We start from the raw sequence: 72,089 nt of genomic DNA, 5'->3' as shown, positions 1-72,089 counted from the left end.
GGTTTGGTATGTGTAAGTAAGAGAGAGAGTAAGGGAGGGGTTGTCCGTTTGTGTGTGTGTGTGTTTTATCTTGCATGTTGTGGAGGCTGGCAAGATGAACAGGCTGTGGCCGCGCTGGAAAGATTACCTCAAGGAGATTACCAAATGCCCGATATCAATAACATATACATTCTCTTCCTCCATTGCAACAATCTCATAAGCATCATCAACATCAACATCCACATCAATATCAACTTCATCAGCAACAATATCATCATCATGAAAAACAACAGCAGTAGCAACATTACCTTCACCACCAACATCAGCATCAACAAAGCTAGTATTCGCAAAATGAGGCGGAGGTTGGGCGTGGTATCAAGATGTGCATAAGTAGTCCCACATTTCCCACCAACTTCCGTATCATCATATCTACATCATAATTTTTATGTGCTCAATAGTTGCCCCTAGAGTCTTGAACACCATGGAATACCCCGGTCTACTCTCGTGAGTACCCAAGTCTTACATGGTTTGGCTCCAACACCTCCATATCAAATGGATTCAGTGCCATCTTCACTACGAGTGGGAATCTATAATTATGAGGGTAAACATGCTTGTGGTTTGCAGCATTCCTGGGTACACAAGGTATTACGTTTCTATTGGTAAATTGTGCTACACTTGATGGTCACACTCTCAAGGTGATCAGGGCGCTTGAAAACAAGCTCCTGCATAGATCTTCCAGGTTTAATGCTAACAGTAGCTACGGAGTTGATGCATTGGCATGGAAGCAATCTAACCATTTCGTACTTACAGCTGAAATAAAGCATAAGAAGCTTGTCAACCATAGGCCTAAAAATTATGGGAGACACCAACGGATTTTCAATCTACAGAGAATTTAAATTCACAGTAATATTCTGAGCCACTTGGCCACAACGGAGAAAACACATGATTGAGTTGAAACAAGAAAGCAATGTGGATAACCGAAGATAATAGGTGGAAATGGCAACGGGGAACTCTGCATATCAATTGTGGATAACCGAAGACATGAGACTGATTTTCACTCCACAAGGGTGTGAGCTAGAGACTGTGCCAGCAGAAAAGTGATCGCTAGGGGAGCTATGTTTAAGGACAGGAGCGACATGATGAGAGAATTTGTAAACCGGAGTCAGTGATCCTGATCCAAGAAGGACCATGACAGTGCACATGATTGATCGTATCATCTACCCCTCATCGAATCCTTCTACACGTTTCTTGGTCAAAATTATCAAGGAAAGATCAGTGATTGTATTTGGAGAGATTCCCTCGCTTTGCATTCATTGAAAGCGTCTAGCAAAGCGGCTCATAACTTCTTCGTCGCATAGCCCTAACTAACTATATCATCTTGAATTGTTATGCCCATATGAGCATTTTTCCTAATGCCACACTAGGGTATTATATATAATAATCTCGGCAGCTCAAAGGATGATAGGATCGTACCAAAGCTAGAATAATAAGACTGCCTTCTCCCACAATCTTCAAGTCGGCCATTCCCTCAACACTTGCTTCACAATCTCCTCCACATTCTGAAACGATAGAGGAAACGAAGAGGCTTCACAAGCTTCCCTTTGTTGCAGAGATACAGGAAATCAAAGAGGCTTGAGTGTGCCAAACGCTTGTACAAGACTGCATGTTGCCATGGCCTAAGACCGATGAAGCTTCGCACAACCCATCATCAAGCATAGCCAGCAAGGGTGGGAACTTGGAAGGAAAGTAGGACCTGGGATGCAGTCTATAATAAGTAGCAAGGGGCTAGTAGCATAGGTGATTGCACTTCAGAGACGCATCTACTTGTCTCCTGATTAAAAACAGGCCGAGAAGTGAAGTTCAACTTCACAAGGGCCTGCCATGTGTCAGTGGCAAGATAATGTAAGTGATGGAATGATCAGACCAATAGCAATAGTTTGTCCCGCATGAGAATTCCTTTACACTTGAGTTGACCCAAATGTGATCCAACGTTGAGTAATTTATTGTTGTTGGCTCTTTGATTATTTATCTGAATCCATATAGTGTCATGTAATGTTGTAGAGAGATAAAGCAACCATTGCTACTGCTTGCGTCTATGTTGAAATCTCTTGCGATAATGGTTTCCATGGCCATGTCTAATGCACACAAAGTTTTCTTCAGTGCTTCATAAAGGGACGACAATTTCGACAAAGGATGTCTATACAATGAAACAATCTTTAATTTCTTGTTGCTCGCAATAGACATGTTTGATGAAACAATTTCAATCCCATCTGATATTAATTTATATGTGCCGATAAAGTGAGACTTACCTTTGTGCAGTATAAGAACACCTGTTGGTCCTTCAGAGGATATATAATCAAATCTGGGAAATGCGTTTCTTGATTTTTGTGTGTGCGTTTCTTGGATGCACATAATGTCCGATGACATAAGGCTAGTGTCTTTCATAATGTCAGAGCAATGTGTAGATGTAACATTAAATGGCCTAATAACTTGTGTGTAGCGGAAATGAGCATGAACATAGTGGGCATTTCATTAGAATAGATTCCTAATGAGAATTACAAGAGTGCTTGGGTGGAGAGAGCAACAAAAAGCATAACACTTAGTTAGATAGCATCGACAATACTTTCAAACGAGAGATAAATTAAGCTAATGACAACAGTTGAGGACCGGATTTGCATGGAGCCGGTCCCCCCTCCAAAAGGCTTTGTATTATGGTTTCTCCCATCAAGAGAGACATTGTAAAATACAATTCTTTGTGTTCCTTCAAGACTAGCTAGTGCAATGAAGATGAAAGCTTCATGCACTAAGAAAAACACTTAACAAACACAACTTTAATTATCCCCGTTCTCAGACCCAAGACCTCACACACCTTCGAAGATGGTGAGAGCTAGCAGTGTATGAGAGTAGATTGAGAGGAAGAAGGAGTATCTTACGAGAAAGATGTACATCTACTCACATAATCAGTCATATTAGCATAGCTCAGCTTAGTAATTAGCTTGGTAGAGGAGATGAGCATGCATTGAAGCTTGGCTCTTGGTTGGATTTGCATCCACATGCCAAGAGATTGTTGATGTAGGCTTCTATCTCACAAGCTTGGAGTAGGTGATGAGCTCTCCATTAAAGCTTGGGAAGAGATAGTCTTCTCTTTCTTCACACATGAGATTGTGTGAGTGTGTGTGTGATAATGCCTTGCAAAAACCAGCCCCCTCTCTCTCTTGGGCGAGCCCTCTTGCTATTTTCTCTTGTTGAGCCCTCATTGGCTCTCCCCAAGTCAAGCCAATGACAATTAAGCAGCCGCAAGTGATAGCCTTCTGACATGTGTCCCCCTTTCCCCTTTTGTGAGAGATTTAGGTAATTAAAAATTAAACTAAACTCTCATTGGACCCCTTTGCCTCGTGGCCAATAGGAATCAGGCAAGCCGTTGGGCTCCTGAATGCTCATTGGACCCCTTGGGAGACTGCCCAATAGTCTTCTAGGAGACTTAATTCTCATTGGTTTCTTTTATTAAATGTTTTTAAATTAATTAAACTAGATTTACTCTAGCTTAATTCTCATTGGTCCACTTCAAGGGTCATCCAATAGAAACTGGGCACACCTTGTGGGCATCTGACCTAGGGACCTGACATGTGTCCCTCATTCCCTTTGTGTAAAGGGAGCCTCTGTGTGTGTGTGTGTGTGTGTGTGTGGCTTTCTCTCTCATCCCCTAGAAGAAGGGCTCTCCCCCTCCCATGTAGGGATATGCATTGACTTTGGAGAGCACACAAAGCATCCAATTCCCCCTAAGCTTTAACCCTTTGGACACAACCTTTGAATTTTGGAACCTTAGCATTTTGGAAGTCTTAATGGGCTGAACCTTAGGGTCTTTTTAGCCCATTGTTGCACATGGCTCTTTTGCAGATGGCCCCCTCTTTGGATCCCTATTTTCCCTCCTTTGGATCCCTACTGTGGCCGGGCTACTAGCTTAACCAATATTCTAGCTTTTTCTCCCTTGGCACTTCCCCACATTAAATGATCAGTTTAATATGAGAAAATCATTTAGGAGAATTAGATATTGATTATTATGACATTACCTCTCTCTTGAAATCATAGTTGTCCTCGACTATGGTGTAGAGAAGATAAATCATATTCATGAGTCCTTTTCTTAGCAAGTAGAGGATCCCTATGTTACCCTACGACATCATTCCACAATGGATGACTAGTCCATTTGGCACTTGAGAGCCTGAGGCTGCCGCAAGCATGTCTACACATTAGCCCTATCAGTCTTCCATAGTAGAGTGACAAGCTCTACTTGGTGTTTGGGAGACGTCGTCTCCACAAACTTGATCTAAGCATGCAAACTACTTCATTTTTGTGCACAATAAAGAAAAAGAGTCTTATAAGACAAAAACTTTGTTTATTTTTAACATTTTTTACATTTGCTTACTCTTGGAAAGCATTGTAAGCATTGACAAGGTTTAGGTTATCCTTTAATTGTATGCCTTGCATCCATCTAGCATCTTCAAAAGGATAATTCTTAAACTTAATAAGATATCGTCGGATAGTCTTACCGCCTCTTAGTACCTTGTCTTCATGTCGGAGAATGGACTCGGGATGCAACACCTCCTCTTGGTCCTCGATCTCCGGTGGGTCTTCAATAGTTGGTTCTTGAGGTGGCTCTCCTATGTAAGGCTTTAATAGGCTCACATGAAAAGCATTGTGTATGAGCCAATGTTTGAGTAGCTTGAGTTGATAGGCCATCTCATTGATTGGCCTAAGAATTTGAAAGGGACCATAGTAACTTTTTGCTAGTTTAGCATAGTACTTTTGGTGGCCCGTAGGATTCTTGCCCGTCGTGTGCCTTAATCCAGCCTTGGGAAACTTTAACAAGACCCAATCATTTTCTTTAAAGGCTTGGGCGCTTCTGTGCTTGTCAGCAGCAACCTTTTTCCTTTGCTGTGACATAGAGATAGCATCCTTAATCTTTTAAAAAGATTCTTGTAGGTCTCGGCTATACTCATCTACAGTGAAGATCTTCCCATGTACCTTAAGTAGTGTAACAATTAATGGCCTAATAACTTATGTGTAGTGGAAATTAGCATGAACATAGTGGGCATTCCATTAGAATAGATTCCTAATGAGAATTACAAGAGTGCTTGGGTGGAGAGAGCAACTAAAAGCATAACACCTAGTTAGATAGCATCAACAATACTTTCAAAAGAGAGAGAAATTAAGCTATGGACAACAGTTGAGGACCGGATTTTCATGGAGCCGGTCCCCCCTCTAAAAGGCTTTGTATTATGGTTTCTCCCATCAAGAGAGACATTGTACAATACAATTCTTTGTGTTCCTTCAAGACTAGCTAGTGCAATGAAGATGGAAGCTTCATGCACTAAGAAAAATACTTAACAAACACAACTTGAATTATCCCCGTTCTCAGACCCAGGACCTCACACACCTTCGAAGATGGTGAGAGCTAGCAGGGTATGAGAGTAGATTGAGAGGAAGACGGAGTATCTTACGAGAAAGATGTACATCTCCTCACATAATCACTCATATTAGCATAGCTTAGCTTAGTAATTAGCTTGGTAGAGGAGATGAGCATGCATTGAAGCTTGGCTCTTGGTTGGATTTGCATCCACATGCCAAGAGAGTGTTGATGTAGGCTTCTATCTCACAAGCTTGGAGTAGGTGATGAGCTCTCCATAAAAGCTTGGGAAGAGATAGTCTTCTCTTTCTTCACACATGAGATTGTGTGAGTGTGTGTGTGATAATGCCTTGCAAAAATCAGCCCCCTCTCTCTCTTGGGCGAGCCCTCTTGCTTTTTTCTCTTGCTGAGCCCTCATTGGCTCTCCCCAAGTCAATGACAATTAAGCAGCCACAAGTGATAGCCTTCTGACATGTGTCCCCCTCATTGGCTCTCCCCAAGCCAATGACAATTAAGCAGCCGCAAGTGATAGCCTTCTGACATGTGTCCCCCTTTCCCCTTTTGTGAGAGATTTAGGTAATTAAATATTTAAACTAAACTCTCATTGGACCCCTTTGCCTCGTGGCCAATAGGAATCAGGCAAGCCATTGGGCTCCTGAATGCTCATTGGACCCCTAGGGAGACTGCCCAATAGTCTTCTAGGAGACTTAATTCTCATTGGTTTCTTTTATTAAATGTTTTTAAATTAATTAAACTATATTTACGCTAGCTTAATTCTCATTGGTCCACTTCAAGGGTCATCCAATAGAAACTGGGCACACCTTGTGGGCATCTGACCTAGGGACCTGACATGTGTCCCTCATTCCCTTTGTGTAAAGGGAGCCTCTGTGTGTGTGTGTGTGTGTGTGTGTGGCTTTCTCTCTCATCCCCTAGAAGAAGGGCTCTCCCCCTCCCATGTAGGGATATGCATTGACTTTGGAGAGCACACAAAGCATCCAATTCCCCCTAAGCTTTAACCCTTTGGAAACAACCTTTGAATTTTGGAACCTTAGCATTTTGGAAGTCTTAATGGGCTGAACCTTAGGGTCTTTTTAGCCCATTGTTGCACATGGCTCTTTTGCAGATGGCCCCCTCTTTGGATCCCTATTTTCCCTCCTTTGGATCCCTACTATGGCCGGTCTACTAGCTTAACCAAAATTCTAGCTTTTTCTCCCTTGGCACTTCCCAACATTAAATGATTAGTTTAATATGAGAAAATCATTTAGGAGAATTAGATATTGATTATTATGAAATTACCTCTCTCTTGAAATCATAGTTGTCCTCGACTATGGTGTAGAGAAGATAAATCATATTCATGAGTCCTTTTCTTAGCAAGTAGAGGATCCCTATGTTACCCTACGACATCATTCCACAATGGATGACTAGTCCATTTGGCACTTGAGAGCCTGAGGCTGCCGCAAGCATGTCTACACATTAGCCCTATCAGTCTTCCATAGTAGAGTGACAAGCTCTACTTGGTGTTTGGGAGATGTCGTCTCCACAGACTTGATCTAAGCATGCATACTACTTCATTTTTGTGCACAATAAAGAAAAAGAGTCTTATAAGACAAAAACTTTGTTCATTTTTAACATTTTGTACATTTGCTTACTCTTGGAAAGCATTGTAAGCATTGACAAGGTTTAGGTTATCCTTTAATTGTATGCCTTGCATCCATCTAGCATCTTCAAAAGGATAATTCTTAAACTTAATAAGATATCGTCGGATAGTCTTACCGCCTCTTAGTACCTTGTCTTCATGTCGGAGAATGGACTCGGGCTGCAACACCTCCTCTTGGTCCTCGATCTCCGGTGGGTCTTCAATAGTTGGTTCTTGAGGTGGCTCTCCTTTGTAAGGCTTTAATAGGCTCACATGAAAAGCATTGTGTATGAGCCAATGTTTGAGTAGCTTGAGTTGATAGGCCATCTCATTGATTGGCCTAAGAATTTGAAAGGGACCATAGTAACTTTTTGCTAGTTTAGCATAGTACTTTTGGTGGCCCGTAGGATTCTTGCCCGTCGTGTGCCTTAATCCAGCCTCGGGAAACTTTAACAAGACCCAATCATTTTCTTTAAAGTCTTGGGCGCTTCTGTGCTTGTCAGCAGCAGCCTTTTACCTTTGCTGTGACATAGAGATAGCATCCTTAATCTTTTGAAAAGATTCTTGTAGGTCTCGGCTATACTCATCTACAGTGAAGATCTTCCCATGTACCTTAAGTATTGTAACAATTAATGGCCTAATAACTTATGTATAGTGGAAATTAGCATGAACATAGTGGGCATTCCATTAGAATAGATTCCTAATGAGAATTACAAGAGTGCTTGGGTGGAGAGAGCAACTAAAAGCATAACACCTAGTTAGATAGCATCAACAATACTTTCAAAAGAGAGAGAAATTAAGCTATTGACAACAGTTGAGGACCGGATTTTCATGGAGCCGGTCCCCCCTCCAAAAGGCTTTGTATTATGGTTTCTCCCATCAAGAGAGACATTGTACAATACAATTCTTTGTGTTCCTTCAAGACTAGCTAGTGCAATGAAGATGGAAGCTTCATGCACTAAGCAAAATACTTAACAAACAGAACTTGAATTATCCCCGTTCTCAGACCCAGGACCTCACACACCTTCGAAGATGGTGAGAGCTAGCAGGGTATGAGAGTAGATTGAGAGGAAGACGGAGTATCTTACGAGAAAGATGTACATCTCCTCACATAATCACTCATATTAGCATAGCTTAGCTTAGTAATTAGCTTGGTAGAGGAGATGAGCATGCATTGAAGCTTGGCTCTTGGTTGGATTTGCATCCACATGCCAAGAGAGTGTTGATGTAGGCTTCTATCTCACAAGCTTGGAGTAGGTGATGAGCTCTCCATTAAAACTTGGGAAGAGATAGTCTTCTCTTTCTTCACACATGAGATTGTGTGAGTGTGTGTGTGATAATGCCTTGCAAAAATCAGCCCCCTCTCTCTCTTGGGCGAGCCCTCTTGCTGTTTTCTCTTGCTGAGCCCTCATTGGCTCTCCCCAAGTCAAGCCAATGACAATTAAGCAGCCGCAAGTGATAGCCTTCTGACATGTGTCCCCCTTTCCCCTTTTGTGAGAGATTTAGGTAATTAAATATTTAAACTAAACTCTCATTGGACCCCTTTGCCTCGTGGCCAATAGGAATCAGGCAAGCCATTGGGCTCCTGAATGCTCATTGGACCCCTTGGGAGACTGCCCAATAGTCTTCTAGGAGACTTAATTCTCATTGGTTTCTTTTATTAAATGTTTTTAAATTAATTAAACTAGATTTACTCTAGCTTAATTCTCATTGGTCCACTTCAAGGGTCATCCAATAGAAACTGGGCACACCTTGTGGGCATCTGGCCTAGGGACCTGACATGTGTCCCTCATTCCCTTTGTGTAAAGGGAGCCTGTGTGTGTGTGTGTGTGTGTGGCTTTCTCTCTCATCCCTTAGAAGAAGGGCTCTCCCCCTCCCATGTAGGGATATGCATTGACTTTGGAGAGCACACATAGCATCCAATTGCCCCTAAGCTGTAACCCTTTGGACACAACCTTTTAATTTTGGAAGTCTTAATGGGCTGAACCTTAGGGTCTTTTTAGCCCATTGTTGCACATGGCTCTTTTGCAGATGGCCCCCTCTTTGGATCCCTATTTTCCCTCCTTTGGATCCCTACTGTGGCCGGTCTACTAGCTTAACCAATATTCTAGCTTTTTCTCCCTTGGCACTTCCCCACATTAAATGATCAGTTTAATATGAGAAAATCATTTAGGAGAATTAGATATTGATTATTATGACATTACCTCTCTCTTGAAATCATAGTCGTCCTCGACTATGGTGTAGAGAAGATAAAGCATATTCATGAGTCCTTTTCTTAGCGGGTAGAGGATCCCTATGTTACCCTACGACATCATTCCATAATGGATGACTAGTCCATTTGGCGCTTGAGAGCCTGAGGCTTCCGCAAGCATGTATGCACATTAGTCCTATTAGTCTTCCATAGTAGAGTGACAAGCTCTACTTGGTGTTTGGGAGACGTCGTCTCCGCAAACTTGATCTAAGCATGCGTACTACCTCATTTTTGTGCACAAATAAAGAAAAAGAGAGTCTTATAAGACAAAAATTTTGTTCATTTTTAACATTTTGTACATTTGCTTACTCTTGGGAAGCATTGTAAGCATTGACAAGGTTTAGGTTATCCTTTAATTGTATGCCTTGCATCCATCTAGCATCTTCAAAAGGATAATTCTTAAACTTAATAAGATATCGTCGGATAGTCTTAATGCCTCTTAGTACCTTGTCTTCATGTCAGAGAATGGACTGGGGCTGCAACACCTCTTCTTGGTCCTCGATCTCCGGTGGGTCTTCAATAGTTGGTTCTTGAGGTGGCTCTCCTTTGTAAGGCTTTAATAGGTTCACATGAAAAGCATTGTGTATGAGCCAATGATTGGGAAACTTAAGTTGATAGGACATGTCATTGATTGGCCTAAGAATCTGGAAGGGACCATAGTACCTTTTTGCTGGTTTAGCATAGTACTTTTGGTGGCCCGTAGGATTCTTGCCCGTCGTGTGCCTTAATCGAGCCTTGGGAAACTTTAACAAGACCCAATCGTTTTCTTTAAAGGCTTGGGATCTTCTGTGCTTATCAACAGCAGCCTTTTGCCTTTGCTGTGAGATAGAGATAGCATCTTTAATCTTTTGAAAAGATTCTTGTAGGTCTCGGCTATACTCATCTGCAGCGAAGATCTTCCCATGTACCTTAAGTAGCAAGGGACTTTTTGATCTTCCCTCAATTACCTCGAAAGGTGCTTTTCCCGTGGTAAGTACTTCTCCCATTGGGATCTTTGATCTACTTCGGTTACATAGGCTTTTAGTAGATCGAGAATGGTTAGGTTAGCTATTTCACTTTGGCCATCTGTTTGTGGATGATAGGCCGAAGAGAAGTTTAGCCCTGTTCCTAAATTCTCAAAGAGACCCTTCCAGAAATTACTGGTCATTCTAGGATCTCTATCCGACACTATGGACATGGGAAGCCATGGTACTTGAAAATTTGTGAAATAAAGAGGGTTGCCATTTGATGGGCTTTGATAGTCTTTTTGACATGTATAAAATGAGCTTGTTTACTGAACCTGTCTACTATCGTCCTTATTCCCGTATTCCCATGGATAGACTTAGGCAATCCAAAGATAAAATCCATGGATATGCTCTCCCATGGTGAATTAGGGATTGGCAAGGGTTGAAGCAATCTAGGTTGCTTCCCTCTATCAAATTTTGTCTTTTGACATACCACACATTTGGAAACATACTCTTGTATGTTCACTTTCATGGTAGGCCAATAGAAATATGTTTCAATTCTCTTTAAGGTAGACTGAATCCCTCTATGCCCCGCATACGGGGGAGCATGAGATTCATACATTACTTTCTCACGCAGGGAGTTAGTAACGCATAGTCTATTGCCATAGAGAAGATAACCATCTTGTAAAGTAAATGGTTCTTCTTTATTCCCTAATGTAAGGGTTGAAATCACATCTCTAAAATCGGGATTAATAGCATACTCATCTATCATTGAGGATAGATCATTGTGAGTTGCTATGGAAACCGCATTCACTCTCGGCCGTCTTGAGAGTGCATCGACTACTTGATTATGCTTGCCAGCAATGTGAGCAATATGAAAATGAAATTGCGAAAGGAAATTTGCCCACCTCATTTGTTTGTCGGAGAGCTTGGTCTGCGTCATGAAGTACTTAAGACTTTGGTGATCCGTTCGCAAAATGAAAGGAGTCCCCAATAAATAGTGCTTCCATGAATCTAAGGCATGTAGAACTGCAAGGAGTTCCTTTTCGTATATGCCTAGAGCTTGCTCAACAGGTTCAAGCCTTCGACTCTCATAGCCTATGGCGTGCCCTTCTTGGAGAAAAACAGCTCCAAGGCAATCACCACAAGCATCGCATTGGACCTCAAATGGTTTTGAGAGATCCGGTAGTGTAAGCACAGGTTGAGAGATAAGCTTTTCTTTAAGCTTTTCGAAAGCATTGTTCTCCTTAGCAGACCATGTATACCTAACGCTTTTCTTTGTTAGGTCATGTAATGGTCCCGCAATTTGTGAGAACTTTTCTATGAAGCGTCTATAGTATGGACAAATACCTATGAGGCTTCTTAGTTCATGAAGATTCATTGGTTTAGGCCATCCTTTTATTACCTCTAACTTGGATGGATCCATTTGGATGCCATCTTGAGAGATAATGTGACCTAAATACTGAATCTCTTGCAAGAAAAAATCACTTTTCTTTCGATTAACATAAAGTTTATTCTCTCTTAAAACTTGAAATATTACCTGGAGGTGTTTCTTGTGTTTCTCCAATGAATTAGAGTAGATGATAATATCATCAAAGAACACTCTAGTGAAGGTTCGATGAGGCCTGATCAGCTTCTCCATCAAGCGGTTGAATGTGGCTGGTGCATTGGTCAAGCCAAAAGGCATGACAATGTATTTGTAAAGACCAAATGTAGTACGAAATGCGGTCTTTACAATGTCTTGATCAACTATCCTTATTTGATGATAGCCACTTTTTAGGTCAACCCTACTGAAGTAGGTCCATCCTTGTAGCTTATCAAATAGGTCTTCTACCCGTGGAACGGGAAACCTATTCTTGATAGTGATCCTATTTAGTGCTCTATAGTCGACACACATACGATATGTGCCGTCTTTCTTTTGCACTAATAGCTTAGGTGAGCAAAATGGAGATGAGCTAGGCCTAACCATGCCCTTCTCAACTAACTCATGCACTTGCCGCATAATCTCCTCTTGTTGAGCTTGAGAAACTCTATAAGGAGGTTTGTTAGGCGGTGCACTTCCTGGAAGAAGTTCAATTGCATGGTCATCATTACCTCGTTTAGGAGGTAGCTCACAAGGGATGTCGTCAATCAAAACATCTTGAAACCCCTTGAGAAAATTGGATAACTCTAATTCCTTTTGGTTACTTTTATTTTCTTTTGCTAAATCATTAGGGTCATTTTGAGAATCTTTAACAAAAATCATGTACACAGAAATAGAGCTCTTTATTGACTTGTTGAAAGCTGGTGTATGTACAATGGGGATGGTGTTACCCATTTCCTTAGCATCTATATACATGTCTTTTTCCCTGAACTTAAAGGAGATTCTCCTTTCAGGAAATTTAACATCGGCAGCCAGGCGGTCAAACCATGGTGCCCCTAGGATTACATCCTCATGCTTGAGAGGAGAGATAAAGAAGTCCTCTTTGTCCACATAGCCTTGGACATGAAGCCATAATTTCCCAATTAAGGGAGTGAATGAAGCTTCTTGCCCCTTGAAGGCTCTGTCTGCGGGTAGGACATCTCCCATCTCGTAGGATTGTATGCCTAGCTTGGTGGCTAACTCCATAGATATAAAATTGTGAGTAGAACCAGGGTGAAAAAGAATAAAAGCATCATGTTCTCTTACCTTTCCCCAAGCATGGCATAGAGGAGATCCTTTGTGGTGAGTTTGGTGAGTCTCCTCCTCTTGGATTTCAACCAAGGAAGCTCTAGGAGGATCTTGGCGGTTGTTCTTTTGGGGACAAGCGCGGTACGCATGCCCTTGTTTGCCGCACTTGAACCACCGGTTATCCTTACGATAATGCTCAAGCTCTTCAGGAGAGAGTTTATTCTTACCTTTGTAAACTCCCTTCTCTTGAGCTTTGTTCGAGTTGCCCTTAGGAGACTTCTGGACATTGTTTTTCCCCTTAGGCTCATTGGAACCCTTGTTTTGCGGGGGCTCATTATTTCTTTTTTCCCCCGTTTGGAAATTGATTCGAGAGGCGACCATAGTGTGGTGTATGACTGCCGATATGGTACATGGTCTTTGGGAGTTGACATACTCCGCCATTTCTTTGGTTAAGCCCGCACAAAATTGTTGCTTTTGCTCTCCAAAATCCAACCTTTTGAAGACAGCAGTGGCTTTGAGTTGTAGGTCCCAAAACTTGTCTACATATTTGTGGATGGATTCATTCGGAGAGAGCTTTAAGCTTCGCCATTCGGTGAGTACTTTGTCTTTGGCATCGATGGCCAAAAATTGCTTCCTAATGGAAGCTCTAAAAGCCTTCCATGTTCGTGGAGCTTCACCATTGGCTCGTAGGCTAGACCACCATTGTCTGGCAGACTTTTGAAAGTGCATAGCTACATGGCGTAGCTTAGAGGACTCCGTGAAGCCCTCATCTCCAAACGCCGCATCGAATTGCTGGATAAAGGCCAAGACTTTGTCCGTAGCACCAAAGGTACCATCATAGGTAAGGAAAGAGATGCTCTTCCCTCCCTCTTTGAATTTCTTCAACTTGGACGACCTCTTCCATGCGGCAGAGGACTTCCTATGGCCTCTTCTTTTTTATGGTTCAAAGGTTGCACCATCACTTTCTTCAGAGGGTGAAGAATTTGAAGAAGGTGGAGAAGAGGGTGACCTCTTTCTCGCCTTTTTCTTGTCTTGATCTTTGTCATCTTCACCATAGTTTTCATTAGAGGAAGAGGATGAAGAAGATGGAGAAGAGGGTGTCCTCTTTGTCGCCTTTTTCTTCTCTTGCTTTTTATCATCCCTCTTTGAATTGTGGTGGGGAGAAGAATATGATGGTCTTCTCCGCTTTGGTGGTGATGGAGAGCGTTTAGCCCGCCGTCCTCCTGGAGCCATCTCCTCCGAGGTGGCGGGCGACTCGCTTCTTTCTCGTTCCTTTGATGGAGGCTCTTGAGTTCTGCTTTGGGAAGGAGATGCATCATCAAGAAGTAAATTCTTGAGCCCTTCATATGGATTCTCTTCTTCTTCCCGAATCGGAGAGAGACCTCTTTTGGTAGTCTCACAAGGAGGCTTCCTAGGTATTCTCTCGTCATGGTGATGAGCTTGGAGAATCCCATGAGCACGGAGCTACCGTTGCACTTCACTTTGGAGAGATGGATTGCCCATGGCTTGTTGAAGCCTAGAAACAAGATAGTTAACCAGCATTGAAGCATCATTAGTAGCTTGCTCATGAGCAAAATCAAAGTTATCAACATTAATTTCACTCTCTTTACTATTGTCAGCCATTCTAACAACTTTTAGGTGTAAACTTTTTACGTGTACTTTGGCACTTCAAGCCCTAGTTGCTACTCCTCTTTAGCCCTTTAGAAAAAGCACTCAAGCTACTGTACCCGCGGCTTGAATACCATTAATTGCAAGGAATAGAAGAGAGGGTCTTTCGACACCAAAACAGCACCGGCTCCTGTCAAGCTTCTAATAGCTCAACAGTGGTTAAGCCGTAGGCAAGACCCGTAGGACTCCACTATTAAGACCATAGCTCTTGACGGTGATGCCCCGTTAACTGCACAAAGGCAGGCGCACCTCAAGGCTAAAAAATCCCTATTCTACTTACTTACAGGCAATTAATAATACCAACCATTTGTAGCTAGCTTGAGGACCTCCCTTCTTGAGCAAAAAAAGAGAAACCTTGAGCTCTGATACCAATGTAACAATTAATGGCCTAATAACTTATGTGTAGCGGAAATTAGCATGAACATGGTGGGCATTCCATTAGAATAGATTCCTAATGAGAATTACAAGAGTGCTTGGGTGGAGAGAGAAACGAAAAGCATAACACCTAGTTAGATAGCATCAATAATACTTTCAAAAGAGAGAGAAATTAAGCTATGGACAATAGTTGAGGACCGGATTTGCATGGAGCCGGTCCCCCCTCCAAAAGGCTTTGTATTATGGTTTCTCCCATCAAGAGAGACATTGTACAATACAATTCTTTGTGTTCCTTCAAGACTAGCTAGTGCAATGAAGAAGGAATCTTCATGCACTAAGCAAAACACTTAATCAAACACAACTTGAATTATCCCCGTTCTCAGACCCAAGACCTCACACACCTTCGAAGATGGTGAGAGCTAGCAGGGTATGAGAGTAGATATATTGAGAGGAAGAAGGAGTATCTTACGAGAAAGATGTACATCTCCTCACATAATCACTCATATTAGCATAGCTTGGCTTAGTAATTAGCTTGGTAGAGAAGATGAGCGTGCATTGAAGCTTGGCTCTTGGTTGGATTTGCATCCACATGCCAAGAGAGTGTTGATGTAGGCTTCTATCTCACAAGCTTGGAGTAGGTGATGAGCTCTCCATTAAAGCTTGGGAGGAAAAAGAGTATTCTTTCTTCACACATGGTCAAGTGTGCGTGTGTGTGTGATAATCCTTGCAAAAATCAGCCCCCCCTCTCTCTTGGGCGAGCCCTCTTGCTAATTGCTCTTGCTCAAGCCTCATTGGCCCTCCCCAAGTCAAGCCAATTACAATTAAGCAGCATAAGTGATAGCCTTCTAACATGTGTCCCCCTTTCCCCTTTTGTGAGAGCTTTAGCTAGGTAATTAAATAATTAAACTAAACACTCATTGGACCCCTTTGCCTCCAGGCCAATACGAATCAGGCAAGCCATGGTGCTCCTGAATGCTCATTGGACCCCTTGGGAGACTGCCCAATAGTCTTCTAGGAGACTTAATTCTCATTGGTTTCTTTTATTAAATGTTTTTAAATTAATTAAACTAGATTTACTCTAGCTTAATTCTCATTGGTCCACTTCAAGGGTGATCCAATAGAAATTGGGCACACCTTGTGGGCATCTGGCCTAGGGACCTGACATGTGTCCCTCATTCCCTTTGTGTAAAGGGAGCCTGTGTGTGTGTGTGTGGATTTCTCTCTCATACCCTACCTTTAGGGCTCGCCCCCTCCCATGTAGGGATGTGCAAAGACTTTTAGGGCACACACAAAGCATCCAATTTTCCCTAGGGTTGACCTTTGCACACAACCTTTGAATTTTGGAACCTTAGCATTTTGGAAGTCTTAATGGGATAAACCTTAGGGTCTTTTTAGTCCATTGTTGCACATGGCTCTTTTGCAGATGGCCCCCCCTTTGGATCCCTATTTTCCCTCCTTTGGATCCCTACTGTGGCCGGTCTGCAAGATTAACCAATATTCTAGCTTTTTCTCCCCTGGTACCTCCCCACGTTAAATGATCAGTTTAATATGAGAAAATCATTTAGGAGAATTAGATATTGATTATTATGACAAGTAGCAAGGGACTTTTTGATCTTCCCTCAATTACCTCGAAAGGTGCTTTTCCCGTGGAAGTATGTACAGTGTTATTGCAAGCATACTCCACTAAGGGTAAGTACTTCTCCCATTGGGATCTTTGATCTACTTCCGTTACATAGGCTTTTAGTAGATCGAGAATGGTTAGGATAGCTATTTCACTTTGGCCATCCGTTTGTGGATGATAGGCTGAAGAGAAGTTTAGCCTTGTCCCTAAATTCTCAAAGAGACCCTTCCATAAATTACTGGTCATTCTAGGATCAGTATCCGACACTATGGACATTGGCAAGCCATGGTACTTGAAAATTTGTGAAATAAAGAGGGTTTCCATTTGATGGGCTTTGATAGTCTTTTTGACAGGTATAAAATGAGCTTGTTTACTGAACCTGTCTAATATTGTCCATATTCCCGTATTCCCATGGATAGACTTAGGCAATCCAAAGATAAAATCAATGGATATGCTCTCCCATGGTGAATTAGGGATTGGCAAGGGTTGAAGCAATCCAAGTTGCTTCCCTCTATCAAATTTTGTCTTTTGGCATACCACACATTAAGAAACATACTCTTGTATGTTCACTTTCATGGTAGGCCAATAGAAATATGTTTCAATTCCCTTTAAGGTAGATTGAATCCCTCTATGTCCTGCATAAGGTGGAGCATGAGATTCATACATTACTTTCTCACGTAGTGAGTTAGTAACGCATAGTCTATCGCCATAGAGAAGATAACCATCTTGTAAGGTAAATGGTTCTTCTTTCTTCCCTAATGCAAGGGATGAAATCAGCTCTAAAATCAGGATCAATAGCGTACTCATCTATCATTGAAGATAGATCATTGTGAGTTGCTATGGAATCATCATTCACTCTCGGCCGTCTTGAGAGTGCATCAGCTACTTGATTATGCTTGCCAGCAATGTGAGCAATATGAAAATAAAATTGCGAAAGGAAATTTGCCCACCTCATGCGTTTGTCGGAGAGCTTGGTCTGCGTCATGAAGTACTTAAGACTTTGGTGATCCGTTCGCAGAATGAAAGGAGTCCCCAACAAATAGTGCTTCCATGAATCTAAAGCATTTAGAACTGCAAGGAGTTCCTTTTCATATATGACTAGAGCTTGCTCAACAGGGTTGAGCCTTCGACTCTCATAGCCTATGCCATGCCCTTCTTGGAGTAAAACAGCTCCAAGGCAATCACCACAAGCATCACATTGGACCTCAAATGGTTTTGAGAGATCCGGTAGTGTAAGCACATGTTGAGAGATAAGATTTTCTTTAAGATTTTCGAAAGCATTGTTCTCCTTAACAGACCATGTATACCTAACGCTTTTCTTTTTTAGGTCATGTAATGGTACCACAATTTGTGAGAACTTTTCTATGAAGCGTCTATAGTATGCACACATACCTATAAAGCTTCTTAGTTCATGAAGATTCCTTGGTTTAGGCCATCCTTTTATTACCTCTAACTTTGATGGATCCATTTGGATGCCATCTTGAGAGATAATGTGACCTAAATACTGAATCTCTTGCAAGAAAAATTCACCTTTCTTTCGATTAACATAAAGTTTATTGTCTCTCAAAACTTGAAATATTACCTAGAGGTGTTGCTTGTGTTCGTCTAATGAATTAGCGTAGATGATAATATCATCAAAGAACACTCCAGTGAAGGTTCGATAAGGCCTGAACAGCTTCTCCATCAAGCGGTTGAATGTGGCTGGTGCATTGGTCAAGCCAAAAGGCATGACAATGTATTCGTAAAGACCAAATGTGGTGCGAAATGTGGTCTTTACAATGTCTTGATCAACTATCCTTATTTGATGATAGGCACTTTTTAGGTCAATCCTACTGAAGTAGGTCGATCCTTGTAGCTTATCAAATAGGTCTTCTACCCGTGGAACGGGAAACCTATTCCTTATAGTCATCCTATTTAGTGCTCTATAGTCGACACACATACGATATGTGCCGTCTTTCTTTTGCACTAATAGCACATGTGAGCAAAATGGAGATGAGCTTGGCCTAACCATACTCTTCTCAACTAACTCATGCACTTGCTGCATAATCTCCTCTTGTTGAGCTTGAGAAACTCTATAAGGAGGTTTGTTAGGCGGTGAACTTCCTGGAAGAAGTTCAATTGCATGGTCATCATTACCTTGTTTAGGAGGTATCTCACAAGGGATGTCGTCAATAAAAACATCTTGAAACCCCTTGAGAAAATTGGATGACTCTAATTCCTTTTGGTTTGTTTTATTTTCTTTTGTTAAATCATTAGGTTCATTTTGAGAATCTTTAACAAAAATCATTTACACGGAAATAGAGATTTTTATTGACTTGTTGAAAGCTGGTGTATGTACAATGGGGATGGTGTTACCCATTTTCTTAGCATCTATATACATGTCTTTTTCCTTGAACTTAAAGGAGATTCTCCTTTCAGGAAATTTAACATCGGCAGCCAGACGGTCAAACCATGGTGCCCCTAGGATTACATCCTCATGCTTGAGAGGAGAGATAAAGAAGTCCTCTTTGTCCACATAGCCTTCGACATGAAGCCTCAATTTCCCAATTAAGGGAGTGACTGAAGCTTCTTCCCCCTTGAACGCAGTGTCTGCGGGTAGGACATCTCCCATCTCGTAGGATTGTATGCCTAGCTTGATGGCTAACTCCATAGATATAAAATTGTGAGTAGAACCAGGGTCAAAGAGAATAAAAGAATCATGTTCTCTTACCTTTCCCCAAGCATGGCATAGAGGAGATCCTTTGTGATGAGTTTGGTGAGTCTCCTCCTCTTGGATTTCAACCAAGGAAGCTCTAGGAGGATCTTGGCGGTTGTTCTTTTGGGGACAAGCGCGGTACCCATGCCCTTGTTCGCCGCACTTGAAACACCGGTTATCCTTGCGATAGCGCTGAAGCTCTTCAGGAGAGAGTTTATTCTTACCTTTGTAAACTCCCTTCTCGTTAGCTTTGTTGGAGTTGCCCTTAGGAGACTTTTGGACATTGTCCTTCCCCTTAGGCTCATTGGAACCCTTGTTTCCCGGGGGCTTATTATTTCTTTTAGCCCCTGTTCCGAAATTGATTCGAGAGGCCACCATAGTATGGTGTATTACCAGCGATATGTTACGTGGCCTTTGGGAGTTGACATACTCCGCCATTTCTTCAGTTAAACCCGCACAAAATTGTTGCTTTTGCTCTCCAAAATCCAAAATTTTGAAGACAGTGGCTTTGAGTTGTAGGTCCCAAAACTTGTCTACATATTTGTGGATGGATTCATTGGGAGACAGCTTTAAGCTTAGCCATTCGGTGAGTAATTTGTCTTTGGCATCGGTGGCCAAAAACTGCTTCATAATGGAAGCTCTTAAAGCTTTCCATGTTCGTGGAGCTTCACCGTTGGCTTGTAGGCTATACCACCATTGTTTGGCGGACTTTTGAAAGTGAATAGCTACATGGCGTAGCTTAGAGGACTCTGTGAAGCCCTCATCTCCAAACGCCGCATCTAATTGCTAGATAAAGGCCAAGACTTTGTCCGTAGCACCAAAGGTGCCATCATAAGTAAGGAAAGAGATGTTCTTCCCTCCCTCTTTGACTTTCTTCAGCTTGGACGACCTCTTCCATGCGGCATAGGATTTTCTATGGCCTCTTCTTTTTGATGGTTCAAAGGTTGCACCATCACTTTCTTCAGAAGGTGAAGAATTTGAAGAAGGTGGAGAAGAGGGTGTCCTCTTTCTCACCTTTTTCTTCTCTTGCTTTTTATCATCCCTCTTTGAAATGTGGTGAGGAGAAGAATATGATGGTCTTCTCCGCTTTGGTGGTGATGGAGAGCGTTTAGCCCGCTGTCTTCGTGGAGCCATCTCCGCCGAGGTGGTGGGAGACTCGCTTCTTTCTCATTTCTTCGGTGGAGGCTCTTGAGTTCTCCTTTGGGAAGGAGATGCATCATCAAGAAGTAAATTCTTGAGCCCTTCATATGGATTCTCTTCTTCTTCCCGAATTGGAGAGAGACCTCTTTTGGTAGTCTCACAAGGAGGCTTCCTAGGTGCTCTCTCGTCATGGTGATGAGCTTGGAGAATCCCGTGAGCACGAAGCTACCGTTGCACCTCACTTTGGAGAGATGGATTGCCCATGGCTTGTTGAAGCCTAGAAACAAGATAGTTAACAAGCATTGAAGCATCATTAGTAGCTTTCTCATGGGAATAATCAAAGTTATCAACATTAATTTCACTCTCTTTACTATTGTCAACCATTCTAACAACTTTTAGGTGTAAACGTTTTAGGTGTACTTTGGCACTTCAAGCCCTAGTTGCTACTCCTCTTTACCCCTTTAGAAAAAGCACTCAAGCTACTATACCCGCGGCTCGAATACCATTAATTGCAAGGAATAGAAGAGAGGGTCTTTCGACACCAAAACAGCACCGGCTCCTGTCAAGCTTCTAATAGCTCAATAGTGGTTAAAAGCCGTAGGCAAAAGCGGTAGGCAAGCCCCGTAGGACTCCACTATTAAGACCATAGCTCTCGATGGTGATGCCCCATTAAGTGCACAAAGGCAGGTGCACTACAAGGCTGAAAAATCCCTATTCTACTTACCCACAGGCAATTAATAATACCAACCATTTGTAGCTAGCTTGAGGACCTCCCTTCTTGAGCAAGAAAAGAGAAACCTTGAGCTCTGATACCAATGTAGCATTAAATGGCCTAATAACTTGTGTGTAGCGGAAATGAGCATGAACATAGTGGGCATTTCATTAGAATAGATTCCTAATGAGAATTACAAGAGTCCTTGGGTGGAGAGAGCAACAAAAAGTATAACACCTAGTTAGATAGCATCGACAATACTTTCAAAAGAGAGAGAAATTAAGCTAATGATAACAGTTGAGGACCGGATTTGCATGGAGCCGGTCCCCCCTCCAAAAGGCTTTGTATTATGGTTTCTCCCATCAAGAGGGACATTGTACAATACAATTCTTTGTGTTCCTTCAAGACTAGCTAGTGCAATGAAGATGAAAGCTTCATGCACTAAGCAAAACACTTAACAAACACAACTTTAATTATCCCTGTTCTCAGACCCAAGACTTAATTCTCATTGGTTTCTTTTATTAAATGTTTTTAAATTAATTAAACTATATTTACTCTAGCTTAATTCTCATTGGTCCATTTCAAGGGTCATCCAATAGAAACTGGGCACACCTTGTGGGCATCTGGCCTAGGGACCTAACATGTGTCCCTCATTCCCTTTGTGTAAAGGGAGCCTGTGTGTGTGTGTGTGTGTGTGTGGCTTTCTCTCTCATCCCCTAGAAGAAGGGCTCGCCCCCTCCCATGGAGGGATATGCATTGACTTTGGAGAGCACAGAAAGCATCCAATTCCCCCTAAGCTTCAACCCTTTGGACACAACCTTTGATTTTTGGAACCTTAGCATTTTGGAAGTCTTAATGGGCTGAAGCTTAGGGTCTTTTTATCCCATTGTTGTGCATGGCTCTTTTGAAGATGGCCCCCTCTTTGGATCCCTATTTTCCCTCCTTTGGATCCATACTGTGGCCGGCCTGCTAGCTTAACCAATATTCTAGCTTTTTCTCCCCTGGCACTTCCCCACATTAAATGATCAGTTTAATATGAGAAAATCATTTAGGAGGATTAGATATTGATTATTCTGACAGTAGATAAGGACACTCTGTTTATGTATTGAATAACGATATTGTTCCCTGCAAAGTCTGTCAAGTTTTTGTTTAGACTTTTCCATGTTGCTTCTTGCTTCTGGTGTTCTATTTCTTGTAGCACTATCTTATCTGTTTTTATTTTCTTTGGATCAATTTTGGAGAGGAGAAACAGGTTTTGGGGATTTTTCAATTCGTGACAACGTTGTATATATCATCAATCCATGGCTTTTTATTCTTGCAGGATCGAAGACCAACGTGTGAAGTGTCAATCCTTGAGATCTATGAATAGTTTGAGCCGATGCATGTTGGACAGGATATTGTGTTCTTGATACGACATTCAACAGATTTTTTCCGACTTGAAACTCTCTTGTGATTTTTCTTATGGGAGTCCATTTTCTCGAAATAGATTCTGCAAAGAGATGCTAATTCTCAAATCTTGTACGTTGACCTACTCTGACGTTGTAAAATTCAATCCAAATTATTTTTTCGTTTGTCGATGTCTGTGAATGACTTTTGTAAAGTCCATCAGCTCCATTTACAAGTCCATCTGTAATGTTCAAGTTTCCGGTGCATAGTTGCACGACTAAGTTTAGCTTCAAATGCAAGGTTTTTGCAAGCCTCTGCATGGCTTCAAATCTTTTGGAATCTTTATATGTTTGTGACAAATTTTGGATTTTCTACCGGTAGCTTGAAATATATCCGGTTTTCCTGGTGTAATTTCAAATATGTGCTTGTTGCACGCTGTCGAGAAATTTGCGGTCTTGCCAAGAAAGCACCGGGCTTATGGCTGTGAGAGTTTGTGAGAGAACTCCAAAAAACTATATGAAGGAGTTAAACCATAGATGCCATGAAGACTAGGGTTTGGAAGGAAGTGCAATCAAAGAAGTCCCACTTTTTCTCTCTTGCACTCACACACCGAAAGAAAGAACACAAAAGAGAGTGTCAAAACAACACAAAGATGAAAACATCAAGGCTATGGTCATATCGTATCATGGGTAATATGAAAGGGTTAATAGATGAGTTAATGGCATTCAATCTTGGCTGACCAAATAGGCTACGAATTGTTCTTTGGAATTGTAGTTTTGTGCTTACCATAATATATATACTTTGTCTAGTGATTGGGATTAATTGTGTATACAAATCCTCTTGGTTCATAGAAGGGTGAAAGCATGTTAACCTGTCATGCTTTTTCATGTCCCGAACAATGCTAACTAGCACAATTTTGACATATGCTAACTAGTACAATAACTTGAGCTATATCTCCAAGATCTATGACATATGATATATCAATAGAAAGCACTTGAAACAAGGAATCCAAATATACAACCTCTGACAAATTTTGATATTATTTGTAAAAAAATTACCGGACGCCCAACTTTTTGAAGATGTGCTAACTTGAAACTGCTAACTAGCACCAAAAGCGCAACAGGTTAACATGCTTTCACCCTCTATGAGAGGTAGTATGATGGGATCCGGTGATAGAAGTATTTCATTGAGCCTTTCTGGGCCAAAGAGAAACACTATACATTGGTGAAAGTGTATTTTATGACTAATCCATACGTTAATTCTAATAGATCGTGCAGAGTGAAAACGATAGAAATTATCATCATGTGGGTTATTCATCTAGGATAGTATGTGAGAAATGTAGATATGAGGGAAGTGAAGAGATGAGAAGTTTCCCTCCCAAGCCCTATTCTTGCCCGTAGGTAATAACGATACTGCGGGGAGAGATGTACCTGTAGCAAAGAGAACCTAGAAGATGAATTACTAAGAATGAGAGAGATAGGTTTGGTTAAGGAGATGAGATTAGATACATATATATATATATATATATGTTGGATTAGAGATGAAAAAGAAAACAACAAGAAATCAAGAAAACATCAATGTAGAACACATCTTACTTGACAAACCCTTCGGCACCATTATTGATGGAGAGAGAAGAAGAGGAGAGAATTCAACGTTGATTGATACGCCAAGTCCAACACCTTCTTTGATTAGAGTTGATCTTCCAAGGATAGCGTACAAGAATGGCTAGTCTTCCTCTAGAAGAAAGTGCAGGCTTGGGCTTATGTTAATGGCTAAGTACAATTAGGCATTACTACTCACTCCCTCAAGAATTCCTCTCATCAATGGCTTGAATGCTGGAGTAGTTTTCAAGGAAGAAAAGGTCCCCTTTTATAGGTGAAGGGAACTCCCAAGGGTTTACACAAGAAGAGAGGAGCCAGTGTGAACAGAAATTGGAAAAGTTGGAAATGAGTTGTCCCTGCATGATGTGGACAGACTGGGGTCCAGTATTTTGATCATATCGCCTCAACCGTGGCTCCAAATAAAAAAGTAAAAATATGGACAGAAAATTCAGCTCATTAGCTACGATTTGAATTTTAAACTCGTCTTCCAATTCGAATTGAAACCTTGTGTAAAAAAATTATAAAAATAGGGTCCATTTTTGGCAGCAAAACTCTTCCTGTGATCCCCTTAGCCTAGACATTCATTTGATTCCAAAGGACACCTCATGCCATATGAAAGCATGACATTGCTCCTTGACAAAGTTTTGTAATCATGCTTGCAATAATGCATTAAAATAAGTGTATCTTTGAAATCATGCCACCTAGTGTCCCACTAGGATTTGATTCCCTCCTAGTAGCTATTAAAAAAGAAATATAAGAAAAATACGAAAAATACATAGAATATATATATATTGGAGTTTACCCTAGATATAGGATCTAGATAGGGTGTGAGATGATAATGAGATAGTAGAAATAAAGAATCAATGCTTTTTGCCCCAAGTTAAAGAGACAGAGCTATTGATGCTTTTCCCATATTATTTTCTGATGGTAAAGTAAGAATAGGTTACCCTTGAGAAAAATAATAGGATGAGATAGAAGGCTTATTATTATACTTAAATATGCATATGTACATTATAGGAAAGATAATTATGTATCTAAAAAATTACAAGATAGATCTTGTAGCATGCGTTCCCACTATGTACGTATCACAACACGACAAGGCATCTTTGATTTTATTATCATAAAATAAATAATAATAGTTACTCAATGGAGGTGGTTCACGGCAATAAGAATCGTTCAAGTGTTTGATATCCTCCTATGTGTGCTGACTTTGATGTATTCGATTTAGAATTTCAATGAATTTTGCATTTTCTTGTCACATTGATTGTGTTAGTTCGTAACGTTTGATATGCGAGTGCCAACTAGCAATGTGTCGAATATGTTTTTGTGGTATGAGAAGATCCAGTTGTCATGAACAGGACTCGCTTACAAAGATCTCCACAGAGGATAACGTCCATGCCTGCAAATGGTTTATCATGTATTCTTTTTATAGCGCGAAGTCGTGCATCAGCTTGTTGAAAAAGACTTCGTCCAACAAGGGAGATCTCATCGATAACCACTAATTGTAAATTCGTATATTGAGAAGATAGTTCGTATATTCGTTTCGTAGTGTCGTAGCAAGCCTTGAACCAATAGCAGCAACAGGAATGTTTTACCAGTTCCAACACCTCTAGTAAGAAACGAGTGTATTGGTTTGTCTGGATTTTTTTGTTTTTTCAGCATGATATCATCGAATAGAAGATGTTGTTGGGTATTCAGCATTCGTAAGCCTTCATGAAATTGTTTATATAAAATCGTAATCAGCTTTGTTATTGCTAGTTTTCTATTGTTGGTAGTGTTCAAGTCTGGAAGATTTGAAGCGATCCAAAGGAACGCGATATCGATGTTGTTGCAGTTTGCGAAATACTATTTTCATTTACAATGTCTTTGTTGAATTTTTCTCATTGTAAGACACAAGATCTAGATGACGTTTATATGTATCTTCCCACGTCTCAAAGCAATGAAGATGCTGGTTCTCATCATTGTACCAAGGTAAATATAACAGGCATTGTTCTCAATAAAAGCTGTTAGGATCTTTATGTTTGTCGTATCGGACATAAAGAATGATTCGGTTTTCTCTCAATGGAACAATTTTACATCCACAATGCTAGTAGCATGAGCAAAATTTTGCCAAGCAGATATTATGTAAGTGCGTTGGTATTTTGCTATATTTATCGACGATGTTTTTGAAAAATATGTCTTTGATGTCTGGATCTAATTGTTTGAGTGTTTCTTTTCTTTTCAAAATGAGCGAACACTGGTCCGAAGGATTTATGTTGATGAAAATAAATTCTCTAGTAGAATTGTGTAAAGGTGAAGACAAAACAATATAAGTAGCTTGTTATGCACTTAGTTGCTGTATATTCAGAATTGTGTTTCCAATGCGTCGTAATCTTTTGACAATGTTGGCATTATTGGTGAGACAAATATCAATCTCAGCTTTAATAGTTGTTATCAATGTGCTATCCATTTTTGTTATGTACGATGAGCAGTATGCAGTAGCTCCGTACGCTTTCACTACGTATTGGATGTCGGTATTAGCGTTCCATAATTCTGAAATTTTTGGATTGAAACTGTTTGTGAAAATGTCATCTGTTCTTCGTCTCATCAGCACAGACAGTGTTATAATTTTCGATCGAATTGCCAATATGTAATCGTAAAAAAAAAGATCTAATTTTTTCAGCCAATCCTTAAAATTAGTTGGTAATTCTTTGGTTTTGGTTGTTTCGAGGAATTCTTTGATTTCCTTAAGATTTCTTTTGTGTTGTTTAATATTCTTTTCTTCTTCTTGCAATGGTCTAAGTAAGGTACACGGCATCGGGTATCGGGGAAAATCAAAGTGACATCTCTTTCCTTTTTTCAAGCAAGTTTTTCAATGTGAGTGTTGTTGAAAGTCTCTCAAATCTTCCCGAAGAAGGTTCTTGTCAGTACTAATGCATTTGTCAATGAATATCGTCACGCTAGTTTCTTCTGTATCAGTTAGCTGGGGTGCATTTTCAATCCATATTAGACCATGATCGTGTTGACTACCACGACTTTAGAATTCGGTCACAAAAAAGTAGTCTTTCACTTTTCCTCCTACAATGTTATTGTCTTTATTGAGTATTTTTTTCAAGCTTCGAAATCTGTGTAAATAATATCTGGAACATTTTATTGGGTCCGATCGTATGAGTCGTTTAATGTAAGAATTTTCTGTTTCATTGTCATCTTTGGTTATAGAAGTGATTTTTTCCAAACAGTTGATTAGTTCTTTCCAGCGTCTCTCTGCAGCCGAGAAAGTGACAAAGAAGGTAGGAGAACCTAGCTGTCTTATCATTGCGAAGATATTTTTCTTAATTTTTTGTTTGTCATCTAGAGAAGTTCTCAAAGAATCATAGTCTCTGTAAGCTATCTTTGATTGAATAATTCTGTCGACGTTTGTATCATGCAACACATCTCACGCGTAAAGAACGGTCCCTTTGAGCTTGACCTTTCTTAGACAAATCCATATAGATGAAATAAATTTTTGGGTCATTATTTTCACTGCTTTAAAGAATAAGTTTTCTATATCCAATGCAAATCGTCTTTTATCGTGAAGCAATTCCCATTTTGTAATTTTATGGTAATTTTTAACTGCTAGATCGTGATACTTACGCGATTCGCCAAAGAATATTCTTGGAAAACCTAGTTCTTCGCAGAATGTGTCTTTTAATAAACTAAGTGGATGATTTCCCTCACAAGGTGCAACATGTAGGATCTTATCATTGTAGTCAATGATTTGTTGTGCTGACGTGAACTAATGAACGAAAATATCGTGATAATTTTCATCGTCTTCATTATTGTCATTGCACATTGCAAGATGAGTAGAATGTGTCTTTTGTAAAAGGGTCATATGTCACAACCAATCCTCGTTTAAACTTATACTCTCTTTTGTGTAAAGATGAGAATGCAAAAGCTCTTTCAATGCTTCAAGAGTGAGCAGTGGATGTACTAATCCGCTCAAATAACAATGGTTGTATTCTAGTTTTCTCTTTAAACCTATAAGAATTGAGTTTTTCTCATCGATGAATCGTGGCAAGCTTCTTTGTGTTTCGGTAACATTGGCCAATACATTCACAATGCTTCCACGTAAACCATATTGTCCGTCGTATGTCAACTCTTGTATTTTTGAGAACAATATTCAAGGTGCGATCGGTCTTTCTTCTATATTGTTTAGTTTTTGTACAGTTTCGATTTTGTCATTCAATCCAATTTCTTGTAAAGATTTGTAAGTCATTGCTAGTTTACTTCTCTTTCTTTTGCAAGGTTCACAAATTTGCATAATAGTGTCGCTAGCTTTCTTTTTTTTTGTCGACGTTATTTGGTAGCTGAAAAGCAGTCTATTACAATGCTCCCACAAGATTGAAGGAGTATCCTGTATTTCCTTTAAATATATTTCTGTAGGTGCATCATTGGAACGTAGTCTCTTTCTCGAGGAGGAATATTTTGATGGGACTTCCTTAAGCATTTTATTTTTGTTGTTATCGTTGTTTCTGTACGAACTGTGTTGGTTTCTTGACACAAATACTCTTTGGCAACACATTTGTTGCTATCATTAGGATAAAAATCAGCAGTCTCTGAAGTTTTGAAACCTTCGAAGGTGTCCAAATTTCAAATCTTTTCGACTCTGATGCAGATTTATGCATAGGAAACACGTATAAAGTTCCGTCAATGTCTCTGATCAGTATTCGATGTTTAATATCAACATTACTGCATGCACCGACAATGAATTTCTTTCACTTCTTGCGTTGTTCGCTTTCTAAAGTCACCTTGAGCGGCACAAGTGGTTCGCTTTACAAAAAAGCTTGATCAGTTGAATAGTTAACGCCAATGAATTGAGAGAGGTTTTTAAAAACCTGTAGACTCTATCGTAAGTTGTCTCGTTCGCGTCAATGTTATTTCCTAAGAGAGTGTTAATCAAGTTTATCGATGTGGTTTGTAGTCCCATTTGAAACAAGGTACAAGTAGCTAAGTTTGTTAGAAGATCCGTTGGTGAAAGTATTGTTTTTGTAATGTATTGAAAAATAGTGAATATATCAGCATCTAAACCGTATGTGTGCAAGAAATATTCATCGCCACGAAGATTTTTTAAATCGTCAACAATGAAAGCATCCATTCTTTGAGTGAATTGAATGGGCAGAGCAAGAGAGAAAAAGAGAGAGAGAGAGAGAGAGAGAGAGAGAGAGAGAGAGAGAGAGAGAGAGAGAGAGAGAGAGAGAGAGAGAGAGAGAGAGAGAGTTGTGTGTGCGTGCAAGGAGGATGGACGGAACAAGGGGGAGGGGGGGCGAAAGAGAGACCAATCTAGCTAATTAAAAACGATTTTCTTATCCGACTGTAGCCAGGAAAAGGATAGCGAGAGAAAGATGCGGACAACTGAAAATACTGAAGCTCTATGTGCAATACTGAAACTAACAAACACAAGCAAGGGCGTCTTCACGGACAATATTCAAAGAGAGAGAGAGAGAGAGAGAGGGGGGGGGGAGAGAGAGAGAGAGAGGAGAGAAGAAAAGACAACCGAATCACTAACGAAACGAGGGAAAAGAGTGAACACACACACACACACACACACACACACACACACACACACACACACACACACACAGAGAGAGAGAGAGAGAGAGAGAGAGAGAGAGAGAGCAATGCGAGAAGGAAACTCTTAAAACCTTATAACGCAGTTGCAAGTGGTTTTACAGATGTTTTTTATCGCAAGGATTTTTTACAAGGCTGTTTTGATGCATTGAAGACAACTTTACACAAACCATGAAAACTAGCTCATGACTCTTCAAGAGCTTTGCTAGTATTATTTATATACAATGGTAGACCCTTGTTATGCTTCCAAGACCTTTACCCCGAGTAAGAAGCGGTCAAATTTTCTGCAAGATTGATTTTGAATGTGCCAGTGCGTGTTGTCGATGCCAAGATCTCTCTTGCAACTAGTGGATTTTTACTGAAACTCACAAACACAAGCAAGGACGTCTTTATGGACAATATTCAAAGAGAGAGAGAGAGAGAGAGAGAGAGAGAGAGAGAGAGAGAGAGAGAGAGAGAGAGAGAGAGCAATGCGAGAAGGAAATCCATAAAACCTTATAACACAATTGCAAGTGTTTTTACAGAGGTTTTTTATTACAAGGATTTTTCTACAAGGCTGTTTTGATGCATTGAAGACCACTTTACGCAAACCAGGAAAACCAGCTCATGACTCTTCAAGAGCTTTACCATTATTATTTATATACAATGGTAGACCCTATTATGCTTCCAAGACCTTTACCCCGGGTAAAAAGCGGTCAGATTTCCTGCAAGACTGATTTTGAATGTGCCAGTGCATGTTATCGATGCTAAGATCTCTCTTGCAACTAGTGGATGTTTAGAATACAAGCTTTGAAAAGTCTTGCCCAAAGCCAAAACCTCGTCAACAATAAGACCAACTAGTTGTACAGAAATGACAGGGCCTTCGCTTGGCTTGATCTTCACTTGAAGCTTGGGAATCTCGTAGCTTGTAGTCGTCTTTTGGCAAGTGATACAGAATAAACCCTCTGTGGTTTTATGAACCTTATTCAATTTTCAAATGGCACACAATGTCTCCAAGAGAACACCATTTATGTTAGAGAAACGCAAGACGCCGAACACCTGCAGGACAGGCACCATGATTGTAAGATCCAAGACAAACACCGTATTGTCATGGACTAAGAAAGCCCCGACATTCCTTGCAACGAAAGTTTTCACTTCTCCATTGTCACCATCCCCTTTGATAGACTTATACTCTTCTTTGAGATCATTGACAAAAGTCAGCTGGAAAAAAGCACACGTCAAACGGCACTAATTTTTTTTTTGCCTTAAAAACTACAAAGGATCTCAGTATGCGAGACTTATAGTTGCCCGATGTTTAGTAGTAGATCCGTCAACCACCAATAGCTCTCCAATGTGTGGAGTTGGCGTAGATTTCAAAATTCTCACTCTCAATAACAACAAAAGCAAGCGTACCCAAACAACTTTTTGCACCACCTAGACCCGCACTTGCAGCCTCATCCAAGAAAAATCTTATCTTTGTTTCCGGGTAAAAGCTCAAGTAAATTGGAAATGAACTAATGCAAGTGACGATCGAGGTAGCATCCAAGTAAAGAGAGAAAGGCGATGTTCCACTGTCTGCCTTGTTCTTTGTTTTGATTGCAGAACCCTCTATCCGCACAAAACTACCAACACTTAGAAAGGAAGCAAATTGACTTATCAGTGATGAACCGACGATGACACTGATGCGTTGGAGTTGTGCGAATCCACAAGATCAGCCTTGAAAAACTTCACAATTTTGGGAGCGAAAAGCTTGTATGTACCATAATTGTTCAACACACAACCCTCAATTGAAAATCTAGGAGTGATGCCAGAGAGGTCTGTTATATGCGAAAAAGGCACATCATGTTCTTCAGTACGAGGTTCTTGCTGCAGAAAAGGGTTGACTTTCACTTCATCGTCTTCAGTATCAATTAAAGCATCTAGAAAACAATATATAAGAACATGAAAATCTATTCACATCGAAAGGTAGAGGTAGATAGTCAATGTTTTTGGTTCAATATATGCCATGTCTCTCGATCTTAACAATAGCCATCTTTGCTTTTTGTGCTTTCGAGCATCCAGCTAGTGCACCTAATGTAAAAGATGGGACATTTCAAAATACAAAAGATAAACCAATCTTGCATAGGCTTTCTTCAAAAGAAGGTAGAATCAAACGTACTGCAAGCTTGCCCTTTGCCTTTCAAGGGAGATGGTTGGATCACAAAGTTCAGTTCACTGTACACACTACGCTTGTGAAAAGTTGTCGGAGTGCTTGCAGATGACTCACTCACATCAATCTTACACATTCACGTTTGGAAATTCCACTTTTTGGATGCACAGTACGAGCAAAAACACCAAAAGCACGAGGACCACCGTAACACCCACACTCCATACCGTCAATCTCCATGTTTTGTACACCACCATGACTATAGGCCATATTCCAGCACACTTGTTTGCTTTGTCTACATGACACAAACAAATATAAAGACTAAGAATGCTTTGCAACTATGATTCTTTCATCTATCGTCCAAACAAAATTTACAAGGAAAAGGGGATCAGAAAACGGGAGGGGGGGGGGGAGGATTCAATGGAGTTTTGAAGCAATAAGAAACTTTATTGCATCACCGATCCAGCATAGAGTAATGCCACACAAGACAAACAACAGTGGGGAGAGCAAGGAAAGCAAATGTCGTTTCTTTTTTAGCAAGTATCGAACCACCAACCCACCATAAAGCATGAGACTACAAAGCAAACAAATGGTGCACAATTTACATTCTTTTAAGCTCGAACGGAGTTAACAGGAGTGGGGAGAGCAAGGAAAGAAAATGTCATTTCTTTTTTAGCAAGTATTGAACCACCAACCCACCATAAAGCATGAGACTACAAAGCAAACAAATGGTGCACAATTTACATTCTTTTAAGCTCGAACGGAGTTAATACGGGGAGAGAGAGAGAGAGAGAGAGAGAGAGAGAGAGAGAGAGAGAGAGAGAGAGAGAGAGAGAGAGAGAGAGAGAGAGAGAGAGAGAGAGAGAGAGAGAGAGAGGGGGGAAGAAAAAGGCGAGAGATGGGTGATTGACACTGAGAATGCCTCAGGAGGCTCGCGACACACAACAAGCCAACATTTTAAATAACGTGAACTTTTTTTTTAAAAGACAGAGAAAAAGAAAAGAAGAGGGATAAGCAGAAAGAAAAGGGGGGAAGGGAGTACTCGACGTGAGCTAAGCATGCTCACACATAGTGTACATAACAAAACCTCACTCTCAGTCCCTTAAACGACAAAGACAAAGCATTGCACACACAAAAGAACACGCACAAGTGAAGGGACATAGGCTAACCAAACACACAACAAACATTGTCCTGCAAAAGAAAAGAGATGATCAGAAGGCCTTCAATCCACAACTGCTGCATATCTCAACCGAGCCGCCTTTAGATCCCTTTCTCACTAAACTGTCAATGGCAACAAGAAACATATGCAAGTGATAATGCGAGACACAATAAAACCTAATGACACAACCATCAGGAACAAAAAACCACTCCAAACACGACAACAAACAAAACAAGCATTCACAAAAGTCGAGATGGACCATGTGCCCATGCACACGAGAATTCATTTACCAAAGTAGTGGACACAAGAAGCACTAGCCTGCAAAAGAAGGAAACTCATCACAGCAAAACCGAAGCCAAGATGTCCGCAATGTTCTTATTAAAATCCACAACAAAATGGCACGTTCGTGCCGTCTATAAGTCTTCAAGCATGCTTCAAGAAAAATTCCAGAACGCAACCAACAGCATGGAACCACAATGAGCCTTTCATAATAGAATGTCTATGCACATAAATATACAAGCATTGTACGCATCTTTTTGTGTAAAAGATTTTCATGCATCATGGACAAGAGAGTCCAAAGACTTTGAAGAAATTTTATAACAAATAGAGACAACAGTAGATTCTTTTTCTATAAACTGAACAATGAGATCCCAAAACGTAGAGATTGGAATGAAGCAATACATAGCCAATGGAAACAACATCTTCAACACTTAATATATGCAACCTTATTCACTGCCTTTAAAGGCCACAACCAAAATCTGCATCTTTGGGTGACATGTATGTCGTAGCTCACCATGCAAACAAGCAACACCTTTTTCAATGCGAAAGTTTCCTCATGGAACGCAGTAAACAACACATCAGACCATACAACAAGAACAAGACACGCACCTCGACCTGCGAGCCTCCCAACATAGACCAGTCTGTGACAGAGAGAGGCATATTCCATCGATAGACCATATACGCACTAGAGAAGAAGAGAACAGTCCGTGCATAGCATGAACACAACCCAAACTGCATGTCAAAGAAAGAGAGCAGTACCTGACATAGGGGGGGGCTCCAAACCATGCAACAAACGCTACATCAAACCCTACCTATTTAAAGGCGCAACAGAGCATGGCCAGAAATGGGAACACCACGTGAAGCATCATGTAATGCTGACCCAGAATCCAAGTAGGATGGACACAGCATGGCGCGCCTAAGAGGGCGAGGCTTCCACAGAGGCTCCACATCATCGCAGCCACAAAAACGGGCTCCAACACTGCACCGAGAGACTAGGTCCATAGAACTCTCGAAACGTGCACGACAGGAGAGAAGAGAGAGGATGCAAGAGCCACCATCGTGCGGCTAAAGCGTAGGAGGAAAAGGGGGCCACAGAGAAAACCTGCCCACGTGGTAATAAACCTTCCCTCAGCCAATTAGGGGGGAACACCTAAGTGCCCCAAGTTTGGGGCAAACACTAAGGCTGCCACTATGGCAGGCCAAAAACCCAAAGCTTCTAGTCTCCATATGTTGGTCCCCTCTCATGGTTCACCCAAACAGGTACAAACAGTGCAGAGCACCTTGTCTATATCTATACATCTATACTATATATAATGCAACTTAAAATTTTTTAGCTCAAAGAAGGCATCCACGTGTTTGTTTTTCCTTCAGGTACAAAGAGTGTTTGTTTATCTTTCTTTTGTTGCATGGAGCACTGCACGATGTGCTCACATTTAGTATTGTCCTGCAGGCTGCCTCAAAGAAACTGTCTGGAAAGAGAGAGAGAGAGAGAGAGAGAGAGAGAGAGAGAGAGAGAGAGAGAGAGAGAGAGAGAGAGAAATGAGGTGCTTGATATGATGTTTTGCAAAGCGTGTGTGTAGCACTATGTATTGTCACCTGTCTGTGTGTGTGTGTATGTGTGGCGTGCACGCGTGCACATAGCAAGAGCTGCAAGAACTTGCAAAGTTGAAGCTGCAAGTTGCAAGTTGCTGGGCAGCTCGATCTGTACTACCTGCAGAGCGTGTGTGTGTGTGTGTAGATGGCGAAGACATTCTCAACAGGTGGGAACTGTCTCCTAGTAGCCGAACAATGGTAATTACCACGGTAGTTACCATAGTAACTTCAAGAGGCTATAAATAGGACCCATTACATTGTAATCGGGCTGCTTGTCTTTTGACTTCTTACTCTTAGTCTCTTGGTGTTAGTCTCCAAAGTTGTTCCTGAGTTACAATCTCTTCCAATTCTACTCTATAAACATTACCACAATAGTCAATTATGCTTCAATGTGTCATACCTTGTACTCGTTCTTCATAAACTCTGAAATTTAATCTGAAACACTTATCCATTCATTTAGTCTGTTTTTTGTCCCAATAGAGTATTTCAGTCCAGTTAACTATTTCAGTTCAGTTTCTATCTTCTATTCCAGTTTCATTGACTGAACTGACGACTTACCAGTACAGTTGTAAATTCTAACATTGGAGTCAGCTATCTAAAGAGATCAGCTCCAATTCCATTTTGGTGATCACGGTGGCTAGAGCTCTTTGCTTGTTGACCCAAACTCTCTCCCAGTTTGAATTTTTAGCTGAAGTTATGGCACCCAAAACCAGTCGTGGTGGTAAACCATCCTACCGCGTTGACCCTATCCCTGAGGAGTCAGACAAAGATTCTGATCCTAAGCATGAACCGTTGACTGAGACTGAACCTCAAGAGGAGCACAGTCAGGCTGATGAGGCTAAGGACTCTCAGCACTCCAGTCAGTCCAGAAGAAGAAGGGCTAAGAGGGAGGAACGCAAGTCCAAGAGTTCTCGGACCAAACATGGGGATGAAGGAGCCAAAGGTTGTAAAGGTAGTCGCCATAGTTCTAGTAGAGAAGCCAAGGAGGAGACAGAAACTGAGACAGAGGAAGAAATTGACTGGGATGCAGACACAAACCATTACAAGAAATCTTCAGGAAAGAGTCAGGTTCCTAACGTGAGAAGAGGCAGAAACGATGTTGATCGACATGATTACACCTCTTCATTGAAAATTTCTTTTCTAGTGTTCAAAGGTGGAATGAAAGATGACCCGGATGTTCATACCCAAGCCTTGGAACACTATGCTGAGTTGAAAAATATTGATGAAGATGACTAGGGGAATACTTTCCTCAAACATTAAAGGAGGCAGCAAGGAAATGGTACTACCAATACCCACCTTGTCAACTCAAATCATATAACAAACTGCTCAAAGCTTTCCAACTGGAATATTCAGATAACAGAGGAGATGAGGATATCCTTTGTGAACTCGATAAGATAAAGCAAAGAAAATTATCAGTCAGAAGTTATGTGCAGAAAATCAAGAAGCTGACTAGGCAGCTCTGCAAGAACCACCATCAAAAAAGCGGTTGCGGGCATGGTTTTTAAATGTTTTCCACAGTAAGAAGCTTAGGGAACAAGAGGTTCCTGCACCAACATAGAAATTTAATGATTTGGTGCAGCGAGCCCTGAAGCTGGAACATCTGGCTAAGAAGGAAAGGAGTCATAAGAAGAGGAGGTCTAGTGGTAGCAGTACTTCTTCTGATTCTAGTAAGACCTCCAGTAGTTCTTAAAGTAGCTTAGATGAGAAGAGCAAAGACAAGGCTAAGAAAGGGTCTTGGTCTAGAAATAATGATGAGATGGCCCGGAAGATTGCTGAAATCAGCCAGACCAGACAACCAGTAAGAAGAGTGGAAACTTGGTGTTCAAGGTGTAAATCCAAAGATCATGTTTCCAATGAATGTCCACAATGTACTTACTGCAAAGCCTACGGCCATCTATGGAACAACTGTGGCATTCACATTCATCATTTCAAGAAGGGAAAAGATCTATCTGTGGTGGCATTTACCAATGCTGAACTAGTAAGAGTGGAGACTACTAGTGTATCGCAAGAAGAGAAATCAGGTATCAGTGTTGTTGGTATGGGCCGTGGAATGTACCAAGGGGATACTGGTTGGGCCCGGGGTCATGGTAATTTCCAGAGTTGAAGTCTGAATTGTTATACTTGTAGTAAGTATGGGAATTTTGTGGCTCAATGTCCAGAAACGCCTGTTACTGCGGCTACTGAGGCGAAGGCCCCAAAACCAGTTCCTGTACAAGCAGTTACATGCAACAAAGGGGTGGCTATTGAGGAAATCCTAGATAACCCAATGAAACCAGTCACTCCTGAAAGTAGCAAATGGGCTCAACAGAGAGAGGTGTGGAAAGCCAAGGGTAAAGAAAAGGAGGTTGATGAATGGCAGGAGCAGAGAGAATTAGTAGCGAGAATCGTGGAGGATTTAGCGAAGAAGTTGCTAGAGCAGCCATAAAATTATGATGCTCGGGTCATTTAGAAGGTACCATCCCAGTCTTTTGAGAAAGCACAACCAGATCAGTCAAGGTATGGAATGCCTGAGACCATGTTGGCTACAGCTCAAGGACTGATGGAAGAGTTAGGAACTGATAAGGGAGCTGAAAGCACTAGAACAAAGGAATGGTATTGTGAAGATACTACCAATTCTTCAAGTTTCGATAACAACTCTGATCATGAGAGGGAGGCAATGCATGTCAAGATTTGTGACAGAATTAAGAAACTCACGGTGGAGCTAGAGAACATTAGAAAAAAATTGCCTGAAGCAGCGAATTTCATCACATAGCAGAGGAAGGTTGAGGCGGAAGCGAGAACGGTTGACTTGGATGCTGTTAGAGATGATGAAGTGCCGATGATCCAGGTACATTATAAAGTCAGGAAGTAGTGGGAGCCACTATCTGGTGTCATACTGGACGGAGGAACAGGATTAAACATCCTGGGGGCACATCTTTAGCAAAAGGATGAGAATTACAAATCTGAAACCTGCACCTTTCAAAGTTCGAATGGCGGATCATCAAGTAGTGCAGGCAACTGGTATGATAGAGAGTATGCAGATAAGAGTGGGCAAAGAAAGGTTCAAGAGTACCTTCGTAGTATTAGATGTGCAAGGCACCTATGGGATTCTACTGGGGCGTCCATGGCTGCGAACGGCTCAGACTGCTAACGACTATGCTAATCAGAATCTGACAATACAAGGTGCCAGTAGCAGAATTCAAACTGAACAAAGATCAAGCTAAAAAGCAAAAGAAGAAATTTTTCAGACCAGTTCACTGAGTAGAACTTTGGAGAACGGCTAGTTTAGCTGACTCAAAGGCCAGAAGAACTAGTTGATTCCAGTGCACCAGTGGATTCTGAACAAACACACTCTGAGGAAGTGATTAAAAATCAGAATAGCAGTTCAGACCTCAAGGAACCGTCTTGGGATTACGCTGAGGAGTCAACCAAGAGAAAGGGCAAAGGGCCTAACTGGTTACTTCTAGATGACCAGGAAATAGAAGAATGGAATTTAGGTTCTGAGGAAAATCCTAAATTGATCAAGGTCAACAAACATCTGAATCCTAAGATGAAGGAGAAGGCCCGACATATGTTCCACCAGTACAAGGACCTGTTCGCATGGGAACATACTGATCTTAAAGGAGTAGATCCAGAGGTATGTCAATATCCAATACCATTGAAACCAAATGCCAGACCACTACGGCTGTAGCAATACCAAATGAATCCAAATTACGCTAAGGAGGTCAAGGAAGAGATTGATAACCTTCTAAAGGATGGGTTCATTTTACTGAAGTAGCTAGTAGTGACTGATTATTCCCTATTGTGGTGGTACCCAAAAAGAATGGAAATCATAGAGTGTGTGTGGATTATAGGAAGATGAATGCTCAAACAATTAAGGATCCCTTTCCATTACCCTTCACGGATATGTTTCTTGCAGGATATGAGATGTATAGTTTTATGGATGGTTATAGTGGCTATAATCAATTATAGATTGCTCATGAGGACCTGGGTAAAAGCCACTTTTATTACTGAGTGGGGAGAATTTATGTATTTGGTATGCCATTCGGTCTTTGCAATGCACCAACCACTTTTCAACAATATATGATGGAAATATTCAGTGAATTTATTCATAGAATCCTTGTCATATTTATGGATGACTTCACTGTATATTCAACAGAGGAGAAGCATTTACTTTTCCTTGAAATGGTTTTCTAGTGCTGCCAAGAAAAGCGGATCTGTTTGAACCCATTCAAATCTGTCTTCTTAGTCTGGAAAGGACAACTACTGGGACATGTAGTGTCTAGGAATGGTATAGAAATGGCCAATGACAAGATCCAGTGTGTCCAGCAGGCTAAGGCGCCTCAAAGTGTGTCATAGTTAAGCTATTTCTTGGGATATATCAATTTTTATGGACGATTTGTGTTCCCAGGCAGTACCTTGTATGAACTTACAAAGAAGACCAGCAAGTTCAGTTGGACTGCTAAATGTGAGAAGAGTTTTCAAAATATAAAGAATGCTATTATCAATAAGCTAGTCCTACGACGACCAAATTGGGATGTCATCTTTCATGTACATGTTGATGCTTCAGGACTGGCGATGGGAGCAATACTGGCTCAGCCATAAGGCAGAACTGATTATCGAGTATACTTTGCTAGTTGCAGGTTCAGCCGGGCTGAAAAAGGGTATACAACTACTGAAAGAGAAGCCTTAGGGATGGTTTTTAGTGCTACTAAATTCAAACATTATTTGCTAGGCAAGATATTTCGTTTTTATGTGGATTATCAAGCGATTATTTTGTATTAATAAAGTCATTATTCAAGGCAGACTGATACGATGGATGATGTTCCTGATGGAATTTGAATTTCGTATTTTTCATAAGCCTGGGAAAAACCATTGTGGTGCTGATTTCCTGTCCAAGAGTATGGATGGCTACTCTGAGGTATCTTTAAGAGACAAGCCAGTGGATGCAGAACTATTTCAGTTAACAGCTGCGAAATCAACTGATACAGAATTGTATGAGGTATATCAGTTTCTTTCAATGGGAGAATTCCCAAACATCTGGACTCAGAATCAGAAGAAGGAATTGATTATTAAGAGTCTGAAGTTCACCATCATTAGTGGATCACTTTACATACTAGGAGTCGATGGGGTTCTTTGTAGATATGTGCCTATGGAGGGACGAATGCAAGTGATTTCAGAGGCACATAATGGGGATTCTCGGGGACATTTTCTATTGATATCACTTCCAAAAAGATTTTTGCAGGCTGGATTGTGATGGCAAACTTTAATATCTGATGTCAAAAGCTTTTGTAAAACTTTTGATATATGCCAAAGAATGGGTATACCCACGACAACAGATATGACTCCTCTAACATCGATTCAACCTATCTTGATGGCCACTTGTTATGTGACCAAATGGGTAGAAGCTAAGGCTCTTCCTCCACAACACAATAAAATCCATTGTTGTGTTTCTCTTTGAAAATATTGTTTGTCGATATGGATGTCCCGTGGAGATTATGTCAGACCAAGGTACGCACTTTATAACTGATGTTATGGACATTCTCATGGATATGCTTTCAGTCAAGCATCAAAAATCAACTCCATATTATCCTAGATGCAATGGGCAAGCCGAAAGCAGCAACAAGACTGTCAAGACTATTCTCACTAAAATTGTGTAGAAAGATCCATGTCACTGGGATTTAAAACTTCAAACTAGTCTCTGAGCATATCGAACAGCTTATAAGGTCACTACGAGATTGACACCATTTAGAATGGTGTATGGCACTGAAGCTATTGTGCCTATGGAATTTGTCATACCCAGTCTGAGGATGGCAGTCAAGTATGGGTTGGATTTTAATCACAATCTGAAATAGAGACTGGAGGACTTAACACAACTGTATGAGTTAAGGCAGAGGGCTATGTTGGAACATGAAATTGTTCAACAAAGAAGGAAACACTGGCATGACAGACGAATCTAAGTCAGGGAGTTTTATAAAGGAGATTTGGTTCTGCTATATAAATCAAAAGTAGGGCCTAAGAAAGAGAACTTAAAAATATCTTGGGCAGGTCCATTGGGTGTTCTCCAATGGCACAGTAAGATTGAAAAATTTATCTGGATTACTGTTGCCAGGGGTATATCATGGGGCCAAAATCAAGCTCTATTATTCAGAAGACAGAGAGACTTCCAGGGATAAGGATACTGATAGTCTGGGAACTGAAGACCAGGAAATTCCAGAATCAGCTATTTTAAGCCTTTTTCATGTACAGCCATTTCCAGAGCCAATGAAAAGGTCAAAAAAGTCTTAGCACAACAACACCATGTCAGTACCAGAGTCTGTAAAGTGTCAAAACCATTATTAGTTTTTATGGGAAAAAGGGTCAGTCGGACTATCAACAGTAATCATTTCAAAGATGATGGAGAGTATTAGCCAATGCATGTGTGCCAGGTCATTTGCGATGCACGGGACTCTAGGAACAGTAAGTAGTGGAGATTTTATGGTGCAGACGCATATAACAGTAAGGCCAGTAGGCATTTTTCCTCGTAAATCTCCTGTACGTCGTCTGCCTACTGTTATCCATTTGCCATCGCCAAGCTCTGAAGTTTCGTGCTGCAACCACAAACTTCTTGGTGTGAGGAAATTGTTGACTATTGTCTATCTTTACCAGCCACACCAAGAGACGGGGTTGAAGCTTCAAGTCAGTCCTCTTATTCTTCTTCTACTGATTCATCATCTTCACGGTGTATGGGTAGGAAGAAAATGTCAGCAAATATGCAGGAAACTATCGAGAAAACCCAAGCACTTATTGCCGCTGCAAAAGATTTTCTTCCACTTATCCCTCACAGTAAAATACAGCGGTATGTGTTTACTGAGCAAGCCAAGGCATTACTCAGATTGTGGGATTTGCATGTGGTTGTGCAAGCCACAAGAGCTGAGTTTGACACAACTATCATTAGACAGATTCTTGATTCCTTCAATGTTGATGAAGGAAGGGCTATGGTATATGGTAGGAAAGTGTCAATAACACCAAAAAATATTTCTTTTGCATTCAAGATGCCAAATGAGCCAAAGCCGTTTGTGGCAACATCAGAACAGATCAGTGCAGTTCTGAAAGAAGATGATGTTGCCAAGAAGAAACACAAAGTCAGTGCGCAAGCGGTTCCAGTAGCGGGTCTGGACATTCCCGCCGCTTACCGTTTTGTGGTTGGAGCTGTGAGTCTCAAAAACAACCCGACTTATGTGTCGGAAACTATTTGCTATGCTACTGGCAAGAAGATTGGGCGCCATAGTTTCAATAAATCTATGTCAGATTCTGTCACATAATGTCCTTCAGCAGACTGCTAAGTTGAAGTCCCAAAGTGTTTTCAAAGCATGGTATGTTTGACAGTTTCTTTACTGGCCAGGACGCTCATAGTCAGGTAAGGATGGTTTGGAGCCAGAAGCCCTTTCTAGTAAACTAACAATGTGGATTTATCATCAGATGAAGAAGCCCCACGTAGTCAGTTAGCTCTCATTGGACAAAAGAGGAAGGTCACGCAAGAGGAAGCTGGTAGTTCTAAAAGACCAAAAACTACACTGGCCAAAAGCAGTGCTTTTCTTAAGTAGCTAGAAAGTCATGTCAAAATAGTGTCTATTGAAAAGACTCCAGAAGACCAGACTTCATCTGAACAACCAGAAAAGCCTCCAGTACAGACCACTGGTGGAACCAGCCACCAAGCATGACAAAGATCAACGACCACCAGTGCAGGAAAAGGCCAGTCAGACATGACCGATGCTGAGTAGCAGGTGGGTCAGACTGATAAGGGAAAAATACTAGCACCTTTGAGTCCGCTTGGTAAAGTTCCCATCCCTTATAGTGAAGTGGCTCTGAATTTAACCAAGAAGGACCAGTTACAATAGTTGCAGACTCATCCTCTCAAAGGGCCTTAGTCTTGCACAAACCTGATTATGATGCACTACCTTATATGGCTCTTGTCACAGTTTATGAGCCAATTGCATGTGACCCAGCAACTGTGAATGATGGTTGTTCAGTACTTATTCAGTCATCGTGGAACACCATTGTTAATGCTATAGGACAAATGTTGGATGCCTCACTTTCTAATGATGAATTGACCAAGTTAAAGGCCCAATTGAGGGAGACTGAGCAACAAGTTGAGAAGTTGGAGCAGGATAGAGGAGCACAGTCCCTACGGTATAGTGTCCTTGAAAATCAATCAGCTAGGACCATTCAACATGTAGAAAATAAGTTGTCAAAGATGGAGTCTGAGATGAGGATGCTTAAAGAAAAAAAGGCAGAGGCTGAGAGAGCTGCTGACAGATTCAAAACCATGCTGCAAATGAAGAGAGTTGATTTCAACTCATTGCTGACCAACCACACTGCATTGAAAGCCACTTTAACTGAAAGATATATCTATAATAATTTGGCTGAGATACTTAATCCAAAGGGAAATGTTGTTTTCAATATAGATAATCAGAGGGCCCTCATGGAAACAATGCAAAGTGATTTGCAGGATAAACTTTCTGAATACAAGAGTGCTTTGGAAAATTAAGCTATCCTGGACTATATTGAACAACAAAATAACCTCGATGAGGATGATGATAAAGCAGCAGAGGAGGAAGAGGAGGAGGATGAACCAACAGAAATACATGATGATGATGACTCTCCTCCATCTCCACCTTCAGGGTATGGTGCTGGTGGAGCAGGGGCCACAGGGGAAAATCATCCCAATACAAACCATCCAAACCAGTATAGGGGTCATCAGTCGCCGTGATCACCAGGCCGGAGAACAGCAACCCAGCAACACTGGGAATTCACCAGTACACCAGTCACAACACAGTTTCTATGAGAAGGGGAAAGGTAAATATGTGACTTAGGTTCTGGAAGGTGATAAGAAACACTCACTACAACTTATCACATTGAACAAGAGACTAAGACATTAGCAAGCTCCTCTAACTAGGATGTATCTGGAGGATGATGTTGTTCTTTTTGATCTTGAACGATTTCAACGACTATATGTTGACGCCAGAGAAATGGTCCAACATTGGAAATCAACGGCTTTCCATGACCAAGAGGTGTGCCAACTGCCTGAGCATCCTAGTAGAATTCAATTTCTAGAGAGAGTACCTGAATGGGTACTAACATCTGATAACAAGATAGCTAATACACACTGGCAGCGACAGTCTATTGTAGATTGTCATTCCCTAGCCATTGAATTAGAGATCTTGCTGGCGAACAAGCCAACATATAAATGTATGAAAGACGTCAGAAGTCAATTGAAAGAAGTTTTACTACAAAAGAAAATTACCAAGGGAGTTCTAGATCAGCGGGTACAAGCTATTATTGAAGATGAGGCTACCACCAATAAGGGGCCTTCAACTCAAATGACATTAGGAGAACAAACAACTGCTCTCCGAAGACTGTTTCAGCTGGTCGGAGTTACTAGAAAAATGATGCAGCAAGAGAACCACGCTTTCCTTAATTTTTTGGAGTTTGTACCCAATTCCCTAGTCCTCCTGTATGCTTTACAAGCTAGAGAAGCTGAGTTGCCTAGTTTTTTTCCAGCACTGTATCCTCAACATCCAAAACCAGCAGATCGGCTCACATATTATAATATCACTGATGATCTTCAGGATTGGTATGAGCCATCTACTGTAGAATGGAAAACCTTGCAAACACTACTCAATGATGCTCTTCAATTAAATGATCCTGGGGAACTCAAAGATGAGATACAGAGGATCAAGCTGTGTATGGGACAATGGAAAATCCAGCTTAGAGGTCTCACCAAGATCACAAACCAGCTGGCTGCAACTTATTCTGGAGTCCTCTAAAATCCCTTAAAAGGATGTTACAGCTAAACATGTCCTGGGACCACAGTACAAAGAGATGGCTGAGATTCTCTTTGAAGCTAGGATTAAAACAAATCAGCCTCTTCTAGAAGGATGTATCCATACAACTTTGCATTGTCATAAATTGGCCAGAACTCATCTGAGAAAAGGCAAATGAATGCTCTATGATCTCGACACCAAAACCTATCATCCTCTCATGCCTTATGAATTGAAAATGACCACAAAAAGGTGGGATCAACTTGAGCAGGAGGCCATTTATAGACTTATCCAGAAGGACAATGCTGGCACTAGGACTTCTGAAACACCAACACGGTTGAAGGGCAAGAGGAAGCGGGTTCAGTGGAAGGATACTCGGTACTTCCATCTCAAAATCCGATGGTGGATTTTTCCAGCCGGTCTCAAAATCAGACGGTGGATTTTTCCACCCAATTTAGAATCAAACGGAGGATTTTTCCAGTAAGGTTCTGGAATTTCTTTGGCTGGACACCCTTTATAGGGGTGTCAAGCACTCAACAAGTATGAAGTATGGTATAAAGCTAGCAATACCACGAGAGTTAGCAACTTCAGAGGAGTACTGTCAAGAGGAACATCCGCCAACCCAAGTAGGCAAAGAGGTTCCTCAACACCTTAGAAGAATCAGCCGGTGGATTTTTCTTCAAAAATTTTGGAGTCATATCAAAATTCAAGAAAGGAGGGAAGGATGTAGACGGAGAAGACAGTCTCAACAAGCGGGAGCTGTCTCCTGGAAGCCGAACAATGGTAATTACCATGGAAGTTACCACATTAACTTCCAGAGGCTATAAATAGGACCCATTACATTGTAATTGGGCTGCTTATTTTTGGACTTCTTACTCCTAGTCTCTTGGTTTAGTCTAAAGCTGTTCTTGAGTTACAGAGAGAGAGAGAGAGAGAGAGAGAGAGAGTAAAATTTCAGTGTTGGAGAAAAATCCATTTTTCCCAACATACAAAATTCCTTTCTTTGAGATTGCCAAGTGGAAAATGTAGAAAATTTAGGGTATTTTTTGGGTTTTTACACTATTTTTCTCTATTTTTGGATGGAGTTTCTCCTTTTCCCCTTGCCCTCAACCATCATTTTTGAAATTGGAGACAACATGATATTATGCCGAGACATATTTTCCTCGAACATTGGACTGGATGGACTTTGGAGAGCGAAGGAGAAGTTAGAATTGAGAGAAGTGACTTGCGGCATTGTATCACGTCACACATGTGTGTGTGTGTGTGTGTGTGTGTGTGTGTGTGTGTGTGTGTGTGAGAGAGAGAGAGAGAGAGAGAGAGAGAGAGAGAGAGAGAGAGAGAGAGAGAGAGAGAGAGAGAGAGAGAGAGAGAGAGAGAGAGAGAGAGAGAGAGAAGCTTACAAAATTCTCTCGGGCTCTTGACGCATCCACGCATCTCTCTCTCACACACTCCTAATATTGCAACTTGACTTCGTTGCGTGCACCAAAGAGAGAAGAAGAAGAAGAAGATGAAGAAGAAGAAGATTTTTTTAACGTCGTAGGAAACTATCCCGCAAGAGACCTCAAAATGAATTCCTTGGTTATCAATTGCTAGTGCAATGTTATCATTCACCACGGCCACATAGATAGTTCAAGTTCTCCATCGATGGTGCAACATGTTTGGCCTCCGGGTCCTCATTGCCCTCAATGAAAAGGGGGTAGAATATGAGTGCATAGAGGAAGAACTTCAAAATAAGAGCGAGTTTTGCTTCGGCTTAACCCCATCCACAAGAAGATCCATGTGCTCATCTACAACGGCAACCCTATTTGCAAGTCTCTGGTCCTTTTGCAATACATTGAAGAATCTTGGCTCTCTCCCAGCCATGTATCCCTTCTTCCAGACAACCCATACCATAGTGCGATCGCCCCCTCTTCTGGCCAGACTTTGTTGATAAGAAGCTCTATGACGTCGGAGCGCTGATTGTTCAAAGCTTCCAAGGAGAGAAGACATGGAAAGGCTGGAAGGACTTCATCGCGGCGCTTGAGACATTGGATGGAGCTCTCCGCAATGTGTTTTCTGGAGGCCCATTTTTTGGTGGGTAGAGAATAGGGTATGTGGAAATTGACTTGGTCCCTTTCCTTTGCTAGTGTATATCTTATGAGGCCTTGAGGGAGTTCAAGATTTGGGAAGCTGCTAGGTGCCCCCATCAGTGGAAGGAAACTGTGTTGGAATGGCCAAGTGTGAAGCAGACATACACAAAGAGGCTTCATGCACCTTAATCTTAATTATCTGGAGAGAGAAAGAGAGAGAGAGAGAGAATTACCTATTACATCTGCTGCAACTCCTTCTCGCCATGGCCCGAAGAAGAGACAAAAATGAGCGTCACATACTAGAATGCAATGCTCAATACGCTAATAACATTCTTGGATTTGTTGCTCATGGAACTGCCTTCAAGAAAACTCCCAAGAACATGATCGAACTGTGCAAGCAAAGCAAGGAAATTGCTAAAAAAGGTGATGTCCAAGGACTCTTCAAGATCTAGGAAGCTGCTAGGTGCCCCCCTCTAACAGTGGAAGGAGACTGTGATGGAGTGGCCAAGTGTGAAGGAGGCAGACAAGCAAAGGCTTCAAGCACCTTAATCTTAATTAGCTTGAGAGAGAGACATACGGGCTACCCATGCACTACAACATGGAATATATATATATATATATTCCAATAGTGCATGGGTATCTCTCTATCTTTATATGAGAGAGATATCCATGCGCTACATCTTGGAATATACACACACACACACAAAAAGAGAGAGAGAGAGAGAGAGAGAGAGAGAGAGAGAGAGAGAGAGAATCACCTATTACATTTGTTGGAACTCCTTCTTGCCATGGCCTGAAGAAGAGAAAAAAATAAGCCTCACGTACCAGAATGCAGTGCTCAATACAATAATAATATTTTTGGATTTTTTGCTCATGAAACTACCCTCAAGAGAACTCCCAAGAACGTCATCGAAAGGTGCGAGCAAAGAAAGGACATTGCTAAAAAAGTGATATCCAAGGACTGTTCAAGATCTGGGAAGCTTCTAGGTGCCCCCATCTGAAAGTGGAAGGAGACTGTGTTGGAGTGGCCAAGTGTGAAGGAGGCATACACAAAGAGGCTTTAGGCACCTTAATCTTAAGTATCCCGAGAGAGAGAGAGAGAGAGAGAGAGAGAGAGAGAGAGAGAGAGAGAGAGAGAGAGAGAGAGAGAGAGAGAGAGAGAGAGAGAGAGAGAGAGAGAGAGAGAAAGACCTGCGAAGATGACTGCCCATGACTACAACATGGAATACATATAGCAATATATTAGAGAATTTGAGACTTTAGGGCCAATTTGGGAATCACCAATGTCTTAGATATCTGGTCATTTGGACAAATTTCAAACAATTCTTTAAGGCCAAATCCTTCCACAAGTAGTACTTGAAAGCTCTTTTGAGCCATGCTCTAAGAAATTTGGCTAAAGTTTGGCTATGTGGTCAAATCCTTAGCTTGTTTTGAAAGCGAGAATTGAAAAATTCCCAAACTCAACCGAGAGAGAGAGAGAGAGAGAGAGAGAGAGAGAGAGAGAGAGAGAGAGAGAGAGAGAGAGAGAGAGAATTACCTATTACATCCGCTACAACTCCTTCTTGCCATGGCCCAAAGAAGAGACAAAAATAAGCCTCACATGCTAGAATGTAGTGCTCAATACACAAATAATATTCTTGGATTTGTTACTCATGAAACTGCCTTCAAGAAAACTCCCAAGAACGCCATCAAACTGCGCAAGCAAATCAAGGACATTGCTCAAAAAGGTGATGTCCAAGGACCCCGAGGCTGCTCCTAAGGCCATCCGGGTGGGTGCCACACTACAACACGTTGTGCAAAAATCTACATTTGTACCAACGTAGATAAACCTGGTTTAAAATTAAAATACGTTGGAATAAGCATCCCTATACGCATCGAAATTGTAACATCGGTATACACGTGGGTATAATGACTTTCTATACCGACACTCATACCAACACATGTACCGATGCGTGTAGAGACACCTGTACAGACACACATACCGACATTTGCACATGCGATTTTTTTTTGAGCAGAGAGTAGTGCCATTTGTTGCTACATGTGCTACAGTAACTAAGGCACAACCTCTCTACTCAAAAGAAGAAGGCAAATGTAACCGCACTTTGCATTAATATAACTTGATAGTGCATCATAAAAAAATAAAGAAGTGTTAAGAAAACGACCATAAATATGAAACTAGAAATTGCAATAATCAAAACCATGGTAACCATAACTATTACCATTGCCATAAATAAACACAAAACTATAAGTATAACCATAATGATAACCGTAAGAAAAACCATAACCTTAAATTGAAACATAATGATTACCTTAACCATAAAAAACACATAATCTTAACCAATGCCAACGATATAATTATAAACAAAATCATGACCATTGCCACCATCATAACCATAAACATAAGCATAAGCATGACCATAAAAGGCTATCAAAACCATAACCATTGTCACTGACATAACCATATAAATACCATATCCAAATTTCTTTTAACACCATAAACCATTGCCACTATCATAAGCATAAGCATAAGCATAAGAATAAGCATTGGCATAAACATAACCATAACCATAAAAGAGTTATCAAAACCATAACCATTCCTGCTAGCATAATAAAAAATAAACAATAACCATTGTTAGTGAAATAGCAAAGAATAAACCATAACCATAAGCATTAGCATAACAATAAAGGTATTGTTAGAACCATAAACATTTTCATTATGTGCATCATAAGCTTAATCATAATCATAAATAGTGATTATGTGTGTGTATATTTATGTGTACATGTGTGTGTGCATGAAAGGAAAAGAAGAAGCACCCACATTTAAAGAATGTGAGTGTGCGAGAAGTATGAAGAGTCAAGCAAATACCTGCGAAAACAAAGCATAAACATTTTTACCCACACATAGAAACACAAATATTTACGTGTATGTGTGTGTGCATGAAATAAAAAGAAGGAGCACTTACATTTAAAGAATGTGACTGTGCAAGAAGTATGAAGGGTCAAGCAAATACTTGCAAAAACAAATCATAAGAATTTTGTTATCCACACACCCAAACACAACAATGTTTGCAGGGTTTTACATCCCATGTGTGTGTATATGATACATACGCTTACTCACTCGACCAATTTCAAGCAACTTATCAAAAACCCAACCACCATTGGGCGGCAAGGTTAGTAACTTTCAAGTTATTCTTTTTTTTCCCTATGTTTTACTTTTCATTCTGGCAAAGACCTCTCTGCTATGCAAAGCAAAGTGCTTGGGCAGACTGCATACGCAGACACTGTACAAAGCAATGTGCTTTGCTTGTCTTTAGGTGAAGCACATCCTCTCTTATGTGCCCAGGTATTATCGATTTACTATAGATCATTGACTATAGATCAATGAAAATGGAACACATATTTAGCACTCCGTGGATATAAGCTCACATGCAATGCTACAATGTGATGTATCCATTCCACTTTAATTGTGCACGGCACGTATACCAACGGCTCACATGGCTGCGGCTATCAGGGAAGCCAAGGGCTTCTTACTCTATTTTATTCTTTGTATGCATGGCATACTCGTAGGATGGCCGTACAAAAGCCATCGTTGCATACACTTCTGCTATACCACTAGCTACTCTGGCAAGGACGAGCTCAGTTGTTGCAGTTTTTAGACATTTTACTTTTATGTTTATTCCCAGGCGACATGCCATACATTTGCACCCTGATATAGTCACGCTCACATACCAGGTAAGTGGGTCAAAATGTGCCTTTTGGTACCTCTCTCTACAAGGGCATGATACAGTCAGAGATAAAAAAATCCATCAATAAACCATGAGAAGAACGCTTATAATGTTCATGCATTTAGAAAAAATTGAAAATAGAGGGATAGAGCCCCTCAATCGTGCATGGATGATCGGGGGGGCTCGAGCACCCCCCTTTTTAACTTCTTTTTAATAGATGAGCATTACAACTTGTTTACTTTCATGAAGTTTCCAAGATCAATTGATAGTTTTTGTATAGCATGAGCTTCATGAATTTCATGACAACATCAATTTTTCTAGCTCATAACATTAAAAAAATTGGTGGGCAGAACCTCTTATCATCCCCCCCCCCCCCCCCCCCCCCCTTTTTTTTTAAATAAATAAATTATGAGCATTAATAAAGTCCATGTCAGAAATTACTGGGGCTTGGATAAATTCCACCTTAGAAATTTTTGGACCAATTCTTGAAGAAATCTAATCTCCATCTCAAAAATAATAAAAATAAGGGGGGCTGCAGTCTCCTGATTGTCTATGTCTGCACAAAAATTTGAGGGGCTTTGACACCCTTTTTTTGTAATTTTTGAATTTGAGTTTATATTGATCTAAGCATAGAGTTGAAGAATACAACACATGAAGAAAACATGGATTTGGAGAAGACAACACATAATGAAAGCGCATCACAAACTTAATCCAACACATCAAAAAATTTTCTCAAAGGAGCACATGCTGAACCCAAGAAACAGTAAAAAGAAAGGGGGGAAGGGGATGGAGCCCCCCGATCATTTGTGTGGACGCGAACAATAAGGGAACTTCAACCCCCCTTTTTTTTACTATCTCTTGGGTTGAAGCCTTGGAACTCGATGGAATTTGCTCACATATGCTAGATTGGTAGCAAGAGAGCCACATAGAGTGGCTAGAGGTGGCCTGTAGAGTGAAGATAGGCACTATAGAGCAGTTGGAGGGGACATTGGAGAGCGGGGGGGGATTGTAGAACTCCATCAGAGAGGATATCGACATGGGCAGAGAAGGGAGGAGAAAGAGATGAGCGACATAGAGAGAAGGGCGGAGAAGGAGAGTCGGAGAAGTAGAGGAGAGAGGATAGGAGGTTTCACTTTAGGTTTACGGTCTTGTGCTGGACACACAAAAAGAGGAGGGTTATTATTTTATGAGAAAAAAGTGTGATAGTTCAACCTTGAGCTAATTTGAAATTTGAGAAAGTTGGTTTAGACAAAAAGAGAGGCTAAGATTTTGTAAGGATTTTGTATGAAAATATTTTAATTATAGCTAAAAATTGATAGTTAATTTTTCAAAATTATCACTAAAACCAAGGCTAAGAGGAATTTGTAGACATTGGGGATATTAAGGATCACTTTGTATTCAACATTTAAAATCTATGTTGAGTTTTTATAGAGTGTTTAACATTTATATGAAAAAATTCATGTTCCTTGGTAAAATAACATGAATTTTACATGTTTAATAATAATGAATGATGTTAATTCATTTTAGTTAATGTCTGTTTACTTAGTAAATTATAATAATTACGGTTGCTATGAACTTAACAATTGATAATGTTTAGAATATCATATATTAATTTAGTTTTATATGCTAGAAATATTTATAGAATAATCAATAGTGATAGAGAAGAGAATACCTGCTTAAAAAAATATGGAATAATTATGAGTCAGAGGGGAATAGAGAACAATTTTAAGTGTAGAACTTGTAGTTTTCTTGATGGCCGAGGAGGTAATGATGCCTACTAACAAAAAATATACACTTTATTTCAAAAGAGATACACTTTATTTCCAAAATCTTTATAATCTTTTCACATGCATAAAATTAGAGTCTAGTACTACCTCTATGCTTCTATGCTCTTCAATCAAAAGAATATCTAAATGAGCTCTTCAAGCATTGCATTGTTCTCTTGGCACGTATGTGATGACACAATGACACGTGAGCTGGTTTTGCATAATGGTGAGGCATTACTCAATTTTTTCTATCTTCAAAGTCTATTTCCTCCATCATGTAAGTTTCTTGGGTTGCATGCAGTCATCCCCAAAGAGAAGGCAATCTTTTACAGATAGCTATTTCCCCTCGTTGTTGCGACTACAAAGGTAATGAACACTTCTTGATAGATGATTTAGAGACAAAGGAAATACCCTTAGTTCCCATTGGCTAGAGTGTAATGGAAATGGCCTATGAACTTTGAGAATAGCGGAATTAGGAGAATTAAAGAGAGAAATTTTGTGAGACTACTTTGAGAACATAGAGGGTGAACTTAATTAGCGGTAGCAACAGAACCATAGTACTTAAGTAACTTGGCATGATACTTTTGCAAGAGAGATATTTTAGAGAGCTTGTCAATAGTTGAGGACCGGATTTATGTGGAGCGGCAGTCCCCCCTCCAATAGGATTTTGTAATATAGAGTCTCCCATCAAGAGACACTTGGTATAATACAATCTTTGTGTTCTTTAAGACCTAGGTGATGCAATGAAGATGGAAAGCTTCATGCATCACGAGCATTGCATAGACTTTGTAGAAATCATTAACTATCCCAAGCCTCGGTCCCAAGGCCTCAAACACCTTTGAAGGTGGATAGAGCTAGCGGGGAATGAGGGTAGGGAAGAGGAAGAAGAAACATTCCATAGGAGAAAGAAGTAGTTCCTCATTTATCATCACTCTTCTTGCTAGCATACATAATAGCATAGTTATGAAGATGGAGAAGATGGAAACCTTAAGCATTTAAGCATGGCTCGTGGTTGGATTTGCATTCCATAGCCAAGAGTGTTGGTGTAGGCTCTCAACTTCTCAACAAGCTTGGAGAAGGAGATGGAGTTCTTCCACTTTCACCAAGTGAGAATGCTTGAAAAATGAGTGTGTGAGAGGTGTATACCCCCAAGCATACCCCTTGCTTGCTTTGGGTGAGCGCTCCTTTTTGCTCAAGCCTGAAGCTCATTGGACCCCTCTCCCCCCTAGCCAATCACATGCACAATGCATTTCAAGCACATGGGTAGTCTTTGGACAAGTGTCCTCCTTACCCCTTTGAGAGAGAGAGAGAGCTTGAATATATCTAGATATTTGTTGAATTGAACTAGAAGCTCATTGGACCCCCACCCAATAGGATTCAAGCACACCATGTGGCTAAGCATAGGGAGAGTCTGACATGTGCCCATGTGTCCCTTGAGAAAGGGGGTGCCCTTTGGGTGAGTGGGAGGTTAAGTCAAAGATTCCCCTAACTTTGGGGCTTTCCCCCTCCTTTGTAGGGTCTCTTTTTGACTCAAGTACCTTACCCCTCATGCATGGGAAGCTTCTCAAGCACCTTCTTCATAAACATGACAAGCACCTCAAGCACCTTAGTCACCAAGCACCTCAAGCACCCTAGTTAGCAAGCACGACAAGCACCTCAAGCACCTTAGTCAACAAGCACGACAAGCAGCTCAACCTTAGGTCGGGTTCCCACCTCAAGCTCAGCCCTAGCTTGCCTAAGGTCAATTGCCTAAGGTCAATTGCCTAAGGTCAAAGGACTTTTAACACTAACCATTGGAGGTCTTTAATGAAGCTAACCCTAAGGTCTTTTAAGCTCCATTAGCTAGCCTTGCTCTTACCCCTTTACCAGTGGCCCCGTGTTGAGATAGATCCATAAGTGATAAGTGAGGAACTACTTCTTTCTGTTCCTATTTATTATCCCACATTAAAGGATTAGTTTAATATGAGAAAATCAACTGGGTTGGTTAGATATTAGATTTTATGACATTACCCATTAGGAAAGAGAATGCGCCTTAGCAAATAACAAGAAGGCTAATGTTACGTTGAAAAGCCTTTTGTCTCATTTTTGAAAATATCCATGAAAAACATTTTGGTGAAATTATCATTGTCATGAGAAAAGTGAGGCGCTTGATAGTGACATCTTGCACAAGCGTCGAGTGTCTTTTTATGACGAGCTGTTGCTATCTCGCACAAGCATCAATCACCTTTTTATGAGGTACTCGCAATTCAAATTCAAACGGGTTATACTTGATAATGATTGATAGGTACTATTTAAGACTGTGAAGGGGTCAGAACCAAGCGAATAAAGGCCCATGAGGGGTCTTGGGGGCCTCTATTCGCTTGGTTCTGACCTCATGAGGCCCTAGGCTTAAAACGGTTGTATCTAGAGCTAGAGACGTCGGATTTCAGTGATTTAAAGTGCTATCCTATGATTTTTGGACGTTTCGGATGCATCTGTGGTGTTCTTTTTGTATTTTGAAAACATCTATTATGTGTTTTCTCTCATCGCACATCACATCACTCCTTAAGATTCACGAACATGGATTTTGGTGCACACTTAAGTTGGGCTCTCGAAAATCATTTTGTACGAGCATGCATTTAAGTGATCGAGAAAACTTTTACGTATGTACTATGAGTAATAGAATTCCAAAAAACTACTTTTGTATTTTTTAGGATTACCTCTCTCTATGCTGAGTTGGCGTTTCTTACAGGGCCAAAAATTGAGTCCAACTTTCTCCTAATGTCTCTCTTGAAATCATAGTCGTCCTCGATTATGAGAAGGCTTGTTAGGCGATCAGCTTCCTGGTAGGAGCTCAATTTGATGGTCATCATCCCCTCATTTTGGAGGTAAGTCCATAGGGCTATCATCGATGAACACATCTTGGAATCCTTTTGGAAAGTTAGACAAGTCTAGCTCTTCTTTATTCCTTCCATTTACACTTGATGAAACATTAGGACCTTTTAGGGTATCTTTTGACAAAAATCATGTACGCAAAAACTGAGCTTTTCATTGATTTGTCAAAAGCAAGAGGATTTACAAGTGGTATAGTATGACTAGATTCACTAGCATCTATATACATGCTCTTTTCCTTGTAGGTGAAGTAGAATCTCTTTTCAAGAAACTTCATGTTGGCAGCGATGTGGTTGAACCATGGTGCCCCTATGATAGCATCCTCATGTTGGAGAGGAGAGATGAAAAAGTATTCTTTGTCGATGTAGCTTTGGACATGAAGCCTCAATTTCCCAATTAAGGGAGTAACGGAGGCTAGCTGTCCCTCGAAAGCTGCATCGCCCGTTACAATATCTCCCATCTCAAAAGCTTGAATGCCCAACTTGGTGGCCAACTCCATTGATATGAAATTGTGAGTAGATCCAGGGTCAAAGAAGATGAAGGCATCATGCTCCCTTACCATTCCCCAAGCATAGGAGAGAGGCGATCCTCTGCAATGAGCATCCTCTTTTGGAGCTTCAATAGTGGAAGCTCTAGGAGTCTCATTGCGGGCATTTCTATTTGTTGAGCTTATATGTGAAGCTACTCAATATATGGCTTCTCTATATATGGCACCCAGGTCCCCTCTATATATACATCATCTCATGTGTGTATTCTACACACTTTGGGGTTCTACTTCTGTGCTCTCTCCTTCTCTCTCAACATGGTATCAGAGCAGTACGTTTTTGTTTTCGATTTTTCTCCTGATAAAACTCAATTTTGCAGAAGGAAGTTTTTTCAAATTCTGCACTGATTTTGAGTTATCGTTCACGGACTGCGTACATACCTGAAAAACAGCTTTTGCGTTTTGTTTTTGATTTTTTTGCTAATTGAAAACGATTTTGCAGAAACTACCCGCCAAGGAGACCAGAATCAATGTGGTCTACAACTTTACAAAAGGAAGTTTCTTCAAATTCTGCACCGATTTTGAGTTATCGTTCACAGACTGCGTACATACCTGAAAAATAGCTTCCGCATTTTGTTTTTGATTTTTCTGCTAATTGGCAACGATTTTGATGGTATTCATTGATCACTACATTGATAAATGTTGTTTTATGTAGTATATACACATATCATTTGTATCACGTAATCACACATTTTGTACTTTTACGTTTATACTTTATGTACCATATGTTGTCGTGCGTATATATGTCGTCAAAAGAGTGGCGTCGCGAACCATCTCTTATGGCATTGTGAACATAATTATTTCATTAACAATGCTAATAATTTTCATGACATGTTTTTTTTTGGAGTCTATGATCTATGTAGGATTGATCAAAGAATTGATTTTATGAAGACAAACTTGGTGACAATAAAAGATTTATGAAGATATGTTTGGTGATACCATATTGATGACAACATGAAGACATGTTTGGTGATGCGATATTGATGATAAGCTACACAGCAGATTCACGGAGACACTTTTGATTATAAGCTAATCGATAGCTTTTACACCTCTTTATTGAACCTTTGTATTCATTATTGTATTTGATAGGAGTAATGTAACTCCTCATAAAACATTCATTGTAAAAGGAGTGATGTAGCTCCTCGTAAACATTTGTATATTCAATGATTTTTATAATATAACGGTGGGTGTATATAGAGCTATGGGTTTTTCCCTTGATCCCCCAAGGGTTTTTTCATCCACAGTTAGGGACCCTTATTTGAGCGGGGGTGTTGAGCTTATATGTGAAGCTACTCAATATATGGCTTCTCTATATATGGCACCCAGGTCCCCTCTATATATACATCATCTCATGTGTGTATTCTACACACTTTGGGGTTCTACTTCTGTGCTCTCTCCTTCTCTCTCAACACTATTGGGGCAAGAACGATAACCATGTCCTTGCTCCCCACACTTAAAACATTTGTGGTCCTTGCAAAAAGCTTCAAGATCTGCAGGAGAGAGTTTGTTTTTACCTTTGTAAACTCCCTTCTCCTTGGACCCATTGTTGTTGTTGGAACTGCCTTGGGAATAATTTTGGCCATTGGTTTTCCCCTTTGCATCACTTTTGTCTTTGCTTTCCATGGGCTTGACATTCCGTCTAGTCCCTTGTTGGAAATTGATGCGTGAAGCAACCATAGTGTGGTGGATTACTTTAGTAATAGAACTAGGCCATTGGGAGTTGACGTACTCGGACATCTCTTCAGGTAATCTCGCAGAGAATTGTTGATTTTTCTTGGCAAAGTCTATCTTTTGAAAGACAGTAGCCTTGAGATGTAAGTCCCAAAACTGTCCACATATTTGTGGATAGATTCATGAGAGAGAAACTTCAAACTCTGCCATTTGGTAAGCACTTTGTCCTTTGCATCACTTGCAAGGAATTTCTTCATTATGGAAACTCGTAGAGTTTTCCATGGGGCTAGCCTACCATTGACGAGCCGATTTTTGGATGTGCATAGCTACATGGTGTAGCTTGAGGACTCCGTGAAGACCTCGTCTCCAAAGGCCGCATCAAATCATTGGATGAAGGGCAATACTTTGTCATCAATAGCACCAAAGATGCCATCATAGGTGAGAAAGGAGATACTCTTTTCTCCCTCTTTGAGCTTCTTGAGCTTTTGTGACCTTTGCCATGCAGGGTAAAACTTGCGATATCCTCTCCTCTTGTATTCTCTAGGAGAATAGCCATAGCTTTTGTCGGAAGAGATGGAAGGTGAAGAAGAAGGATAAGAGGGTGACCTCTTTTTTGCCATTTTATTTGTTTGTTTCCTCTTTTCCCTTTTGGAATGACAAGGAGAAGGACTATGAGTTGATTTTTTCCTCTTCGGAGGAGTTGGCGATCATCTAGACTGCCGTCTTCATGGATCCACATCTTTTGAGGAACCTAGGGATTCATTATTTCTTGTTCTTTGGAGAGAGTCTTCTTTTGGGGGGGTCTCATCAAGATGCCTCCTAAGATCTCTCTTTTCTTGGAGAAGAAGGGAAATCCCATAAGCACAAAGTTTTTGAGTAACTTCGGCTTGCAAAGCAGGGTTTTCCATAACTTGTTGCAACCTAGTGCCAAGATAATTAACAAACATGGGGGCATCATCATTAGCACCTTCATGTGCGAAATCAAAGTTATCAATTTTCATTCTACTCTCTTAGTTATTGTCAGCCATGTTAATTAAGCTTATGTTTTTACTTAGTGTATGCTTTGGAAATTCAAAACCTTAGTTGCTACTTCTCTTAGCCTTTAGAAATCAGCACTTAAGTATCTACACCCACGGCTCGACTTAGCAGAGTGGGTCTAAAATTCAAGAGTTTTTGAGGGATAGCTCCTCTCAGACTTCTTATGGCTCAATAATGGTAAAGCCGTAGGAAACTCTAAAACGACCCCATTATTAAGACCAAAGCTCTCGAGATGTGCACCATATTCCATATAGTGGGCTCAACAAGACCGATAATAGATAGAGCATTTATGTGAGAATACTTTGAGAACATAGAGGGTGAACTTAATTAGTGGTAGCAACATAACAATAGTACTTAGTTAACTTGGCATTAACAATACTTTTGCAAGAGAGAGAGTCTAGAGAATAATAGTACTAGTGGTAACAATAGTACTTAATTAACTTGGAATTAACAATACTTTTGCAAGAGAGAGAGTCTAGAGAACTTGACAACAGTTGACGACCGGATTTATGTGGAGCCAGTCCCCCCTCCAATAGGTTTTTGTATTATAGATTCTCACATCAAGAGAGACTTGGTATAATAAGATCTTTGAGTTACTTGTGACCTAGGTGATGCAATGAAGATGGAAAGCTTCATGAATCACGAGCATAACATAGACTTTGTAGAAAGCATTAACTATCCCCAGCCTCAGTCCCAAGGCCTCAAACATCTTCGAAGGTGGAGAGAGCTAGCAGGGAATGAGGGTAGGGAAGAGAAAGAAGAAACATTTCATAGGAGAAGGAAGTAGTTCCTCTTTCTTGCTAGCATACATAATAGCATAGTAATGAAGATTGATAACATGGCAAGCTTAATCATTGAAGCATGGCTCTTGGTTGGATTTGCATTCCATAGCCAAGAGTGTTGGCGTAGGCTCTCAACTTCTCAACAATCTTGGAGAAGGAGATTGAGTTCTTCCACTTTCACCAAGTGAGAATGCTTAAAAAATGAGTGTGTGAGAGGTGTATATTCTCAAGAATACCCCTTTCTTTCTTTGGGCGATCCCTCCTTTTTGCTCAAGCGTGAAGCTCATTGGACCCCTCTCCCTCCTAGCCAATCACATGCCTAATGCATTTCAAGCACATGGGTAGTCTTTGGACAAGTTTCCTCCTTACCCCTTTGAGAGGGAGAGCTTGAAAATATCTAGATATTTGTTGAATTGAACTAGAAGCTCATTGGACCCCTCTTTAGCCCAAGCAATAGGATTCAAGTACACCATGTGTCTAACCATAGGGAGAGTCTGACATGTGTGCATGTGCCCCTTGAGAAATGGGGTGCCCTTTGGGTGAGTGGGAGGTTAGGTCAAATATCCCACTAACGTTGGGGCTTGCCCCCTCATTTTTAGGGTCTCTTTTTGACTCAAGAACCTTACAACCATGCATGGGAATCTTCTCAAGCACCTCAAGCAGCTTAGTTAGCAAAGCATGGCAAGCACCTTAGACAGCAAGCACAACAAGCACCTCAAGCCTAGGTTGGGTTCCCCCCTCAAGCTCAGCCCTAGGTTGCCTAAGGTCAAAGGACTTCTAACACTAACCATTGGAGGTCTTTAGTGAAGCTAACCCTAAGGTCTTTTAAGCTCCATTAGCTAGCCTTGCTCTTTGACATACCATCTCTCATTTGGACCGCTTTACCATTGGTCTCGTGTTGAGATAGATCTGTAAGCACATGCCTATATTCTAAACCTTGTTTTTGTTTATTATCTCACATTAAATTATCATTTTAATATGAGAAAATCATTTGGGTTGGTTATATATTAGATTTTATGGCATAGAGTATGTAATGGAGTCTAAGAAACCCAAGGTTCGAGGTTATCCTCAAAAAAAGAGATTTGAACCCATAGGATCAAGAAAAAGTGATGATAAAGAGATTGAAATGGAAGATGGAATTGGTAATGAGAATTGGGTAGGCAATGTCGATAGCTCAATGTAAACAAATGAAGTTGATGTACCTCACAAGTGATGGGCCTTGCAAAGGATGCCCACTCATTGTGTTAGGAAGTGATTTGGTATGTTGGGGCAAAAAATATGTGATAATACACTCAAATTTCGTGCAATAAATTTGGTTGCACCATGTTTTTGGTATGAAAGGATGTAGAAGCAATGGTCAAGGTTTTGCAACCATGATGAGGAGCACACAAAGGTAGTAAAGAAGCAAGTGAAAGAGGCACCTATTGTTCTTATGTTATGGTATGTTTCAAGAAAAATACATGTGTCTAAAGAAGAGTTATCAAGTCTTACAAAGGTAGGGTTTTATATTGTCAGTATTGCAATAACAAATCGCATGGAAAATACACTTCCCACACAATATGGCAAACGTGGTTCAAGTAGTAAAAGGAACAAAAATGGAGGAATGGTATTTCAAAAGATGCACAAAAAAAACTCAAGGCAGTGGGTGGGATGGGCACTAACAATGAGTCCACAAAATCATGTTGTGTTTTGTATACTCACTAAAAGATGTATCAAAAAAGAACCAAGTTGTTTCATGTCCTAATTTCCAAAAAAGGGTGGCAACGCAGAAGTCTTTTATTGCTTGCACAAACACATGTATTATATGTACGTGTATGCTTTGGGATTGCAACCCAAGGAACACATGATGATCCATCTACCTTTCTTGACCCACATGGTTGTTGCCTTCATACTTAGTCAACCCTGCAATATTCAACCTATTATGTGAAACCCTCAGCCGAGAATGTTTTTAAAGAAAATCATCTACGTAGGAAGGAATCTCTATCAATCTTTGTAGTAAGAGAAGTTTGTAATATTTTTTGTCTAGTGTATTATTTAGTTTGAAATTTACCTTGATGCTATTGTTTCCCATTTGTGGATATAAGTTGAGGTGTGTATAAGAGCTTGTTTTTGTGCTTTTCTCCCCTTGCTATATAAAGCTATTCTAGTATTGAATATGGACTTTTTGAAGCTATTTAAAAGATTATACAAGCTCAAAAACATACAAATAGCTACAACATCATGAAAATTGCACTCCAACAATGGTAGGCTTAAGTAGAAGTGGTGTTATGGTGTACAAGATGCAATATTCAATGTGGATGAGTAATGTACTATGGAAAATCATATGGAAAGTGGTGTTATGGCATAGAAGGGACAATCTCCAATGTGGATGAGTAGTGTACTATGATAGATCATATAGAAACCTCATTGAATGATGATCAACTAGATGCTTACCACCAAGTGCTACAATAAATTGATGTGCAATCAAGAAAATAATTCTTCTTGGATGGTCTTAATGTCTTAGGAAAGAAATATCTTTATAATGCACTACTTTCACGGGTACAAGGTCAATGTAAGATTTCTATTGCATGTGCATCATTAGGTATTGTATGCTTACTTTTATCTAATGAAAGAACGACTCATTTTAGATTTAAGATACCTTTGGAGATCAATTTTGAAGCTACGTGCAACATAAAGGCAAATAGTCAAGTTGCAGAAGTCTTAAGAAAAGTAGATTTCTTAAATGGGATGAAGCTCCCATAATACATGGTTATGCATTTGAGGCGTTGGATAGAACTTTAAGGGATATCATGCGACAAGACACTTTATTTAGTGACAAAGTTATTCTTTTCAGAGGAGACTTTAGACGAATACTACATTTTGTGAGTAAAGGTTGTCATGCAGATAACGAAAATGCATTTTTTTGTCATTCTTCTTACATATAGAAAAGCATATAGGTATTGAGACTTATTAGGAGTATGCATATACTTGGCTACTAACAAGCTTCAAAAACGTTTCACATGTTGGGTGATTGACATTAGCAATGTGATGTGCATCATGGAGAAGTTTTAGATGGAGTCAAAATACCTCACACATGATGCTTCCAACAAATAGTATGGTAGAACTCTTTAAGTTCATATAAGAAGATTTGTGTTGCATGAAAGAACATGCTAGCTTTTTTAGATATTGAGTAATACTCACTTTTTAAAATAAGGAGGTATCTATAGTGAATGAAGTTACAGTGTAGAGAATATGTGGAGACTGCAAATAGTATCTTAATGTGGATTCAATTTGTGTAGTGGAGAAAAACATACATTTGTACACATCTGAATATTTGAATAATCTTGATCTTGTTGGGGGATTTCCACCTCATCCTTTGGTCTTGAAAGAAAATGCTCCGATAATGTTCCTGTAAAGTTTGGATCCAAGATGTGGACTATGTAAGGGAACCAGATTGATATGCAAGCAGTTTCATCAGAAGGTAATCGAGACAGAGATAATTGCGGGATCAAATACTGGAGAGAGTGTCTTTATTCCAAGGATAGACTTTGTGGTTGGGACCTTTGAAGGTCTTCTGTTTCAAATGAATAGACATAAATTTCCAATATCAAACTAGTTTTAGGGATGTCAATTAACAAATCATAAGGGTAGACATTGGGAATTGTTGATCTGTATCTGCGTCATCAATCTTCTCTCATAAAAAATTCTATGTAGGAATGTCACATATGAGAAGTGCAGTTGCTGTGAGGATTGTTTTCAATAATGGGGACCCTTAGATGGAGTCATTTTATACTCCAAATATTGTGTTCAAAAAGTATTTCGGGTAGCAACTCATAACTTTAAGTAAGTGTAGTTGTAGACAATTTCTTTCACTTATTGAAGGGGATCGGGGAGCACCATAGACGGAGAGTGAGAGAGAGAGAAGGAGAGACACACACGATGTGGGTGGGGAGACTCAAAGAGTGGCAGCTCCCCCTATACAGTATACTCACTATATGTATAGGGTAACAGTGGGAGGGCGCCCATGACCTGGGCGACCGGTCAAGGCACATAGGCCTTAACCCCAACAACCTCCCACTTAAAGGCCAATGTGCCTTTAAGCCAGATCTACTAGTGTACAACTAATAGAAGGTGAGATATTCTCTCAACCTATGCCCACTGACTCTTGATGAGCTAGTGCATCCGGCTCTACTGATAGACAAACATCCCGCTGTGGAAGCCACACAGAGCTAGCTCCAAGCTCTGCAAAGAGTCTATAAGAGCTCATGCACTCCTACAAGTATCGGTCCAATACCTGCAAACCTCCCCTATACTCTATGCCGAGATCAGTCATCGAAAAACTAATCAACCCAGCTGCAAATGCTCCCACTACAGCTGCTATGTCGGGCCTCGAGATCAGCATCTCGTACATGAGGACACCGAACGTTGATGCAACCCTGGCAACCTCTGCCACCTCCAACTCAGAACTCAATTCATGGCAATCTTGTCCCCTATCATAGAGACCATGGCACTCTGACTCCGAGATGTGGAGTGACTCCTCGTGCCCACCACATATCACATGTGTACCAAGAGTATCCATCTGTCCTGAATCTGCATCAAGCTCTGGCATAAGCATATCAAGAAATGACTCCACAATAGCCGACATCTCAGCATCCATGTGAGTCATCTCTGTCATCACCTCTGATGACTCATCCTGCTGTGACTCACTAGAGCTGTCCCACTCTACCTGTGCATCCGTAGACGCAACCTGCACAACAAGGTCACTGCTCTGCACTCCATGCAAAGCATCCTCCAACCCACAAGCAAAAGAGACTCGCCTGCTCCCTCGCTCTCTGCTTGGTTGCATGATCACAGAGACAACACCGTCTCTCTCGTGATCCACATGCAATGGGTAACCTGTACCACTCCTGGCACCTCTCGCAATCACTAGCGAACCTAAATGCATCACAAAATCTTGCTCTCGTAGCAAAATCTGACATCCACAATCTCTAAGCTGACCAATCGAGATCAAACTCACTGTCAAATCTAGTACATAGCGCACATGTCGTAACAAGTAAGATGCACCACTCGGTAATGACAGTCTCACATCTCCTACACCTGCTATCGCATGCACCGATCCATCAGTCAAATGTACACTGCCAAGCATCCCGCTAGAATAGCTACAAAACCATGCACGATGCGGCGTGACATGAAACATAGCATCTGCGTCTAGCAACCGTTGCGAAGGGAGTGCACTATCCACATGTATAGCATCTGGTGCATAGCTCGAGGTAAAAGTGACATCCCCGTCACTAGTATACTCTGACACTACATCTGCCTCAACTGTCAAAGCAACTGAGTCCATGGCATCACTACATACATCTCTGAGACTGTCATGTCTCCTACGATGTCGCATACGACGAAAACAACGCCATCTAAAGTGTCCAGAATGACCACAATACCAACATGTCACCTGTCGGCGTACTCGTGAATGTACATGTCTCACACGAGTCCGTGATGATTCAGATCTATCATACATATCATGTAATCTGCGCCAAAGTGCTCTCGAAGTAGTCTCATAAATAACAAGAGCATATACAGATTCCACAAGGTGCAAAGAGAGTGTAGATAGTGTTAAGTATGGAGCCTGATTTACCCTTGTAATTTTTTGTGGTAAAAGCTCACATTTGTAAGGCCCCCATTATGAGGAGAAGCCATCGTGCGTGAAGGAAAATCACTCACTGGAAACCAAAATTTTCACGGACAAGAATTAGGGGTAACTTTAAAGGCCTCGGGGACGGAGGCCCCTGAGACTTTTTTTTTCGCCGGAATATTCTTTTTCGTTGGAATATTATGAACGGACGGCGGCCGAAAAGTGGCCGAAAAACAACCGGTCGGTTGGCCGGTGGCCGGTAGTCAATGGCCGATGGCCGGTGGTCGGAAGTCAATGGCCGGTGGCCGGTAACTAAATTCAATGGCCGGTGGCCGAATTCAAAAGCGAACTTGTCTTCTCAAGGGCGGCCACACATGGGCGGATTAGAGGGTCCGATTTGGACTTATTCGCACAAGGGCGGCTACACATGGCTGTCTCTCATAAGAGAGGGCAGCCCTTTTGGCCTACAAAAGGAGGCCATTTCTACACACATTTGATAGGGTGAAGTTGATGCAACAAGGTGAGTGTGAGGTGGTTAGAGTGAAGCAAGGCAGGAGCTCTATTAAGGGTATAATCCCTTTGTAAACTACTTCTTGTTTTGAAGTACTAAAGCCATTGAGTGGCTGCTTTCCCGTGGACGTAGCCCACATTGGGTGAACCACGTATATCGTGTGTACTCTCTCTCTCTCTCTACTCTATAGTCTCGTGTATGTAAATCTGTCTCTCTCCATTAAGTAATCTACTCAATTATCTATTTAGCTACGTCTTATTTCCTAACAACTGGTATGAGAGCAAGGTTTGCTCGTAGCTAAATTATCTCAAGGAAAGGATTCCTTGAATTGAGTGGGAGTTATGGCGGAGGAAGGGAAGCTCAAGATTGAGAAGTTCAACGGAAAAAACTACCGACATTGGAAGATGCAGATTGAAGACTATCTCTACCAGAAGGACCTCTATTTGCCACTAGGCGGTCTTGCGAAGAAGCCTGCAACAATGGCAAATGAAGCATGGATTGTCCTTGATTGAAAGGAACTGGGAACAATCCGGTTAAGCTTGGCCTCAACGGTGGCCTTCAATGTTTCGGAGATGAAGACCGCGGAGGACTTGATGAAGTCACTTGACGACTTCTACGAGAAACTATCGGCATCCAATAAGGTATTTCTTATGAAGCGCTTGTTCAATCTAAAGATGGCAGAGAATGGTACAGTTGCAGAACACCTAAATGACTTTAACACAAACATAAGTCAACTTCGATCAGTGAAAATCAATTTCAATGATGAAGTGCGAGCTCTCCTTATACTATCATCTCTACCGGATAGTTGGGACAGCCTTGTGATGGCTGTAAGTAATTCTATCTCTGGCACAAATACTCTTAAGTTTGATGATGTTGTGGGTGTTCTCCTAAGCGAGGAAATGCGAAGGAGAAGTATAGGAGAATCATCAAGTGCTGCACTATCAGTGGAAACAAGAGGAAGGCTTAAGGAGAGGTTCAAAAACCAAAAGGGTCGTGATCGCTCAAGGCGGAGCAAGTCACACACAAAGTCAGTTCTTGAATGTTGGAACTGCGGCAAGAAGGGCCACGTCAAGAAGGATTGCTGGTCCAAGAAGAAGAAGGAGACAGAGTCTCAAGACAACAAGCCAACATCGGAGGCCAATGTGGCAGGTAAAGTAGAGCAAGATGCTCTAATTCTCTCATTAGACAATGTGTCTAATTCCTGGATAGTAGATTCCGGGGCTTCATTCCATGCGACACCACACAAGAAATATTTCCAAGACTACACCAAAGGTAATTTTGGGTATGTATTCTTGGGAGATGATGAAGCTTGTGAGATTGTCGGCAAAGGTACAGTTTCTGTCAAAATTGCTGACGGAAATTAATGGAAGCTTAAAGATGTTAGGCAATGGCATTCAAAGCTTTTGTGCTAGCAATGGCATTCGGAGGCAAAGGACAACCCCAAGGACACCTCAACAAAATGGGATTTCAGAAAGGATGAACAGGACAATCATGGAGCGAGCACGAAGCATGCGGCTACATGCAGGCCTACAGCTTGAGCTTTGGGCGGAAGCTGTAAGTACGTCTGTGTACTTAATCAATCGGTCACCCTCAACGGCATTGGATGGGGGAGTTCCAGAAGAGGCATGGACAGGTAAACCGGTGAATTATGCATTTCTCAAAGTGTTTGGGTGTGAGGCTTTCATGCACATAGATAGAATCCTAAGATCAAAGTTAGATGCAAAGTCCAAAAAGTGTTTCTTCATTGGCTATGGAGAAGGAGACTTTGGGTATCGCCTATGGAATCCTGAAGATGGTAAAATCTTAAGGAGTAGGGATGTAATTTTTAACGAACAAAACATGTACAAAGATTACTTGGAAAGAAAACAAACAAAAGAAATAGGTGATGAGTACATGGAGCTTGAGGACGATGAAGACTCAAGGACTGCAAACGGTGACAATGTGCAACAACGTCAACCAAATGAGGAGCCTCAACCTATTCCCCGAAGATCTACAAGAGCAAGTAGACCTCCAGAAAGGTTTGTTCCTTCCTTCAACCATCTCTTGATCTCAGATTCTGGAGAGCCGGAATCATATGAAGAAGCTATGCAACATGAATCCAAAGAAGAATGGACGAAGAGCATGCAAGTGGAGATGGACTCACTACATCGCAACCAAACATGGGAGTTGGTTGAGTTGCCTAAAGGTAAGCGGGCACTTCAAAACAAATGGGTGTACAAGCTAAAGGAAGAAGAAGGTGGGAAGAAAAGGCACAAGTCTAGGCTTGTGGTAAAAGGTTTTTCTCAAAAGAAAGGTATTGACTTCAATGAAATATTTTCTCCTGTTGTAAAAATGAACTCAATTAGGCTTGTCTTAAGCCTTGTGGCTGCTCATGATCTAAATCTCGAGCAAATGGATGTAAATACGGCATTCCCTCACGGTGACTTAGAGGAGGAAATCTACATGCTTCAACCAAAGGGGTATAAAGTAAAAGGTAAGGAGAAAATGGTTTGAAGATTAAAGAAGAGCTTGTATGGTTTAAAGCAAGCATCAAGACAATGGTGCTTGAAGTTTGATCGATGGATATTGGATCATGGATTCACAAGATGCAACTCGGATCACTGCATCTACACGAAGAATTTGGGAGATGGGAAATTCATCATCCTAATGTTGTATGTTGATGACATGTTGATTGCAAGTGCTAACATGCAGGACATCAAAGACCTAAAAGAGGAGCTGTCCAAATCTTTTTCAATGAAAGATTTAGGTTCTGCAAAGAGGATACTTGGTATGAAAATATCAAGGGATAGGACGAAGAAGACAATAAAGCTATCTCAAGAAGATTACATCAAGAAGGTACTAGAAAGGTTTGCAATGCAAAATGCAAAACCAGTTTCTACACCTTTGGCTGGTCATTTTAAACTAACGAAGGATATGTGTCCAAAGACACAAGAGGAGATAGCCTATATGTCTAAAGTTCCATATGCTGCAGCGGTAGGTTCTCTAATGCTTGCTATGGTTTGGACAAGGCCAGACATTGCACATGCAGTGGGAGTTGTGAGTAGGTTCATGGACAACCCAGGTAAAGAGCATTGGCAAGCTGTGAAGTGGATACTTAGGTATCTAAAAGGGACAACAACAAATGCTTTGTATTTTGGAGGAGCTGATATTTTTCTAGAAGGGTATGCTGATGCAGATATGGCCAGTGACAAAGATACTCAAAGGAGCACTACTGGCTATGTGTTCACGATTGGAGGCACAGCACTAAGCTGGGCTTCAAAGCTGCAGAAAGTGGTTTCACTTTCTACCACAGAAGTAGAGTATGTAGCAATGACGGAGGCAAGCAAAGAAATTCTGTGGCTTCACAGATTCTTAGAAGAGCTTGGATTCAAACAAGACAATTGTGTCTTGTACAGTGATAGCCAAAGCGCTATCCATCTTGCGAAGAACTCAGCCTTTCATTCAAGGACAAAGCACATTGAGGTGAGATATCACTTCATACGCACTCTTTTGGAAGAGGGACAACTAAAGCTAGGAAAGGTGCATACAAGTGAAAATCCTGCAGACATGTTTACAAAGGTGGTCAACAAGGAGAAGTTGAGCTTTTGCTCATCTTCAATCGGCATTCAAGGATAAGAAGCCAGAATGGAAAGCAGTCACAGGTTTGGTTTGGAGATCAGTCTCCAAGTGGGAGATTGTTAAGTATGGAGCCAGATTTACCCTTGTAATTTTCTGTGGTAAAAGCGCACATTTGTAAGGCCCCCATTATGAGGAGAAGCCATCGTGCCTGAAGGAAAATCACTCACCGGAAACCAAAATTTTCACGGACAAGAATCAGGGGTAACTTTAAAGGCCCCCGAGACTTTTTTTTCGCCGGAATATTCTTTTTCGTCGGAATATTATGACCGGACGGCGGCCGAAAAACAACCGGTCGGTTGGCCGGTAGTCAATGGCCGATGGCCGGTGGTCGGAAGTCAATGGCCGGTGGCCGGTGGCTGAATTCAATGGCCGGTGGCCGAATTCAAAAGCGGAATTGTCTTCTCAAGGGCGGCCACACATGGGCGGATTGGAGGGTCCGATTTGGACTTATTCGCACAAGGGCGGCTACACATGGCTGTCTCTCATAAGAGAGAGCAGCCCTTTTTGCCTATAAAAGGAGGCCATTTCTACACACATTTGATAGGGTGAAGTTGATGCAACAAGGTGAGTGTGAGGTGGTGAGAGTGAAGCAAGGAGGGAGCTCTATTAAGGGTATAATCCCTTTGTAAACTACTTCTTGTTTTGAAGTACTAAAGCCATTGAGTGGCTGCTTTCTCGTGGACGTAGCCCACATTGGGTGAACCACGTATATCGTGTGTACTCTCTCTCTCTCTCTACTCTATAATCTCGTGTATGTAAATCTGTCTCTCTCCATTAAGTAATCTACTCAATTATCTATTTAGCTACGTTTTATTTCCTAACAGATAGAGCGATCTCCTCTAGCTCCTGCCACTGATCGTCAGACATGTTTGAAGGTCTACCTGCATCACCACTCAATGGTCGATGCAACCCTCGCTATGTCAATACATCAAGCATACACTCTCTCCATGCCGCAAAGTCTGACCCATCAAACATGCGCATCTGTGAGAGGTCACAATCTGATCGATCACCTGTCTTTGCCATGAGCACAATGTAGCAAACTAGAAAGCGAAACCACCTCACCAACAACACCTAGAAATTGTCTACAAATATGGCCAAAAACACAATGTAAAACCTGTGAGACACACTCCAAAATAGAGCTCCCGCAATGTCAATACAAGCCTCGCATGCTCTAGTATCACACTGCAATCTGTGAGCTAATCACCAAGCCCACACTGTGCGGTATCGATGCATACACACGCACAAGTCTCCCACCTGCAGAGAACAACGCACGCAAATGTTGAGTGCAACCCGCAATCTTTACCTAGATCACATAAATGATACGCATAAAACTCCTGGGAAAATTTCGCCAGAGTTTCGACGCACAATGGCTGTCAACACAAAGTAACCATTGTCCTGCAAGCTCAATACAATGAGCAATCAATGCGCATCAAACTACACTCAATATACATGTATAAGCTCTGCAAAACTATGGCAAACAATGCTCGAGATCACAAGACTCTCCCACCTGAGAGCAAACCATTGTCTCAAGCAAAGAAAGATACACAACTCCTCACTCTTGCGAGAGTGGATACAAAAACACAAAACTGTGTACAAACTGACAAAACCTGTCAAAGTGAGAGTAAACACTAGATCACAAACTATGGCGAGAATTTGGGAAAAATTCGATAGAATTTTCCCTGAAAACTGAGCAAAAAACTCAAGTACAATCTCTACCATAAACCATAACACTACTCAATGCCAATGAGTAGAAATGCCAAAATGGCTCCACATTTTCACATACAATGGCAATCTGCACTCAACGTACATCAACGGAGTGACCGTGCATAAGCAAGCACCAAAAGATTTGCAATCCGGAAACTTGATCAATGCGAAAACAATGCTCTCAAGAGAGCTCACCGGCACTTGAAAGTGCTCGTCAAAATGCATGTATAATGGGCATCAACCATGCGCCATAACCATATGCAAACCATCCGCAAAGACCATGAATCCAAGCACAAAATCACTACCAAAGTATTCTGTGAAAACCAGTGAAAGAAGCTCCACCTGTGTGCTCCAAAAAACTGCGTCTCTCAAGAGACCGCCTCGATGGTGTGTAAACGCCTCCGTACTTCGTTGCCCAAGTCTACCAAAAACCCTCAAACCACAAGCTTAACACAAGCTGCAATTGCATCTTCAGCTCAGAATTTATGCACTCAATTTCAAGCATCTCCTGTGCTTCCAAAAGTGCATCAAACTCGCACACAATGCGACAACAGAAAATCTGGAATTTCTGTATACAGTCAGTCTGAGTTGAATATCAGCAAAACGGTGAGGAATTTGCAAAAAGTTTCTTATGCAAAGTTGTAGACCACGTCGAAACGGATGGGAAACCGAGACAAAATTCTCAGATCTGCATTCTACAAGGAGAAAAACGAATCTGAAAATAGTGCTGCTGCGCACACAGTTTTAGGGCAGCACCTTCACTTACTCACAATCTTCCACACTCCTTTCTGAGCTTCCACAAGAGCATACATCACTCTCAACTGAGCTCACAAACTCCCATTGCATTCTCACAGCAAGTCTTTTGCTTTCTTAATCTCTCTACCGTCGAGAGAGAGCGAGCTATCGCCTCGAAGCTCTCAAAGCCGTTGTGCTCTCTGCGGTCACCATAGCTTTGATACCAATTGAAGGGGATCGGGGAGCACCACAGACGGAGAGTGAGAGAGAGAGAAGGAGAGACACACACGATGTGGGTGGGGAGACTCAAAGAGTGGCAGCTCCCCCTATAGAGTATACTCACCATAAGTATAGGGTAACAGTGGGCGGGCGCCCGTGACCTGGGCGACCGATCAAGGCACATAGGCCTTAACCCCAACACTTATAATGTGATACACGATATCAAACTTAATTGATGCCTCTTAGGTCAAAGTATTAGCCACAAATGGATCCTTGAAACAATGCGTTTTATGTCATTGGTCACATCACTTAATTTATTCAAGTTATTCATCGTCCTTCTTTAAAGGAGAATATTAACTTGAACCTTTTGCTTCCTTGGGAGGGTTGGCTTACACAACCTTGGTACACTCTTGTACAAAGCATTCTGCAGTTGTTTCTCATCCATAATTATCGTGACTCCTCCATTGTACTTTAGGCATCCATTATATACTATTGAAGTAGCCTACCCCCTTGCAGAAGACACTCCACAATATCGTCACTTATTTATAAAAAAAAGCTATAGTATTTCCTTTTACTTATGTTTTTTTCAATCGTAGTCTCTAAGGGAGTTGATTTGATGACGAGCATTTCAAGGTAAGC

At 41.0% G+C, this 72,089-nt stretch overlaps 1 pseudogene; it reads left to right on the top strand.

The window, feature by feature from the left end:
* The first annotated feature begins 37,099 nt into the window (after positions 1-37,099).
* On the top strand, positions 37,100-46,844 carry LOC147423060 (putative glutathione S-transferase parC pseudogene; annotated as a pseudogene).
* Positions 46,845-72,089: the final 25,245 nt, after the last annotated feature.

This window comes from Adiantum capillus-veneris, chromosome 26, assembly GCF_014529385.1.
Source record: "Adiantum capillus-veneris isolate H3 chromosome 26, ASM1452938v2, whole genome shotgun sequence".
NCBI classification, from domain to species: domain Eukaryota; kingdom Viridiplantae; phylum Streptophyta; class Polypodiopsida; order Polypodiales; family Pteridaceae; genus Adiantum; species Adiantum capillus-veneris.
Note: the sequence above shows the minus strand (reverse complement) of the source record. Positions and strands in the feature narration are given on the sequence as shown.